This window comes from Phyllobates terribilis, unplaced genomic scaffold, assembly GCF_046119375.1.
Source record: "Phyllobates terribilis strain yellow unplaced genomic scaffold, ASM4611937v1 Scaffold_9__5_contigs__length_417890890, whole genome shotgun sequence".
NCBI lineage: Eukaryota > Metazoa > Chordata > Amphibia > Anura > Dendrobatidae > Phyllobates > Phyllobates terribilis.
Genome location: NW_027362769.1, coordinates 88753699 through 88825787, shown reverse-complemented (window position 1 = coordinate 88825787; position 72089 = coordinate 88753699). Strand labels below are relative to the sequence as shown.

Below are 72089 nucleotides of genomic sequence, written 5' to 3'. Positions count from 1 at the left end.
TCATGTAATGCTTGGCCCACTGGAGCCGTTTCTGCTTGTGTGAAGTGGATAGAGGAGGTCGACAGGATGGCGTATGCACAGCTGCAAACCTCTGAAGGACCCTGCATCTTGTTGTTCGGGGGACGTTGGAGGCACCAGCAGCTTCAAAAACTTGTCTGCTGCTATGACAAGGCTTTTTTGCCGCTCCTCTTTTAACCTGATGTAATTGCCTGTAGGAAAGAGTCCTCAATTTGCCCTTATCAGCACGCACACGTGTGTACTGTGAATCAGCTACATACTTCTTGATTGCCAAGACACTTCATCCTGATCATCGCACAATGTTGATTGTAGTCATGCCTTGACCTAAACACTCCACAATTTGTTGCTTCTCAGCAGCCGACACATCCTTTTTCTTTCCCATTTTGGCAGAAAATGTAGGCTGCTTAACAATGTGAGACAGCCTTCTTAAGTAGTCTTGCCTTTCATTGGACACACCTGCCAAACTAATTAGCACAGGTGTCTGCAATTGCTTACAGTGATATAAAGAGCCCTGACACACATCACCATCAATGAGTTTAACTGACAAACAAACAAATTCTTCCCTTATCACTCCTAAACACTTTTTGCATAATAATTTGGAACACAGTGTACATGTGCTTTTCCACAAAACACCAGTGGTTCACGTAGTGAATCTTACAGTTCTAACTTGCCAACCGTGGTCTGTATGGAGTTGTTCAATAAAGGGCCCAAAATTAAGATAACATAGATGGGAGAGGTCTCTACGAATAGGAATTCCTAAGTATTTGATACCCTGTGAGGGCCAGGCAAAGGGAAAGTTGGACTGGATGGAATCCTATATGGATTTGGGGAGGGAGACATCGAGGGCCTCAGACTTCGCTGCATTGATTTTAAAATTTGACCATGTAACAAAGTGATCTATTTCAGCCATAACAGCAGGGATGGATATATGTGATTGAGTGATATATACTAGGACATCATCAGCAAATAGAGAGCACTTGTACTCGGTGCCTCCCACCTCAATCCACCTAGTATTGGGGTTATGGCGAATTGATGAGAGCAGGTGCTCCGTCACTAGGATGTATAAGAGAGGGGACAGAGGACATCCCTGCCTTGTCCCATTGGTGATTGTGAAAGGTGATGAAAATGTTCTGATGCACCCCCTGGGCCTTGGGACACCCGGAGCCGGACCCTTTTTGGTGGATGCTGGTGGTTGTAGTCTTCGTGGCGGCGACCCGGTTCCGTGGCTCAGGGTGGTCAAACCAGTGGCGGAACTATTTATGTGGTTTTGATGTTTAAATGTCCGACTATGCCACCCGTGGATTGCGGTCAGAGTGAACCGCCGCTGCAGGGCAGACCGCTGAGGCTGGTGTTGTGGGTGCAGCAGAGCGTAGCATAACTCCCCACGGGAGGAGTATAGCCTCAGGGCAGTGTATGCGGAGGATGGGGGTGATGGTGCAGGGCAGCAGCAGTAACGACACGGAGTCAGTGATGCAGTCCAGGGCCTTTACTCACAGTTCTTATTATCCAGACCACGTCTGCAGGTAACAGCTGCCCACGTCGTACTGTGCTCTCCAGGTGAGGGGCTCAGACAACTCCCAGATAACTTTGGAGCGCTTCACAGGACCCCCTTTGTGTGTCCTTTGTCTGGCCTTTCTTACCAACCCTTCTGTCCGGCTGCCTCGGGCCTCCTCTTGGTAAACTTGGCGCCAGTTTCCCTGACCCTATGTGGTGCCTTCCTAGCGGGTGTAGCGAGGGGCTGCGCCACATAAAATGTCAGAGCCTCCGGTTTCTAGCTGAGGGTCGTTTCCTGCCTCCACTAGTTTCGGGGACCGGTCTCCCCCTTTGGCCTGACCCCTCCACGCAGGTGGATTCGGGCGTGCGGTGGCGACTCGGCCGTCCACACCCCTGGGATCCCTTCATTCCTCGTTCCTGGAGCCTTCTCCGCTCCTCTTCCTTCCTTCTCATTCTTCCAGGCCTGGGCCTCTGTTACTAGGCCCGCCTCCGGAGCAGAGCTCATGCAGAGCCCCTGCTCCCTGCCACTTCTGCTCAGACTTCTCTGCACTGAACTAAGATGGTGCCCACCTTTTATACTCCCTTCTCAATGCACCCAGGAACTGCTTCCTCCCTGCTCCTGCACTACAGGGTTCCCCTTCCTCAGTGTTCCCTCCCCCCACTCCAGCCAGGGACAGGGACTGTCGTGCCCATCTCAGAGGCATATTGGTCGCCCTGCCCCACGGCAATGTGGTGTAATGCATGCAGGTGTCGGGTCCTGATCCACACTCCATCCTTACCTGAGAGTGAGATATCACACCTCTGGGTGAGGTGCAATACCTCTGTAGCAACCGAGCCCTCAGGGTGCTACAGTTCCATTTATCTTCAGCCTAGGTGACGTATTGTGATACAGGGCCGTGATTTTGGCTATAAAAGGGTCCCCTAGACCCCTACCCCAAGCTTTTTAAGAGAATTATATATGGCGTGCCAGGAGACTCTATGGAATGCTTTCTCAGCATCCAACGAGAGTATCTAATTACAAATTTTTAGCTGCATCTAGCCCAGGAAATACTTTGTGCCTAGTAGCAGTGTCTGCTAGTCAGCGGATTATCCCGGCTGTTAAGCAAGCTACACCACCTGTAGTTTGGACACTTAATTTTTTTCAAAGGAAATGCTTCGGGACCACGGGATACTCAGTGAAGAGCATCAGGAGGCACCCCAAGGCATAGGGGCTGGGACTGGCAGTAGGATGCCTTGCGGTGGACAGCCGAGCTCGATCCTTATAAAAGCTTTTTAACTGCAGCAGCTTTAGTGGACACTACTGGAGCTGGAATTACGCGGCTGCTGGCATGAGACTTGCCCTCCAATAGATCCTTGTAAATGGATTTAAAGTGTATTCATTCAAATTAGAGAGACAATTTAAATGAAAAAGCTTAGAGCTGCCTCCACCACAGGGGGGCTCGCTCGACCCACCAGCGGACAGGCACCAGTATTGGGAGAGGGGGGCTGGCCGTCAGGGTTCACCGCGGCTCTGGCACAAACCCGGCGACACGGAGGTGGCACGGGCAGGAGCGGACTGAACGTGTCGGCTTCTCACTTTTTGGATTTTAGAAGGGCATGACATGCCTATATCTGTGTCTCCCCCTCCTTTTACTCCTCCACCTCTTTTCTTTTCGCATGACTATATGTACTTGTCACTTTTCCATGTGTTAGTTGTTTCTTCTGAGCAGTTTGTCAGCTTTTGGACACCTTTGAAGGTGTTTTCTATGTGTTGCTATGTGTTTTTGTTTGCCTGCCATTGGTTTTAATGGTGTTCGAAGGTGTTCAACGAACAGTTCGACGAACAGTTCGGCGAACACACAGGTGTTCGACGAACCGAACCGAACTCGAACACTACGGGGGTGGCTCAACACTAGTCGCCATATCGTCATCTTGTTTTCTTACTTTTGAAAAAAATCCCAACCCCATCACAACCTAACCCCAACCCCAGCCCTAACCCTAGCACAACCCTAACCCTAGCAAAACCCTAACCCGAGAGTTTATTTTTTACGCCGTTCCTCGTGCGGTATAAGTGATTAGACGACTTTATTCTTCGGATCGGTGCGATTACAGTGATACCAGAATCATATGGGGTTTTCATGATTGACAGCTGTCACACACTAAAAGACGCATTTTTTGTAAAATCTAGTTTTTGCATCGCCATATTTAGAGAGCTATAATTTTTCCATATTTTGGAAGTCATGTAACGGCTTGTTTTTTGCGGGATGAGTTGACGTTTTTATTGGTGCCATTTTCAGGCACGTGACACTTTTTGATCGCTTTCTATTCCGATTTTTGGGAGGCAGAATAAACAAAAACCACCAATTTAGGAATTGTTTTTTTTTTTTTTTTTTATTCTGTTCCGCGTGTGGTAACATTGATAAGGCAGCTTTATTCTTTGGGTCAGTACGTTTATAGCGGTACCACATTTATATCGTTTTTCTATGTTTTGGCGCTTTTACACAATAAAAGATATTTTATAGAAAAAATTATTTTTTTGCATCTCTTTATTCTGAGAGCTATAACTTTTTGATTTTTCGGATGATGGAGCTGTATGGTGGCTTGTTTTTTGGGGGACAAGATGGTGTTTTCAGCGGTACCATTTTTATTTATATCCGTCTTTTTGATTGCATGTTATTCCATTTTTTGTTTGGCAGTATGATGATAAAGCATTGTTTTTTGCTTCGTTTTTTATTTTATTTTTTTACCGTGTTCACTGTAGGGGTTGACTAGTGGGACAGTTTTATAGGTCAGGTCGTTCCGGACGCGGCGATACCAAATATGTGTACTTTTATTGTTTGTTTGCTTTTTTTTCATAATAATATTTATTGATGGGTACATTATATTTTTATTTTTGGTGGATTATTTTTTTTATTTTTTTTTAAATATTTTTACAATTTTTTTTATTATTTTTTTTTCACTTTCTGACAGTTTTTACACTTTTTTACTTTGTCCCACTCTGGGACTTTCACTTTTTTTATTCTGATGGAGCACCATCCCTGTGCCATGCAGGCAGTCAGCGCTGCACAGTGAGAACATTGTTTGGTCGTGCACTGTGCATGATCAAACAATGTTCCTGCTGCCTGTTGACCCGGATGTTGTCATGACGACATCGGGTCGTCATGGCAACACCCGGGAAGCCGCGGCAGACAGCGCTGGAGGCCGGAAGAGGAGGTGAGTATACCGATCACCTCCCCTTGCCACCGCAATGCTGCGATCGACTTCGATCGCAGCATTGCGCGGGTTAATGTGCCGGGAGCGGTGCGGGCCAACTCCCTGCACATAGTACCGGGTGTCAGCTGTGACAATCAGCTGACACCCGGCGGCGATCGCGCCCGCACAGCCTGTGTGCGCGCGCGATTGCGATGACGTACTAATACGGGTCAGGCTCTTAAAGCCCAGGGCACAGACGCATATTAGTACGTCATGGGCTTTAAAGGGGTTAAGGTCACACTATATAAGTCCATGCCTGTTACATTGATTTATATATTGTGACCAAGTTGTCTAGCACTTTCCAAGTGATGCTAAAATTGCTTGGAAAGTGCTTGACAACCCGCATGCGGAAATGCATGTGAAGAACACTTCACATCCGCATGTCCCTGGCAGGAAAACGCATGTACAATCCGCATGCGTTTTTTCTGCCAGGGAGATGCAGAAACGCTCAGGAAAAAATCCGGAGCATTTCTGCATCGTGGGCACATAGCCTTAAACTTAAATCTGGCATTCCCAATCAATTTTCGCAATGATCTAATGTACATTTTTTGATACTTTTTTCTAATGGTGTACTTAATTTGCACACAAACCATGCACATAAGTTTAATTTATGCATATTACTGAGCAATTATCCTCAAGAGGATTTTCATTCACTAATGAACTTCCTGTTCTTTGTTGTCTCCACCCTATTTTCTCTTTTGTTTTCAGTCCATATGTATATATATGTCTTTTAACTATAGCAATGTAACCTATGATTAAGAACCCCTGTTTGGTTCGAAACGCGTAAGATATGCCTTACATATGGCGCTTATTTAATGGAACTAATAAAATGGACGTTTTAACTTTACATCTCTTGTGATGGATACGGAGAAGGTGCTGGAGTTTTTCTAATCTACTTCTTACTGCTTTTCATCCCTGGATTTGCTACCAAGGATTTCCGTGCACCAGTGGACCCTTATGGCATATGCATGGTAGGCTGAAATTTTCCCCTTTTTTTTTTCCTTATACACCTATATTCAGAGAAATGTTAGATCTGCAACAGAAAAAACTGTGATTTTGTAAAAACTTCAGCAAGCATCAAAGTAAGTGACACATCGCTGGTATCAGGGTCTTTACCCCTACATTATACTGCCCTCAGATACGGTAGCAAAAACCTGGTGACAGATTGCCTTTAAATGCCAATGTCATGCTTGACAGCAACATTTAAGAGGATAAACTGATGTGATTGGATTAGTTACTGTTGGGTGCCAAAAAAACACAGCAATTACAAGGAATTTCCCATTTTGTACACTGCTAAGAGCACGGCATGATTGTTTTCATTCATAAACTTAGGCCTGATTCAGAGATTCGTAATTTTTCTTGTACGTAAAAACATGAATTGGTGTTCATCAGTGTTTAGTCCGTGTGATAAAAAAAATTGATTGATTACGAAGCTCCTCCTATTGATTGCAATGTTAATCATCAACAGCATGCAGACTGCACTGATGGTTTCCATTTGTTGTCTGTGATTTTCATTGATCCATAGAATTGAATGGAAAATTTTGATTTGCGACCCGGATGAAAAACTGGCATATCGCCGTGATTTTTTGTGGGCCACTCTGCAATAAAATATTGACATGTGAACAATCACACAAACCATAATGGGTATATGTTCTACCCAGGGTTGCTTCTTCCACGAGGTGAGCTTATCATCTCACCTTAGGTGGCACTTTGAGGAGCCTGATAAGCAGTGGCATAACTAGAGACCTATGGGATCCCCAAAATTTGGACCTGGTCCCCCTGCTGCATGTTGGTCCAATGTATGGACACTTGTAGCGTTTTAAATCCTATAAGGAAGTATGCCCCCACATTATGTAGTAATGTCCCCAATCCTGTACTAATGTCCATCATCCTGGGCCTCTTCCAGGAATATATGTCCCCCATCCTGGGCCCCTTCCAGGAATATATTTCCGCCATCCTGTGCCCTTTCCTAGTATATATGCCCCCATCATGGGCCCCTTCCTGGTATTTATGTTCTCCATCCTGGCATATATGCCCCGGTCTTGGGTCCTTTCCTGGTATATACAGTCATGGCCAAAAGTATTAAGAATGAGACAAATAGTAATTTTTCCAAAGTTTACTGCTTCATTTTTTGTAATGGCAATTTGCATATACTCCTGAATGTCAAAGAGTGATCAGCTTAACAGCAATTACTGTACTTGCAAAGTCAATATTTGCCCAGAAAATGAACTTTAACCCCCAAAACACATTTCAACATCATTGCAGTCCTGCCTTAAAAGGAGCAGCTAACATCGTTTTAGTGATTGATCCATTAACACAGGTGTGGGTGTTGATGAGGACAGGGCTGGCGATCAGTCATGATTAAGTAAGAATGACATTACTGGACACTTTAAAAGGAGGCTGGTTCTTGGTATCATTGTTTCTCTTCAGTTAGCCATGGTTATCTCTAAAGAAACACGTGCAGCCATCATTGCACTGCACAAAAATGGCCTAACAGGGAAGCGTATCGCAGCTACAAAGATTGCACCTCAGTCAACAATCTATCGCATCATCAAGAACTTCAAGGAGAGAGCTTCCATTGTTGTCAAAAAGGCTCCAGGGCGCCCAAGAAAGACCAGCAAGCGCCAGGACCGTATCTTAAAACTGTTTCAGCTGCGGGATCGGACTACCAGCAGTGCCGAGCTTGCTCAGGAATGGCAGCAGGCTGGTGTGAGTGCTTCTGCACGCACTGTGAGGCGGAGACTCTTTGAGCAAGGGCTGGTTTCAAGGAGGGCAGCAAAGAAGCCACTTCTCTCCAGAAAAAACATCAGGGACCGACTGATATTCTACAAACGGTACAGGGAGCGGACTGCTGAGGACTGGGGCAAAGTCATTTTCTCTGATGAATCCCCTTTTCGATTGTTTGGGACATCTGGAAAACAGCTTATTCGGAGAAGAAGAGGTGAGCGCTACCACCAGTCTTGTCTCATGCCAACTGTAAAGCATCCTGAAACCATTCATGTGTGGGGTTGCTTCTCAGCCAAGGGAATTGGCTCACTCACAGTCTTGCCTAAAAACACAGCCATGAATAAAGAATGGTACCAGAATGTCCTCCAAGAGCAACTTCTCCCAACCGTCCAAGAGCAGTTTGGCGCCCAACAATGCCTTTTCCAGCATGATGGAGCACCTTGCCATAAAGCAAAGGTGATAACTAAATGGCTCATGGAACAAAACAAAGAGATTTTGGGTCCATGGCCTGGAAACTCCCCAGATCTTAATCCCATTGAGAACTTGTGGTCAATCATCAAGAGACGGGTGGACAAACAAAAACCAACAAATTCTGGCAAAATGCAAGCATTGATTATGCAGGATTTGGTCCAAAAGTTGATTGAGGGCATGCCAGGGAGAATTACAGAGGTCTTGAAGAAGAAGGGGCAACACTGCAAATATTGACTTGCTGCATTAACTCATTCTAACTGTCAATATAACCTATTGGTACTCATAATATGATTGCAATTATATTTCTGTATGTGATATAAACATCAGACAAACACTAATAAAAACCAGAGGCCAGCAGATCATGTGAAAATATAATTTTGGTGTCATTCTCAAAACTTTTGGCCATGACTGTATGTTCCCCCTCCTAATATATATGCTCCCCATCCTGTGCTCCTTCCTGGTATATATGTCCTCCATCCTGGTATATATGTCCCACATCCTGGGTTCCTTCTGGGTGTATATGTCCCCCATCCTGAGTTCCTTCCTGGTATACAGTCTTGCTCATTGTTATTGCCACCCATGAAGTTTAAGTACATAATGTGGAATATGTCCAGAAGAAAATGAAAGTTTTTTTGTATAGAGCCCTTGTGTTAAATACAAAAGAGCAAATGATAAACAATAATTTAAAACAAAAATAATGAGAGGGAAAAATAGAAAAACCTAAAGCTTACTGTGAATCTGGTATTGGCACCCTTTACATTAATTTAGTATGGAAATACATTTTGACTCGACTGTGGTAATTCATAAAAGAGTTTCACCTGTCAATTATCAGAATCATAAAAGAGATTCAATTGTCGGTGCCCATGTGACATGAATTAGCCAATGAATGATGACTTCATTGTTTTAAAAAGCCACATGGTAGGCCCTGTTCCTTTGTCACAATGGTGAAGTCAAAGAAGCTGTCTGAGGACATCAGAACTGCTATTATTAGCAAACACAAGACTTCCAAAGGGTATAAGGCCATCTCCAAAGACCTTGGTATCCCAGTTTCAACAGTGCACAATGTTATTAAGAAGTTTGCCAAGCATTGAACCATCAAGAACCTGCCTGAACGTGGGAGAAAGAGGAAAAGTGACAAAAGATGTCTTCGAAGGTTGGTGAAAATGGTGGAAAAACACCACGTCAAACATCCAAAGACTTGAAGGCCAACCTGGAACAGTCTGGGGTCATGGTTTCAACAAGTACCATAAGCCGCACACTAAACCAAGCAGAGCTTTATTGGCGAAGGCCAAGGAAGAAACCATTGCTGAAGAAAAGACATAAATAGGAACAACTGATCTTTGTCAAAGAGTACCTTGACAAACCACAATCCTTCTGGAAAAATGTTCTATGGACAGATGAAACAAAAATAGAACTTTTTGGCAATGCAAAGCAAGTTTGTTTACAGACGACTCAATGAAGCTTATAAGGAAAAGAACACCTTAACAACAGTTAAGCATGGTGGAGAAGCAATAATGCTGTGGGTTTGCTTTGCTGCATCCGTTACTGGAGGTATTGACTGTATCACAGGAATCATGAAATCAGAGAATTATCAAGAGATTTTAGAGTGAAATGTCCTACCCAGTGTAAGAAAACTTGGTTTGAGTCGAAGATCATGGATCTTCCAACAAGACAATTACCCAAAGCACACATCCAAAAATGGTTGAAAAAGAAAAAATGGACTGTTTTAAGATGGCCAGCAATGAGCCCTGACCTCAATCCCATTGAAAATCTTTGGGGTGAGTAGAAATCTGATATTGGGAAAAAGAACCCTGCAAACATTCAAGAGATTGAACAAACTGCAAAGGAAGAGTAGGAGAAAATTCCAGCTGAGAAGTGCAAGAAGCTTACAGATGGATAAAAGAAACGTTTGGAGGCTGTCAGCAATGCCAAAGGCTGTGCAACCAAGTATTAATTAGGGGTGCCTTTATTGCTGCACATGCTGTTTATTCTGTTTTTTTCTTTGAAATTGCAACATAGGAGTTGAAAAACAATATTTTATTATTGCATTTCTTTGGACCACTAATTAAAAAACCCTGAGGATATAACTCTGGTACATTTCCATTTATTTCTGAAGATATTGTACAGTCTATGAAAAAAATGAAGGGGTGCCAATAATGGTGAGCAGCACTGTATATGACCCCATTCTGCCTCTATTCTATAATTCATAAAATTCAGTAAAATGGCGTCGGACAGCACACTTTGTGCATGCGCCGATTCTGACGCTGCACTCCGGCCAGAACAGAAGCGCCACGGCAATATTCCTCCTGGTCAGGTAAGTATGTCCTTATGGCGCCGGAGATCACGGTATGCGTTCAGCGTCTATGTATACCACGATCTCCAGCGTCATACACTCCTCTTACCTGTAATGGCTGGATGTGGTCTTCTGTCTAGAGCCAGACTGCGCAGGCGTGTTGTGTATGCACAGTCTATAGAGGCTTCGGACAGAACCACGCAACTAGCGTTATATTATAGATGTAAACTTCTGGTTTCAACTCTCTCTCTCTCTCTCTATATATCATCAATATTTTTCAACAATCTGACCAGAAAAAAAGCAACCCAACAAAGGCCAGGAAGAAACGTATATGATGTTCTTGTCAAACAAAGAATAACCCTTCAGATCATAAATGGCCGGTCAAGTGGCAGCGCAATAAACACCACAAAACATCCATATGCCTCACAGTCACGTTTCTATGAACATGGAAATATACAGGTGCATCTGTTAATTATTCTAATTTACTGAGATAATGACTTTTGTGTTTTCATTGGCTGTAAGCCATAATCATCAACATTAACAGAAATAAACACTTGAAATAGATCACTCTGTTTGCAATGACTCTATATAATATATGAGTTTCACTTTTTGTATTGAAGAACTGAAATAAATTAACGTTTTGATGATATTCTAATTTAGTGAGATGCACCTGTAGTTACACAATAGTGCCAGATACAGATGACACTCCTGAGAGTGGAAAACCCACTTAATGCTTGGAAGCATTTATCCAGGGTCGCCGTTATGAGGAGGGGGGACAAACTGGGCAAATGCCCAGGTCCCCACCCACAAAGGGGGACAATTGCTTTTGTAGCCCCTTTATGAAGTGCACAGAATGTGTACAGCATTACTTACAGTGAATAATGTTATACACCCTCTGTAGCCCCAGCGCGCATCACTCTCCCGTTCCCTCCGCAGTTTCGGGTCAGAGGTTGAGAGGGAGGGGTATGGGCCACCTCACAGCACAGCAGTGTGTAGATGCTGAGGACAGGAAGCTGCCTGCAGTCTTGTCTGTGTTCCCCTCCTCCTCATCATGGCTGACACTAAACAACTGTCCTGGGATCTGCACAAGTGAAGCAGCAGGACTTGGTAAGTATATATATATATACAGTACAGATCAAAAATTTGGACACACCTTCTCATTTAAAGATTTTTCTGTATTTTCATGACTATGAAAATTGTACATTCACACTGAAGGCATCAAAACTATGAATTAACACATGTGGAATTATATACTTAACAAAAAAGTGTGAAACAACTGAAAATATGTCTTATATTCTAGGTTCTTCAAAGTAGCCACCTTTTGCTTTGATGACTGCTTTGCACACTCTTGGCATTCTCTTGATGAGCTTCAAGAGGTAGTCACCGGAAATGGTTTTCACTTCACAGGTGTGCCCTGTCAGGTTTAATAAGTGGGATTTCTTGCCTTATAAATGGGGTTGGGACCATAAGTTCTGTTGTACAGAAGTCAGGTGGATACACAGCTGATAGTCCTACTGAATAGACTGTTAGCTGCTTTTTTCTTGCCATAATACAAATTCTAAGTAAAGAAAAACGAGTGGCCATCATTACTTTAAGAAATGAAGGTCAGTCAGTCCGAAAAATTTGGCAAACTTTGAAAGTGTCCCCAAGTGCAGTTGCAAAAACCATCAAGCGCTACAAAGAAACTGGCTCACATGAGGACCGCCCCAGGAAAGGAAGACCAAGAGTCACCTCTGCTTCTGAGGATAAGATTATCCGAGTCACCAGCCTCAGAAATCGCAGGTTAACAGCAGCTCAGATTAGAGACCAGGTCAATGCCACACAGAGTTCTAGCAGCAGACACATCTCTTCAACAACTGTTAAGAGGAGACTTTGTGCAGCAGGCCTTCATGGTAAAATAGCTGCTAGGAAACCACTGCTAAGGACAGGCAACAAGCAGAAGAGACTTGTTTGGGCTAAAGAACACAAGAAATGGACATTAGACCAGTGGAAATCTGTGCTTTGGTCTGATGAGTCCAAATTTGAGATCTTTGGTTCCAACCACCGTGTCTTTGTGCGACGCAGAAAAGGTGAACGGATGGACTCTACATGCCTGGTTACCACCGTGAAGCATGGAGGAGGAGGTGAGATGGTGTGGGGGTGCTTTGCTGGTGACACTGTTGGGGATTTATTCAAAATTGAAGGCATACTGAACCAGCATGGTTACTACAGCATCTTTCAGCGGCATGCTATTCCATCCGGTCTGCGTTTAGTTGGACCATCATTTATTTTTCAACAGGACAATGACCCCAACACACCTCCAGGCTGTGTAAGGGCTATTTGACCAAGAAGGAGAGTGATGGAGTGCTACGCCAGGTGACCTGGCCTCCACAGTCACCAGACCTGAACCCAATCGAGATGGTTTGGGGTGAGCTGGACCGCAGAGTGAAGGCAAAAGGGCCAACAAGTGCTAAGCATCTATGGGAACTCCTTAAAGATTGTTGTAAGAACATTTCCGGTGACTACCTCTTGAAGCTGATCAAGAGAATGACAAGAGTGTGCAAAGCAGTCATCAAAGCAAAAGGTGGCTACTTTGAAGAACCTAGAGTATAAGACATATTTTCAGTTGTTTCACACTTTTTTGTTAAGTATATAATTCCACATGTGTTAATTCATAGTTTTGATGCCTTCAGTGTGAATGTACAATTTTCATAGTCAAGAAAATACAGAAAAATCTTTAAATGAGAAGGTGTGTCCAAACCTTTGGTCTGTACTGTATATATATATATATATATATATATATATATATATATATATGTGTGTGTGTCACCCAGGGGGATATAGGGGACTCTGTACCCGGGCCTTTTACCTTGCTTGGGATGTCACGGCAGTCGGCTCCCGGGCCCGTACTCTGGGGTCTCTCTTGAAAAAGGGGTTTTTAGTGTACAGTTTGTTTCGTGACGCCACCTGTGGTTTCCGGTAATGGTTATTGGCGCTGCTGCAGACTTCCGGAGCGATGGCATGGCAGCTGGAATGTTTCCGCTCCCCACAGGCGGAGCGAGCCCCCGGGGCAGTGTAGGTGAAGATGGTGGTGATGCTGGGGCTTGTGGTGCAGGAGAGGTGGCGCAGCGGGAATAACTGACGGAGGCAGTGGAGTGCAGTCATCCGAGTTTTACTCACAGTTCTGTTCAAGTTCCTCAGGTACACTGTACGGGTGTCAGCCTCCCGCGTCGCACTGCGTCTACCAGACAAGGGGTTCAGCACTTTCTCAAATATATCAGGAGCGCTTGACGGAACCCCGCTTTTGTATGTTCCTTTCTAGACCGACTTACCGCGCTGGGTCTCCTCCCTCCTGCCCTGCGCTTCCCACACACAGTCCCGATCGGGTGCTCTGAAGTTCCTCTGGGCAACCTGGAGTTCCCAGACCTACTTGATACCCTTCACAGTGACTAGGGTGAGACTGTGGCAACTGCACCATGGAAGTGCAGAAGCCTCCGGTTTTCCAGCCGAGACCTGGAGTAACACGTCTGGTCCAGGGATTGGTTCCCTTCTTGTGGCCTGATCCCTCTGACACTTGGCAGATTCGGGCGTACGGGTTCCGTCCTGCACTCACCGTACCGCCTGGGATCACTTATGTTACCGGAGCCTTTCTCCTCTGCTCCCCTCCTGGGCCTCTATTACTAGGCCCCACTCCTGGAGCAGAACTCCTAAAGAGACTCTGCTCCCCTCCTTTCCTTACTACTCACTGTCCTTCTCTGTCCTGCCACCCTAAGATGGCTTCCCTTTATATATACCTCCTATCAAAGTGCTCCCCTACTCTACATCCTCCACCCACACCCACTACTGTTTCCCCCTCTCTTTGGTTCCCCCCACTCCAGTCAGGGACAGGGCTCAGCAGGAACACAGTGCATCTTGCCCTTCCAGCTGGCCTGGAGTAGTGTAGTGTTGAATGCGGGTGTTGGGGTTCTGGGCATCACTCCCTCCTTACCTGAGAGAAGGAGACACCACACCTCTGGGTGAGGTGCAGTACCTCTGTGGCGACTGAACCCTCAGGGGCGCCACATATATATATATATATGTGGTGCCCCTGTGGGTTCAGTCACCACAGAGGTACTGCATCTTACCCAGAGGTGTGGTACCCCACTCTCAGGTAAGGATGGAGTACTGCCTGGGACCGAAACACGTGCATCCAACACTACACTACTCCAGACCAGCAGGATGGGCAAGATGCATTGCTGCACTGCTAAGCCCTGTCCCTGGCTGGAGTGGGGGAACCAAGAGAGGGGGAACCATGTAGTGGGTGTGGGTGGAGGAAGAAGTTCAGGGGAGCACTTGAGAAGGAGGATATAAAAAGGGAAGCCATCTTGGGAGTGAGTCAGTCCAGTCAGAGTGTACAGTTAGAGGAGGAGCAGGAGCTCTGCTCAAGGAGGAGGGCCTAGTGAGAGAGGCTGTAGCGCCGGCGTCCCTGCCCTCTGCTAGGCAGGGACACTGTTCCCCTCACCTCCCTGCTCCGTGCCCGGCGTCCTCCTCCCGCTCTGCTGGCAGCGCGCGCTCCTTCCCGGCCACTGTGCTTAGGGCGCGCGCGCTCTCCCTCCCTCTTAAAGGGGCCGCGCGCGCCGTCCTAAGGAGTCCCCGGCCAATGGCCGGAGGACTTCACCATATATAAGGCACCTCCTCCAAAATGGAGGTGCCCGAGCAATGTTGTTGCACTGTTTACTACTCTGCTTCAGCCCTCAGGTCCCGTTGCCAGTTACCTGCCAGATTCCTGCCTGATTATCTGCTACCTGCCTGCTAGTCTGAGGTCCGACGGTCTGCCTTACTACTCCTGTCAGTCTGTCTAAGGACCAGCCTGCCCGCTCACCTGGGAGCGCACTTCAGCCACCTGCCTGCTTGCCTGAGGTCCGACGGTCTGCCTTCCAACTCCTGTCAGTCTGTCTATGGACCAGCTTGCCCGCTCACCTGGGAGCACACACCTGCTACCTGCCTGCTAGTCTACCTGGAGGCCCCGCCGTCACGTGCTGTGACCACCTGCCTGTCCAGTGACTCCTGCTCGCTCACCTGGGAGCGCTCATCTGCTGCCTGTCTGCTAGCCTACCTGGAGGCTCTGCCGTCACGTGCTGTGACCACCCGCCTGTCCAGAGACTTCTGCCCGCTCACCTGGGAGCGCTCATCTGCCGCCTGTCTGTTGGTCTTCCTGGAGGCTCCGCCGTCACATGCTGTGACCACCCGTTCATCCAGAGACTCTCGCCTGCTCACCTGGGAGCTCACGTCTATCATCAGCCGCCACAGGTCGTACCAACCCTTTACCTAGAGACTGCCCCGGTCACTTGCCGTGACCATCTGCCCGTTCATCCAGAGACTGCCCCGGTCACTTGCCGTGACCATCTGCCCGTTCATTCAGAGACTGCCCCGGTCACTTGCCGTGACCATCTGCCTATTCATTCAGAGACTGCCCCGGTCACTTGCCGTGACCATCAGCCCGTTCATCCAGAGACTGCCCCGGTCACTTGCCGTGACCTCCAGCCCGTTCACTCAGAGACTGTCCCGGTCACCTGCTGTGACCTCCTGCCCGTCTTCCCTGGTCTCCACCCGCTCCCTTACAAGGACTGCCCCCTTGTATAGTAGCTCAGAGGTTCCGCCTCCCAGACCCGTTACAGAGGCTCAGGACAGACTGTAGAGAGGAGCAGGAAGAAAGGCTCCAGAACAGAAAGGATCCCAGGACACGGGCAGTGCGGATGCCACCAGTGCGCCCGAACCCACCAGGAGTGGAAGGATCAGGCCGCAGAGAGGAGACCGGCCCCTAAACTAGCAGAGTTCTTCAAGTCTCAACTAGATAACCGGAGGGTGCAGCATTTCAGGGGGCCGCACAGCCCTTCATGTGCTCGCCAGAGGTAACCTGACTGCCATTAGGAACCGAGATGAGATCCTCAGACCCCTTGTGAGACCATATGCTGGTGCGGTTGGCCCTGGGTTCCTCCTAATGCAGGACAATGCCAGACCTCATGTGGCTGGAGTGTGTCAACAGTTCCTGCAAGATGAAGGCATTGAAGCTATGGACTGGCCCGCCCTTTCCCCAGACCTGAATCCGATTGAGCACATCTAGGACATCATGTCTTGCTCCATCCACCAATGTCACGTTGCACCACAGACTGTCCAGGAATTGGCGGATGCTTTAGTCTAGGTCTGGGAGGAGATCCCACAGGAGACCATCCGCAACCTCATCAGGAGCATGCCCAGGCAAGTGAATGCATATTCGTTCCTCTGCACGCACATAATTCCAGCGTAGAGAGGAGTGAATGTGCTGGCAGCAGCAGCTCAATTCAGTGTCTGAGAGTGCGCGCTGCACCTCAAATGCTGACATGAGCTGTTGCAGACAGGACGCAGCGCTGGAGCAGAGGTGAGGAAGGAAGGTGAATATAAATGTTTATTTTTTTAAGTGTGCTGTGATGGGGTTATACATACCAGGATTAGGAGATGAAGAGGCTGTGCATACTAGGATTGGGGGATGAGGGGGCCATGCATACCAGGATTGGGGGATGAGGAGGCCATGCATACCAGGATTGGGGGATGAGGAGGCCATGCATACCAGGATTGGGGGATGAGGGGGCCATGCATACCAGGATTTGGGGGATGAGGAGGCCATGCATACCAGGATTGGGGGATGACAGGTGACATGCATACCAGGATTGGGGGATGAGGGGGCCATACATACCAGGATTGGAGGGATGAGGAGGCCACTCATACCAGGATTGGGGGATGAGGAGGCCATGCACACCAGGATTGAGGGATGAAGGTGCCATACATACCAGGATTGGGGGATGAGGGGGCCATACATACCAGGATTAGGGGGATGAGGAGGCCATGCATGCCAGGATTAGGGGATGTGGGGACAATGCATACCAGCATTGGGGGATGAGGGGTGCCATGCATACCAGGATTGTGGAATGAGGGGGCCATGCATACCAAGATTGTGGGATGAAGGGGTCATGCATACCAGGACTGGGGATTTTGTGGCCATCCATACCAGGATTGGGGATGAGGGGGACAAACATACCAGGATTGGGGATGAGGGAGCAATACTTACCAGGATGGGGAAATTTACCAGTAGCTGCTGCATTTCCCACCCTAGGCTTATGCTCGAGTCAATAAGTTTTCTCAGTTTTTTGTGGTAAAATTAGGTACCTCGGCTTATACTCGGGTCGGCTTATACTCGAGTATATACAATATATGTATACTGTATGTGTGCATATATGCAGTATATTGTGTAAATAAATGCATATACTGTATATACTGTATATGTACAGTACAGACCAAAAGTTTGGACACACCTTCTCATTTAAAGATTTTTCTGTATTTTCATGACTATGAAAATGGTACATTCACACTGAATGCATCAAAACTATGAATTAACACATGTGGAATTATATACTTAACAAAAAAGTGTGAAACAACCGAAAATATGTCTTATATTTTAGGTTCTTCAACGTAGCCTCCTTTTGCTTTGATGACTGCTTTGCACACTCTTGGCATTCTCTTGATGAGCTTCAAGAGGTAGTCACCGGAAATGGCCTTCCAACAATCTTGAAGGAGTTCCCAGAGATGCTTAGCACTTGTTGGCTCTTTTGCCTTCACTCTGCGGTCCAGCTCACCCCAAACGATCTCGATTGGGTTCAGGTCTGGTGACTGTGGAGGCCATGTCATCTGGCGTAGCACCCCATAACTCTCCTTCTTGGTCAAATAGCCCTTACACAGCCTGGAGGTGTGTTTGGGGTCATTGTCCTGTTGAAAAATAAATGATGGTCCAACTAAACGCAAACCGGATGGAATAGCATGCTGCTGCAAGATGCTGTGGTAGCCATGCTGGTTCAGTATGCCTTCAATTTTGAATAAATCCCTAACAGTGTCACCAGATAAGCACCCCCACACCATCACACCTCCTCCTCCATGCTTCACGGTGGGAACCAGGCATGTAGAGTCCATCCGTTCACCTTTTGTGCGTCGCACAAAGACACGGTGGTTGGAACCAAAGAACTCAAATTTGGACTCATCAGACCAAAGCACAGATTTCCACTGGTCTAATGTCCATTCCTTGTGTTCTTTAGCCCAAACAAGTCTCTTCTGCTTGTTGTCTGTCCTTAGCAGTGGTTTCCTAGCAGCTATTTTACCATGAAGGCCTGCTGCACAAAGTCTCCTCTTAACAGTTGTTGTAGAGATGTGTCTGCTGTTAGAACTCTGTGTGGCATTGACCTGGTCTCCAATCTAAGCTGCTGTTAACCTGCGATTTCTGAGGCTGGTGACTCGGATAATCTTATCCTCAGAAGCAGAGGTGACTCTTGGTCTTCCTTTCCTGGGGCGGTCCTCATGTGAGCCAGTTTCTTTGTAGCGCTTGATGGTTTTTGCAACTGCACTTGGGGACACTTTCAAAGTTTGCCCAATTTTTCGGACTGACTGACCTTCATTTCTTAAAGTAATGATGACCACTCGTTTTTCTTTACTTAGCTGCTTTTTTCTTGCCATAATACAAATTCCAACAGTCTATTCAGTAGGACTATCAGCTGTGCATCCACCAGACTTCTGCACAACACATCTAATGGTCCCAACCCCATTTATAAGGCAAGAAATCCCACTTCTTAAACCTGACAGGGCACACCTGTGAAGTGAAAACCATTTCCGGTGACTACCTCTTGAAGCTCATCAAGAGAATGCCAAGAGTGTGCAAAGCAGTCATCAAAGCAAAAGGCTACTTTGAAGAACCTAGAATATAAGACATATTTTCAGTGGTTTCACACTTTTTTGTACAGTATATAATTCCACATGTGTTAATTCATAGTTTTGATGCCTTCAGTGTGAATGTACAATTTTCATAGTCATGAAAATACAGAAAAATCTTTAAATGAGAATGTGTGTCCAAACTTTTGGTCTGTACTGTATGTATGTATGTAATCATATATAAACTGAATATATATGTTGCTGTGTGTATATACTTTATATATGTGTTTGTACATACTGTATGTGTCTGTATATATATATATATGCAGTATATAGTGTATGTTTATATGTGTATAATGTATATACAGTATATAAAATATGTGTGTACATGTATAGTGTATATCTGTTATGTGCTGCATACGTAGTTCTGTAATTGCAGTGTCACCATAACAGGGATCATCTCTAAGCACAGTTTATGTCTTATGTAAGCGTTTTACATTAGGGCCTGTTCACACTGTTTTTCTTTACTGAGCCTGGTGGTTTCTGCCTGAATTTCCTATGGAGCCATAGACTACAATGACAGGAATGAAGTTCAAATAAATTCCATGTGTGATTTTTTTTCTGTATATGTCTGTCTGTTCCAACAGCCACAGAAAAATGGACACTTTAGAAAAAAAAAGAGACTTTAAGAAAATAAATCAGACGGTCAATATCAGGAAGAAAAAAAAAAGCAAATGGAATTCATTTGAAGTCCGCTTGTGTCATTGTAGTCTGTGGCCCCATCGGGAATTTGTGTGAATCCTATTTTGGGGGGATTCAAGCAGAGCCCCAGGACGCACCGCAGAAAAAGTGTGAAAAGGGTTGAATATACTATAGTATGGAATAGTGCAGTCTACTATACAACTCCAAACTCTCCCAGTACAGCAGACAGACAGACACAGACCACAAGACACTTTTTTTTATAAATCCGTTGCATGTCAATTCTTCCAGCATTTCTGCAGCGTTTTTTTTCCCTATTCAAATGAATGGGAGACAAAAAGGCTGAAAAAACACAGAATTTTTCCTGCCAACACTCTGGTTTTTGATGCAGAACAATCCGCAGAAAAACTGTGCAAGTGAACAGACCTTACAGGGGTTTCTGAGAATGTAAAAATAATTCTCATGAAATGATGACTCCCCCGCGGCTCCAGCACTGATGCTCTAGAAGTCTATGGCAGTCGTGGTACTTGGCTGCAGTGATCTTGTGGCTCTACCTCTAGCTGCAAATTGAATAATGACTATCAGGGTCACGGGAGCATCGGCACTAAAGCCAGAGGGGATTTAGAAGGGTAGCTTGGGGGACATATAGGACTTTTTTATCACTTTTTTTTCTGCCATTTGTGAGGTAGGATGTACAAAAATTCTGCTAATATTTTCTATTTGACTGTTAGATTTCATTCACACGGCTGTATTTTCAGTCCGAGTGTTAACCATGAAGAAACCAGACAGCACTCGGACCAATGTGATCCAATGGGGCAGTGCAGATGAGTGATTTTTTTTTCACTGACTGAATTGCAGCATGCACTAGTTCCTACCATAAACCAGATGAGACACCCATTCAAGCCTATGGGTGCGTCATAAAAAATCAGATGCCACAATATAGCATCCGATTTTACATTGTAGTTCTGTAACATAAGAAACTGTAAATGGTCCTGTAAAGGGTTAATAACTGCTGCTGTAAAACACGGATTGTACACGGAAGACAAGTGAGAAAAAAATTGTTTTCTAAATGAAACTCTGAAAGATGTTTTATACGGTCGTGTGACCCTACGCTGAGGCCCCCTTCCCACGTCACTGTGTCCAGCACATGTGGCATCCATACAGTATGTGTGACATTTTTTACGGATACCAAATGTACTCATTTCAACCTATGGTGCTGCTCACATGTCCGTTTTTTACCCGGCAGCTGATGACAGGGGCCAATACAAGTCTATGGGTGTAAACACATCCAGCACACGGATGGCACCTGGGTACAGTCCATGTGCCGTGTGTATGTGTTTACAATGCTTCTCCTATGCTTTCAATGTTAATTTCATTTCCAGTATCCATACCGGAAAAACACGGATGACACAGATGGCACACGGATGACACATTGATTACATCAGTACTGGTGTAATGCCATGTTCACACGTTCAGTATTTGGTCAGTATTTTACATCAGTATTTGTAAGCCAAAAGCAAGAGTGAGTGATAAATACAGAAGTGGTGACGTGTTTCTATTATACTTTTCCTCTGATTGTTCCTCTCCTGATTTTGGCTTACAAATACTGATATAAAATACTGACCAAATACTCAACATGGGCACGTGGCCAAACAGTGTTGTTGGTGGAATATTTCAGGATTGGGATCCTCAATTTGTCTAAAACCGGTCCTGCATGTGTCCCTGCATATATAGCGAGGTCTTAGCATTATGGAAACCTGTTTACTATAAATGTGAGTTACTGCAAATTATTACTTCTTGTATAAAAATACTCCTCAAAATTGCAAAAAAGAGTATTCATAACCTGCGGTAAAATAAGCAGTGCGACCTGTGCTCCTATGAATGCTCACCAATGTACCAGTATGTATTTTGTTTTTAAACATTTTGCTACTTTTCTTTTTTCCCAGTGATGTTCATAGGCTTCCATTATTTATGTTATAGTATCATCCATATTTATTCCCCTCAGCACAGGCAATATGTCCGCTCTTTCCCCATAGAGTAGGACCCACTGACATATTTTTATTTTATTTTCAATTAATTTTTATTTGTTTTTCTCAGATTAAAACAATTGTAGCTATTTATGACAAAGACGCAATCAATTATACAATCAATAGTTGCTTTACAATCAGGATCATTAGGTATGACTCATTTTTGTAAGTAATTTTTATTTGATTTTACAATGCAATGAATACAATACAAAGTATAAAGCTCGCTCGCACATAGGGGGTTCATCTACAGAGTGTTGGGCACGCAGGCCTCAGAATATCACAATACATATTACATTATCAAATGCAGAGAAAGCGATCCCTATGTAACAAAACCTAAAATCAAAATCTATTATCATTACCAGAAATACATAAAGACACATAACAATATTCATCTACATTCAACTGGGACATTGAAATCTCAATAAATTGTCAATTTTGCTTTCAGACTTTCTAGAAAGTCACTTCTACAATATTTCTTTCTTTGAGCAATATCTAGAAATATATACTGTACAGTAGCTTCATATTCTGTTAGGAATTTACTTGCTTGTTCCTCCTTTTTTCGGAATCTACCCTATCGGTGTGTAATATTTTTGTTTTATTTGTGTGATTAGTTCGGACAAGGTGGTAACTGATCTTACAACCAATGTTTCAAGTAGGAGCACATGTAATAAACAAGATGGATACATGTAATGTTTGGAGCTTTCATTGCCTTCAAACGATGAATTAAACAGTATGAGCTGAGTGATATTTCTATCACCCCCTCCCCGACAATCCTCCACTGATTACCTGAATGAGTACATAACCAAAACCCATGAGATACAGTCTTAGGTGTCTGGCATTTAGGGCAGGTAGTTATTCTGTCCAGTTTCAATTCTGCCCTAAGTGGGTCAAAATAATAAATTACATTGTACATAGGTTTAACCCTCTGAATTTACTGTCTTGCCAGTAATTTTCCATATATATTCTGTTACCTGGAAGTAACTTGCAGATCATTGGACGGTGACTTGTGCGGAAGACGCTGAGTCTTTGTGCTGAGATCTCTGCTGGAACGTGGACTTTTATGACTTTGATATATCAGCTTGTACATGACACTGTCCCTACAGAAGACATGATATATTGTCATTTACATCCCAGAAGAGGCGACACGTGACGTCCCATATCTGCACAGTACCAGGGCTGGGGTCAGATATAACCAGAAGCTCCTCACCGGAACCAACCGACACATTCCAACTGTCATCTCACAAGGGCAGAAAAAGAAAGCATCTGATTGGTTGGTTCTACTGTCACTCTGAAATGATAGAAAACAGAGCAAGCAGCTGATTGGTTCATTCCACCTGTCACTTATATAAATGACAGAATCAAGGAGGAAGCATCTGATCATTCAGAGGTTCACGTGTAAAACTGTGTATGGAGAAATATGTCACATGATATGATATTTAAATCATTCATAATCCATATCTGTTACAGATTACAGATTCCAGCTTGATAATTAAAATATAATTTTATTATTATTAATACATAAAACAAGAAAACAATTAAAAAGAAAGGGCAATAGGCCTCCAAAAAGGGGAACGCAGACAGTATATTACAGATCTAAATAGTAAGATAGGATTTCTATATGCAGATATATCCAAAGCATAAGTGCAAAAAATCATCTAAAGGAAAGAGCATATAAGCATATAGGCTATTCATGCCACAATGACAAGGCTTAATGCTGTAACAGATAAGGGTTTTGAATTTATTGCCAGTGTCTAGCCTTACTAATTTTGCTTGGGACATATATGATTAATGATATTTAAATCATACCTTGAATTTATGAACCCTTTTTACAAAAATAACAAAAAAGGAACGGACCCCATATTGGAATCCCTCACTAATAAGTCATAAAATGTAACTTTAATTTTAAATTGTAGAAAAATTGCTATAGGGTATTACTAAAATATTGTCCCTAATCTGTTCAATCTCATATTATAAGGTATACACCTATATTTGATATGGATGACACACGGGAAGTCACCAACTTTATAACACAATAGGACAAACAGACATGGTAACACAAAACCCATTCATTCATAAAGAAAGACACTAAAACACAGATATTGGATAAAGAAAAGGCCGTGATGTTTATTTTAAGAGTCACATATTCCGTTTTCTTGTAATAAATAATTATATAACCACAAGTTATTAAATATTAAAAAAAAAAAAAAACAAGAAAAGACCAAATCCACCCAGCAAGGCAGGTTTTACTGAACAGCTGATTAGGAAATCCAGCCTTTTTATATACGGTGGGGAAAAAAAGTATTTAGTCAGCCACCAATTGTGCAAGTTCTCCCACTTAAAAAGATGAGAGAGGCCTGTAATTGACATCATAGGTAGACCTCAACTATGAGAGACAAAATGAGAAAACAAATCCTGAAAATCACATTGTCTGATTTGGAAAGAATTTTTTTTTACATTTTGGTGGAAAATAAGTATTTGGTCAATTACAAACAAGCAAGATTTCTGGCTTTCACAGACCTGTAACTTCTTCTTTAAGAGGCTCCTCTGTCCTCCACTCATTACCTGTAGTACTGGCACCTGTTTGTACTTGTTATCAGTATAAAAGACACCTGTCAGCAACCTCAAACAGTCACACTCCAAACTCCACTATGGTAAAGACCAAAGAGCTTTCAAAGGACACCAGAAACAAAACTGTAGCCCTGCACCAGGCTGGGAAGACTGAATCTGCAATAGGCAAGCAGCTTGGTGTGAAGAAATCAACTGTGGGAGCAATAATTAGAAAATGGAAGACATACAAGACCACTGATAATCTCCCTCGATCTGGGGCTCCACACAAGATCTCACCCCATGTGGTCAATTCATGCGAATATTCATGAGCTTTAATAGCGGTCACACTGACCGCAGAGCGGCAGCAGGAGTCGCGCTGCGGTACAGTGTGCCGGCTATTAAGAGAAATGAATATTCATTGCTCTCCACGCCCATGGGCATGGGGAGCAGGGAATATTTATTTTCTTTAGTAGCGGGCACAACGTAGGCTCCAGCAGGCGGCTGCTGCCTTCTGTGCCCCGCTGATCCCCCGTGGCCGCTCCACCACACCCACCACCATGCGGCCATACAATAATATAGTATTCGGACTAAAAGACACACCCTCCACTTTCCTCCAAAATTTTGGAGGACAAAAATGAGTCTTATAGTCTGAAAAATACAGTACTTATTTTCCACCAAAATTTGAAAAAAATTTCTTTCCAAATCAGACAATGTGATTTTCAGGATTTGTTTTCTTATTTTATCTCTCATAGTTGAGGTCTACCTATGATGTCAACTGGCATAAACTGATTATAACCTGCTCGTGTAAAACACTGAAAAAAATTAAATTGACCTTTGACCTTAACAATCCCATAAAAACCTATATGTGGAAATAAACCAACACCTGGAATGCATTTTATAAAGGGTTTGTGTTACCATGAGACTCCCATTTTATTTTATTTTATTTATGGGGGGGCTTCCATAATAGCACAAGTCCCGCCAACACGTTTCACCACAGGTGCGGCATCATCAGGGACTGGGACACTGGCAAGAATCAGTGTCCCATTCATCGAAGTGGGTGTTTTCATTGGGGCCTGCATTTCTTCTCCCTGTATGAGTTCCTATCTGATAACACCCACTTGGACTTGACAAAACTCATTAGGTGCCAAATACTTTGATTGCTAATATCTCCGCACCTGAGAGGCGAAATGAAAAATAAATAGATAAAATGTTTTACTCCACTCAGCAGCAACTATTACATTGTGTGTTCAGTTCAACATTGAAAGTGGTGTGGTTTTTATTTGCTTTGTATTTTACATATATTTATGATTTCTCATAATATGAACTTTAGAAATTGTACATATTATGTTATCAGGTTTCTTTTTCCACTCATGGACCACAAAGATCCCAAAACCTGGACAGGGAACATCTAACTTTTTAAATTGGTGTGACTTTCATTAATCCAGGATCACCCTGATATTCTAAAATATAATGGCTAGATGCACTGTGGTGAATAAACCCATGTCTAATGCTAAAGCACCACTCCAGCGATTTTTTTTTATATTTCAGTGCCATAGTGGTGCCACTAACATAAGTTCCCTGATTCTAGCATTATACTAACCAGATACTGTCTTCAGCTCTTCCCAGTGCCGCTCCGGTCCCTTCATTTTGTGACTGTATTTTCTGACTGACCAGAAGTTTGAGGTAACGATCACAAGCTCTCAATGCAAGTCTATGAGAGCCTTGTTCTGGCCTCATTCTGGCTCTCAAATCTATGAGATTGACTTTTGGCTCACCCAGCACAACCCGCAGAGGATGACCGGAGCAGCAAAACACATGATAACAGCGGATGATAAGTATAATACTAGGGGCAGGGAATTTCCATTACTGACACTATCCAAGTGCTGAAATAAAAAAGAACATTGGAGTGGGGCTTTATTGCTCATCTGTCAGTAGGATCACCCCTCCTAAGCCGTCTATATGGGCACGCAGGTCATAGGAAGCTGAATAAAATGATACCTTGATATCTGCAATCCAATTCCTTACTCCAGAGAAATCCACATTCTTTAAATACTGTATGTAAATGAACTGTTAAGATCTATGGGCGGGACATAGATCTCTCTGAGCTTATTTTAAATGCAATGGAGGTATTATCAGTGTGAGACATTTAGATCAGGAGAGCAGACTGTCAGTCATTACATGTCTCACAATGGTAACTCACCCTTTTCATTTAAAATAAATTCAGAGAGATCTATGTCCCACCCTTAGATCTTAACAGCTCATTTACATATTTAAAGAATGTGCATTTCTCTGGAGTATGGAATCGGGTTGCAGATATCAAGGTATCATTTTATCCAGCTTCCTATGACCTACATGCCCATATAGATGGCTTAGCAGGGTTGATCCTACTGACAGATTCCCTTTAAATCTATACTTATTTATGCATTCTCTTAATGTGATAGTGGGCATTTCCTATATACATAAGTCCACACGGACATTTTAATAGGTATACTACGAAGTTACTACTGCAATTCAAAAACAGTTTGCGCTCAAAAAATTCCCCTGATATAAATGTAACAAATGTTTTTGTTGCTTGTGGTAGTATTACAACACTCACACCTATTGCTGTCACATCTACATACCACTTTTACTTCTATCCTCTTATTTCCCTCTTTGTTTTCACTTTTTGACCCTAAATTAAGATATAATGATACAATAATATCATTGTCTTTGCCTTCTATAAACAAACTAGCTTTTGAACCCGTTCTACACCCAGGTGGCGATCATTTTTATTGGTATATGGTCTCCCATGCTGGTATGTGCTGCCCCCCTCTTGTTATTTGTGCTGTCCCCATCCTGTCCCCACCATCCTATCCTGGTATGCATGGCACCCCTCACCCCCAATCCTGGTATACGTGGCACCCCTCACCCCCAATCCTGGTATGTGTGGTACTCCTCATCCCTATCCTGATATGCATGGTACCCCATCCCTCATCCCTATCCAGGTATGTATGGTATCCCTCATCCTCGTATGCATGGGCCACTCACCCACATCCTGGTATGCATGGCACCTCTCATCCCCATCCTGGTATGCATGGCACCTCTCATCCCCATCCTGGTATACATGGCACCTCTCATCCCCAATCCCGGTATGCATGGCAATCCTCATGCCCAATCCCAGTATGCATGGCACCCCTTATGCCCAATCTCGGTATGCATGGCACCCCTCATCGCCCCAATCCCGGTATGCATGGCACCCCTCATCGCCCCAATTCCGGTATGCATGGCACCCCTCATCGCCCCAATCCCAGTATGCATGGCACCCCTCATCGCCCCAATCCCGGTATGCATGGCACCCCTCATCGCCCCAATCCCGGTATGCATGGCACCTTCATCGCCCCAATCCTGGTATTTTACAGGCTGCCCTCTTCCCCCAATAATGGTATGCATGGCACCCCTCATCCCCCAATCCTGGTATGCATGGGCCCCTCATCCTGGTATGCATGGTTACTCCAATCCTTGTATGTGTGGTCCCCTCACCCCGCAATCCTTGTATGCGTGGTCCCCTCACCCCCCAATCCTTGTATGCGTGGTCCCCTCACCCCCCAATCCTTGTGTGCGTGATCCCCTCACCCCCAATCCTTGTATGCATGGTACCCCACAATCCTGGTATGCATGGTCCCCTCACCCCACAATCCAGGTATGCGTGGTCCCCTCACCCCTCAATCCTGGTATGTGTGGCCCCCTCACCCCTTTCACACTGTACACACATATAAAAAAATAAACAGTTATACTCACCCTTCATCTCTGTGCTCCAGCGCTGCTGCGTCCTGTTCTGCCGGAGGCCGGGGGAGGAGTGCGGCACCGGAGCACCACACTGTCTGGCGCCATTTTGCTGAAGAGACACTGCAAATGTGTCTTCAGTAAAATGGCGCCGGATAGCGCTATGCGCATGCGCCGATCCTACGCCTCACTCCTGCCCCGGTCTCCGGCGAAGTGAGGCGCCGCAGCAACGCTTCTCCCGGTCAGGTAAGTATGTAAGTATGGCGCCGGAGATCATGGTATGCGTTCAGTGTCTACACATACCGTGATCTCCAGCGCCATACACTCCTCTTACCTGTAACGGCTGGATGCAGTCTTCTGTCTGGAGCCAGACTGCGTGTCGCGCATGTGCAGTCTATAAAGGCTTCAGACAGAGACACGCATCCCCCGTTATATTATAGATGCTGGCTTCTAGGACAATACCTTACTTAATGAGGACCGTTCACCAAACTTTTTATGTTGAACTTGATAAATGATGTAATAATGGCGGCAGAGCAGAATAAAACATTTTTTTTTATTATTTTGCCTCTCCATTGCTGAGATATTAGCAAAGTATTGGTAAATAATGAGTTAACTTTTTTTAAGTCCATATGAGTGTTATTAGTTTGTTTAGCTAGTTTTCACTAGGGGCGTGTATATCTTCTGGCCGTATAAGTTGCCCAATCATAAACAGACAGTAATATCCTAGAGATAGAACATGCCCCCACCATAGCTTTGAATTCTCAGTATGTGAAATGTAAGGATAAATCCCTGATCTCCTGGTCTCACCTCCTGCTTGATTAGACAGTGCTGGATATAGAGTACAGATGGCTCACACTTTTGAGATAAGTTCAATGTGGGGGAGGGACAGCATAACTGAGTTTAGCTTTGTCACATTGCAAACCCTTCCATCAACTCTCCTCCTTCCATAACACTGTCAGCTCAGCTATACTGCTCCTCTCCATCACTGCCTATCCAGGGTTGAAAGCTCAACTTGTAAACTCAGGATACACAATGCCATAGATGGCAACCAGATAAGCTGATGATGCACTACACAATCAAATTCATAATTGTGCCCATAAAACAATCAAAAAAAATATAAACTTATTATTACATAGGAATACACGTGTGTTAGTCTATATCTGGCATTCGGTACATGAATCAGGAATCTCAGGATGCACAATGCTACTCTATACATCCCACTCAATGAAATATTAAAAAAGTATATGGAATGAATTATAAATTTGCACTGATACATAGTAAAACATGCTTGTCAGTCGTTTTATACTTATGTCATACAGTTCATGAACCAGCATGTCCAGCCTGAGCAATGCTATAGATCCCGAACAGATAAGATGATGGTACGCTTTACAATGAAATTCATTGCTATTCCTATAAACCCTAAATAGAGTATACATTTGCTCTGATACATAACAATACACATGTGTCAGTTTTATTACTTCTGACATTCTGTTCATGAATCAGAAAGCTCAGGATGAACAATACTATACATATAACCTAATGACATATTAATGAAATATACTGACAGAAAAATACATTTACACTTATGCATGTAAATAAACCAAAAAATATCCTAGATACAAGACCATAAAGCCAGGACAGCATGAACATCTCCAAAAAGAAAACTTTACAAAGGCACAAACATATTAATTTAAAACTCAATTTTATTTTAGAAATATTTAAAAACAGTTAAAATCACACATGTAGACAGATGTGAGACACATTACACATAAGGCTCAAGGTGAGTGTACCCGGGTAATAATACCTGGGTATGTGCTTCATAAATGGCTTTAGTAATATTCATTGCTAGCAATATATACCACATATAAATCTGTTATCATCAGAAATAGATATAATAGGAATCAAATGATGACATACATAAAAAACAAATACAGGATATGTAAAAGCAGAGGATGAAGTCTAAGTAGACACAAGAGCTTATGTAGCACACTTTACCTCAGGAATGACTCCGGGGACCCACCACACCCGACGCGCATTTGGCACTGAAATGCTTCGTCGAGGGTTCACTTATGCATGTATACAGAAGCATTGTGCATCCTGCGCTTCCTGGTTCTTGTGCAGAATGCCAGACATAAAATAGGCTAAAACATGTGTATTGCTATATATCAGGGTAAATCTATATTCTATTCACGGTCTATGGGTGCAATTATGAATTTCATTGTGTAGTGTTTCATTAGCTTATCTGGTTGGGATCTATGACATTGTTCATCCTGAGTTTTCTAGATGAGCTCTCATCTTTAGACAGACGGTACGGCAGAGATACAGATGCACATCAGATACACGGTACACACATCAGATATACTGTACACACATCAGATATACTGTACACACATCAGATGTACTGTACACACATCAGATATACTGTACACACATCAGATATACTGTACACACATCAGATACACGGTGTACACCCATCAAATATACTGTACACACATCAGATATACTGTACACACATCAGATACACGGTACACACATCAGGTACACGGTACACACATCAGATATACTGTACACACATCAGATACACGGTGTACACACATCAGATATACTGTACACACATCAGATACACGGTGTACACCCATCAGATATACTGTACACACATCAGATATACTGTACACACATCAGATACACGGTACACACATCAGATACACGGTACACACATCCGATATACTGTACACACATCAGATACACGGTACACACATCAGATATACGGTACACACATCAGATACACGGTACACACATCAGATATACTGTACACACATCAGATACACGGTACACACATCAGATACACGGTACACACATCAGATATACGGTACACACATCAGATACACGGTACACACATCAGATATACTGTACACACATCAGATACACGGTACACACATCAGATACACGGTACACACATCAGATATACGGTACACACATCAGATACACTGTACACACATCAGATACACGGTACACACATCAGATACACGGTGTACACCCATCAGATATACTGTACACACATCAGATATACTGTACACACATCAGATATACGGTACACACATCAGATACACTGTACACACATCAGATACACGGTACACACATCAGATACACGGTGTACACCCATCAGATATACTGTACACACATCAGATATACTGTACACACATCAGATACACGGTGTACACACATCAGATACACGGTGTACACCCATCAGATATACTGTACACACATCAGATATACTGGGTAAATCTATATTCTATTCACGGTCTATGGGTGCAATTATGAATTTCATTGTGTAGTGTTTCATTAGCTTATCTGGTTGGGATCTATGACATTGTTCATCCTGAGTTTTCTAGATGAGCTCTCATCTTTAGACAGACGGTACGGCAGAGATATCAGATACACATCAGATACACGGTACACATATCAGATACACGGTGTACACCCATCAGATATACTGTACACACATCAGATACACGGTGTACACCCATCAGATATACTGTACACACATCAGATATACTGTACACACATCAGATACACGGTACACACATCAGATACACGGTGTACACCCATCAGATATACTGTACACACATCAGATATACTGTACACACATCAGATACACGGTACACACATCAGATACACGGTGTACACCCATCAGATATACTGTACACACATCAGATATACTGTACACACATCAGATACACGGTACACACATCAGATACACGGTACACACATCAGATATACTGTACACACATCAGATACACGGTACACACATCAGATACACGGTGTACACCCATCAGATATACTGTACACACATCAGATACACGGTACACACATCAGATATACGGTACACACATCAGATACACGGTACACACCCATCAGATATACGGTACACACATCAGATACACGGTACACACATCAGATACACGGTACACACATCAGATATACGGTACACACATCAGATACACGGTACACACCCATCAGATATACGGTACACACATCAGATACACGGTACACACATCAGATACACGGTGTACACCCATCAGATACACGGTACACACATCAGATATACTGTACACACATCAGATACACGGCACACACATCAGATACACGGTACACACATCAGATGTACTGTACACACATCAGATATACTGTTCACACATCAGATATACTGTACACACATCAGATACACGGTACACACATCAGATATACTGTACACACATCAGATACACGGCACACACATCAGATATACGGTGCACACATCAGATACACGGTACACACATCAGATATACTGTACACACATCAGATACACGGTACACACATCAGATATACTGTACACACATCAGATAGACGATACACACATCAGATATACTGTACACACATCAGATACACGGTACACACATCAGATACACGATACACACATCAGATACAAGGTACACACATCAGATATACTTTACACACATCAGATACACGGTACACACATCAGATGTACTGTACACACATCAGATACAAGGTACACACATCAGATATACTTTACACACATCAGATACACGGTACACACATCAGATACACGGCACACACAGCAGATACACGGTACACACATCAGATGTACTGTACACACATCAGATATACTGTTCACACATCAGATATACTGTACACACATCAGATACACGGTACACACATCAGATATACTGTACACACATCAGATACATGGCACACACATCAGATATACGGTGCACACATCAGATACACGGTACACACATCAGATATACTGTACACACATCAGATACACGGTACACACATCAGATATACTGTACACACATCAGATAGACGATACACACATCAGATATACTGTACACACATCAGATACACGGTACACACATCAGATACAAGGTACACACATCAGATATACTTTACACACATCAGATACACGGTACACACATCAGAAGTACTGTACACACATCAGATACAAGGTACACACATCAGATATACTTTACACACATCAGATACACGGTACACACATCAGATACACGGTACACACATCAGATATACTGTACACACATCAGATACACGGTACACACATCAGATATACTGTACACACATCAGATACACGGTACACACATCAGATATACTGTACACACATCAGATACACGGTACACACATCAGATATACTGTACACACATCAGATATACTGTACACACATCAGATACACGGTACACACATCAGATACACAGTACACACATCAGATATGCGGTGCACACACATTGTATACACAGTGCACACACATCGGATGCAAGGTGCACACACATCATATACATGGTTCACATACATTGTATACATGGTGCACACACATTGTATACACGATGCACACACATCGTATACATGGTGCACACACATTGTATTCACAGTGCACACACATCGGATAAACGGTGCACACACATAATTTACCCAGTGCACACACATCGTATATCGTATACACGCATCGTATACAAGGTGCGCACACATCACTTTCATGAGATGTATGTGGCACCCCAGGGGTCTGGTTTCCACAGTAATAGCAGTATTACGTCTGTGAGCAGGTGGGAGGTCTCCTGGGCAGGAATCCTAAGCATGCCACACCTCCTGCCCAGTCCTGGGAGGGGAAGAACTTCCCCTACATAAACTGGGGCTGAGGCAGGGTTAGAGAGAGGAGTTCCAGACAGAGACGGAGTCTGGTCTGGACACGCAGAAACAGGGACAGATAGACATCAGGAGCTCTGTAGGAGCCAAGGAGAAGCGCCAGGGGCTGGAGCCGTGCAGAGCTCGCCCTGGGAGAAGGTACTAAAACCGGACACAGGAGTCCGAGGCTGTGGGGACTAAGATATACCCAGCAGCAGAATCCATCCGGCAGGGGATTCCAGGTCCTCTGGCCATAAAAACTGAAAGCAGGGTAGCCAGGAAGGGTACAGACTAACGGGAAGGCCTACAACTCCACCTGGCCAGGGGAACTCCGGCTTACTCACAGACTAACCAGGCCCCAACTACTAGCCAGTACTCCCGGGGGAATTTGCCTTGTACCATCAGTAAAGGCCCTGAACTGTACCCTCGCATCTCCGTGCTTCCTTGTCGCACCGTTAGTGCTGGGACATCCACACCATCACTCCCAACATCACCCACATCCACTGCCCTGAGGCCATACCTCTCCCGTTGGGGGTTATATCAACATTGCTGCACACCTATACCACCGGCCTCAGCGGTCTGCCCTGCAGCGGCGGTTTCATAACCGCATTCAACGGGTGGCGTAGTCGGACACTAATACCATCATACCAATAACTGCCACTTAGTTTGACCACCCTGGGCGCGGACCGGGTCACCGCCACACGAAGACTACTACCCCCATCGGATCCGGCTCCGGGTATCCCCCGCGCGCACTCGCGCCGCACTACAGCACTGGCCCAGGGGGTGAGTCATGTACATTGCACATACAATAGACACACAATGCATATACATCATACATACACTACACACAGATGCATGTGCTTGACTTGAGTGCTACATCAGATAAACACAACACACACTGCACACACATATCATGCACAGCATATACACGGTGCACACCAATCACATGTTAAACACATTAGATACACACTTTACTGGACAAAGCAAACAAATCACACTGCACAAAAATATCACCTCACAATATATATGCCAGTAAGGCTCGGCACACACTGTGTTTATAGCCACTGTCAGGCGCACACGTTTAGGAGGTACTGTATATGGCTGACAGTTGTCACAATCAGGATGAATCCCATGGCTTCGGTCTACTTTAGGGGCCCATTGTAAAAAAATTACGTATACCACATGGTCTTCTGAGTATTTCTATAGAGTTTAACAAATAGGCCCCTATTCAATAAGGCTAGCGTTGTACTTCCAGTCGTAATGAATGGGTCCACCAGAGTAAAATGCACCTTCCCTTTAAGAGGTTCACAACACTTATAGAATTAGTCGCAACTTACAAGTGTCGTGCAACTCTAGCAGAAGTTACTACTATGTTACTAAGGCCATGTTCACACGTTCAGTATTATGTAAGTATTTTACCTCAGTATTTGTAAGCCAAAACCAGGAGTGGGTGATAAATACAGAAGTGGTGACGTGTTTCTATTATACTTTTCCTCTGATTGTTCCACTTCTGGGTTTGTATTACAAATACTGTAAAATACTGATATAAAATACTGACCAAATACTATAACGTGTGAATGTGGTTTAATCGAGTATACATCTGAATTTAGTTACTCTACTAAAAGTACTGGCATGCAAATACCAAAAGTCGCAATCTTTTTGCTCAACTTCTGAGTTGAGCAAAAATTTTGCGGCTTGTTAAAGGGGTACTCTGGCTATTAAAGGGGTGGTTCAAAACTAACATAGATTTAATACAAAATGTCTATTTAATGTAATAATCTAATTGCTTTTAATATACGGTACTTTAATTTAAAAGTCCTTATCGTTGCCTCTCTACTCTCTCTAACTGCTTTATTTGTTTTTTTTATCTATTTTTGTTTTTTACTTATTTTTGGTTTGGTGACATTTTCTTTGAGAATCACCAGTTCATGCTGGGATCCTCAAATATCAAATGAGATGTCATCAGGGGACTGAGGCTGCAGTCACTGCGGCAGCCTCTGTCCCCAGCCTGAAATGAAGCGTCATCGGTGACGTCCGTTTCAGGGGCTGGGCTAGTCCCTGCTCTACCTAACATACATCGGTTGTCAATTCCAACGTATGCTCAGTACAAGCTCCCTTGTCACTTTTGCGATATCAGTTAGAATGCACAGCAACAGTGCACTCCCCTGCTGGCTCTTATGACAGGTAGCAAGCCGGCAAGAGAGCGCACTGTCAGTGCACATTGTAAGGAGAGAACCCGGCGAGCAAGGAGAAAAGAACCCAGCCCCTCCCCTGAAAGTTACATCACTTTTGGGGGCAGGACAGGTCTTTGCTTTTTCTGCTCACCGTGTTCTCTCCTTACAATGTGTGCTCTCTTGCTGTCTTGTCACTTCTCATCAGAGCTGGCAAGGGATTGCCCTGTCACTGTGCATTCAAAAGGATATTGCACAAGCAACAAGGGAGCTTGTACTGAGCATATGTTGGAATTGACCATCGATGCATGTGTAGCACCCTGAGGACTCGGCTGCTACAGGGGTATTACACCTCAAGCCAGAGGTGTGGTATTCCACTCCCGGGTAAGGATGGAGTGTGGGACTGAGCTCAGAAGGCTGCATGCACTACATACATCCCATTTCCGGGGGACAGAACTACGGTACTCCCACTAAGTAAATGTGCAGGTACGACAGCGTCTGTCCCTGGCTGGAGTGGGAGGGGGGTGGAACATCCCAGTAGTGTAGGGGCAGATAGGGGGAGTACTCTGGGTAAAGCTAGGAGCTCATTGGGTGCTGGTCACCTGGGCTCACACATAGAGGGAGTATATAAGGTGGGCACCATCTTAGATCAGGGTTCAGTTCAGGCAGGAGGAGAAGAGGAGGGGAGCTCAGCCAGGAGGGCTGACAGGGAGCTGTGGCTCCGGCTGGGCCCAGCTCCAGAGCAAGGCCTGCAGAGAGAGAGGAGTAAGAAGGACCCAGAGAGAAAGACAGAGGGAACCCCAAGAACCCAGAAACAGACCAGAAAGGGTGAAGGGTTGGCGGACACGGGTACCGGAACCCGAACTGGTGGAGGCCACTAATCCTCAGCCAGGAACCGAAGGTCGTGGTCAAGATTTGCCACGACCCTCACCAAATCCACCAGAAAGGCACACCAAGCATAGGGTCAGGGAACCCAGAGGAGGTTTGACCACCAAGAGACCCGAGGGAGCCGGCCAAAGGTGGATCCCTGGTGGGAATGGCCAGGAGGAAGAGAGAGAGACAGGGAAGCTCAGGACCATGCTCCGGACTGCCTGGGGGTTAGCCGAGTCCAGGACCTGGTGGACGCAGCACGGCTCGGGTGGTCACTCAAGGCCAGAGTGACTAAAGCAACATCAGTGAGTAAAAACCCTGAAACTGCATCTCCTGACTCTGCCTCTCCTTCCTGCATCATCACAACCCCCATCATCCACACCTGCTGCCCTGAGGCCATACCCCTCCCGTTGGGGGTTATACCATCACTGCTGCACATATACCACCGGCCTCAGCGGACTGCTCTGCAGCGGCGGCTTCAAAGCCGCACTCAACGGGTGGCGTAGTCGACATCCAAGTTAACATCTATTGTCATAGACTGCCACTTAGTTTGACACCCTGGGCACGGACCGGGTCACCGCCACGAGACTACTACCCCCATCTGATCCGGATCCGGGTAAGCTTCCCCGTGCGCGCGATGCCGCGCGACGCAGCAGGCCCAGGGGCGCGTCAACTTTGGCGTAGTCGGCAGGATAACGTGCCCGCAACCACCGGGTACTGCGTGCCTGAAGAAAAGTTCGCATTTACCTCAAAAAGAAGTCTCCCGCCGATTCCGGAGGGTCCCCGCCATCGGACGCCATCTCGGATCGGTTCCCGCCGTTTGCCTGCCATCTGCAGCTTTTTCCCGCCATCCACGGAGTTTCCCGCCACTGGGAGACGATTCCCGCCATCTGAGAAGATTTCCCGCCCTGGCAGAGCGGACGCCATTATGGGCGTGCCAGAGGGTGGCAAGAGGCCACCTCCCATCGTGGGCCAGGACCAAGAATGGCGCCAAAAACGAAGACCGCCCCCACCAGCAGAGACTGTGATGCTTGAGATGTCCATCAGCGTGAGGGAACTGCCCCTGGGACTGACAATCACCAAGTTGCCCCGGAACCACCCTGAATGGGGGCGGAGAGAGAACAAAAGAGAGAAGATGGGTGCAGCCTGGAGGAGTCTGGAGAAGCCATACCCGGAGATGGAGGGAGAGGCAGGCAGCACCGACCCAGTGGTCAGGAGCCTGTTGCAAGCGACTACCCCAGAAGGCCTGGTGGAGATCCTGGCGCAGCTCCCCAGAGATCGGGAGCATGCACGGACCGCACTGGAGGGCTTGGCTCAGAGGATGGCCCGAGTGCAGCGAGACGTACTGGCCGCGTGGAGCAAGGAGATGGCCCAGCAGGCTGAAAACCGCCAGCAAAAGACACCGCCAGCAGCGAGGAGCACGCCTGCCCCTGAAGGAAGAGCAGGAGGGACGAAGGCCGGAGACGGCGCCGTAGAGGGAGCTGAAGTAACGGAGGCAGGTAATGGGGACGTCTACACCCCATACCCGGAGGCCGAGAACTTGCCCCAGCTCCCCGTCGCAGAGCCCGAAATCCCGTTCACTGCGCCCGTCGCTGCACCGCCACCGCTCCAAACTAGGCCTCAAGCGGCAGGAGCCGCGGCCGCGCTCCCCGTGACGTCACGCGCCTCAAATCAGAGTGCGACCAAACAGGAAGCGCCATCGGCCTGGTCACAGGGCAGAGTACCCCCGGGCGCAGCAGTCTCCACAGTGCCCTTCGCATTCAGAGTGCCCCCGGGCGCCGCGGCAATCATCGCGCCCTCAACCTCCATCGTGCTACCCCTGGGAGAAGACTTGTTTACCCAGCATACATGCCCGGATGGGCAGCCCCCTGTGTGGCCACCGGAGTTCGTCAATCCCCGACTCCGGAGAGAACGGCCTCTGGATGAGCCCCTGATCCCGGCTCCGGCGCCCGCCAAGATCACCCCACTCTCGTTGGAGGAGGCGCAGTTCGCGTGGGACCCCACTGGAGAAGACCTCATCGGGTTCACCCAAGAGACCCGGGCGGCCGCAGCCCAGCGTGCAGAGTGCTGCCGGCAGCAGTTAGAGGTCTTCGACAGAGAAAGGAGAGAGAGGCGGGTCCGCGAGAGCGGCTGCAAATCCGGAGTGCAGAGCAGAAAAGCCGGACTCGAAGGAACCCCCGTGCAGCCCACGGTCCCCGTGCCACCGGGACTGTAATCAAGTTCCAACTGCAGCACGGTTGGGGCTTCATCAGAGATCATCACACCCCCGGCGACGTCTTCGTGACCAGAAGAGATGTCGAGTCTCACCTACCGGAGGGACACTGTGGTCGTGACCTGTACCTGGGTGACGAGGTCACCTTCACCCGGCACCAATGTGCCAAAGGACCCTATGCCCTTCATGTACATCGCCTGACAGAGGAAGAGCTGAGGTGTCAGGAGGAACAAGAGGACCCGGACGGGTCTGAAGCCTACCCTCAGGAAGGAGCAGGAGGGCATCGTCACCATTAAGAGGTGAACTGAAACTGTATATAGTTACCCGTAAGGGTATATGCCATGCTGCTTGATTAAAATGAGGTCCCCGTTGGGACAAGTGTGAACTGTTCCAGTGTGTCCCATCTCCCCACAGGCTGAGGACTGTGAACAGCCATTCCTTTTCCCCACTGGCCGAGGACTGAGAGCGGCCACCTCCCCTTGTATATAGTTGCGCTTTCTAAGGCGCCCCCTACTGGTTTTATAGGAAACTGTTGTTCTTGAACTGACTGTTGCATTTCTACCTGGTCACAAGCGCACAGTGGCCAGTAACTCAAAGAACATTATTATGAAAGAGTTTTATATGAAAGAAAAAGTTTATCTTGTTTAAATCTGATAATGTTTAATGTTTGATATGTTCTTGTATGTTTTGGAAAAAAAAAATTGTATGTTTTTGGATATTTTATTCTGTTACAGCCAGAGGACGTGCTGTGATTTACCAGGGGGGAATGTAGCACCCTGAGGACTCGGCTGCTACAGGGGTATTACACCTCAAGCCAGAGGTGTGGTATTCCACTCCCGGGTAAGGATGGAGTGTGGGACTGAGCTCAGAAGGCTGCATGCACTACATACATCCCATTTCCGGGGGACAGAACTACGGTACTCCCACTAAGTAAATGTGCAGGTACGACAGCGTCTGTCCCTGGCTGGAGTGGGAGGGGGGTGGAACATCCCAGTAGTGTAGGGGCAGATAGGGGGAGTACTCTGGGTAAAGCTAGGAGCTCATTGGGTGCTGGTCACCTGGGCTCACACATAGAGGGAGTATATAAGGTGGACACCATCTTAGATCAGGGTTCAGTTCAGGCAGGAGGAGAAGAGGAGGGGAGCTCAGCCAGGAGGGCTGACAGGGAGCTGTGGCTCCGGCTGGGCCCAGCTCCAGAGCAAAGCCTGCAGAGAGAGAGGAGTAAGAAGGACCCAGAGAGAAAGACAGAGGGAACCCCAAGAACCCAGAAACAGACCAGAAAGGGTGAAGGGTTGGCGGACACGGGTACCGGAACCCGAACTGGTGGAGGCCACTAATCCTCAGCCAGGAACCGGAGGTCGTGGTCAAGATTTGCCACGACCCTCACCAAATCCACCAGAAAGGCACACCAAGCATAGGGTCAGGGAACCCAGAGGAGGTTTGACCACCAAGAGACCCGAGGGAGCCGGCCAAAGGTGGATACCTGGTGGGAATGGCCAGGAGGAAGAGAGAGAGACAGGGAAGCTCAGGACCATGCTCCGGACTGCCTGGGGGTTAGCCGAGTCCAGGACCTGGTGGACGCAGCACGGCTCGGGTGGTCACTCAAGGCCAGAGTGACTAAAGCAACATCAGTGAGTAAAAACCCTGAAACTGCATCTCCTGACTCTGCCTCTCCTTCCTGCATCATCACAACCCCCATCATCCACACCTGCTGCCCTGAGGCCATACCCCTCCCGTTGGGGGTTATACCATCACTGCTGCACATATACCACCGGCCTCAGCGGACTGCTCTGCAGCGGCGGCTTCAAAGCCGCACTCAACGGGTGGCGTAGTCGACATCCAAGTTAACATCTATTGTCATAGACTGCCACTTAGTTTGACACCCTGGGCACGGACCGGGTCACCGCCACGAGACTACTACCCCCATCTGATCCGGATCCGGGTAAGCTTCCCCGTGCGCGCGATGCCGCGGGACGCAGCAGGCCCAGGGGCGCGTCACATGCTCAGTAGAGCAAGGACTAGCCCAGCCCCTGAAATGGATGTCACTGATGACGCTTCATTTCGGGATAGGGGCAGAGGCTGCCGCAGTGACAGCAGCCTCTGCCCCCTGATGTTGTCTAGTTGGAATATCCCAGCATGCATTGGGGATTCTCAAACAAAGCGTCATCAATCCGGACGTAGGTAAAAAAAAACAAAAACAAAGCCGTTAAAGAGAGTAAGGGGGGGGGTGATATGGAATATTTAATGAAAGTAAATTAGAAAAGCAATTAGATTATTACTTTAAGTTTCAGACAACTCTGCTGTAAACACCGTGATGAATCAGCTCCAAAGTATGCAGAAGCATAATGGACAGAAAGAGGCAAAAGAACAACTTTTGACCTCTGTCTGGTGAGTGGGGGACTAGGCGAACTATAAGGAATATGTTGGGAAAAGTTCCCGTCGTATACTTTACCCTACGCACAGCACACAGACGCATTGTGGCGTATCCTAATACACTTCCATTACACTCCTATGACTACTTACCACTCTATGCAATTTGTTTTTGAGTATTTTGCTCCTTTTTTTTCTCTCCAGTGATGTTCATAGACTTACATCATCTATGTTACACTCTGCATGTGTATTTATCTTCTACGTAATAAAATTTGCTAATCACTCTAATCAATACTTATTCTCGAAGTGGGTTTTTTTCTGCTTCTGTTTTTATGAGTGATGTTCCATTTTATATAGTTGTATGGCTGCACAAGTTACATGTTCGCCCTTTTCACAAAGTGTGTGAACAACTTAAAATTACTGCACTATTTGTTGGGCACTGCTGCATGTTATCACTATATCTCATATTACACTTCCAGCCATAGGATTGCTGTAATCATTATGTGTCACCTCCCTATCACCCTATGTTGTCCCTATCACTTCATACTTCATATACAGATCACCATTTTCCATATAGATTCTTTTACTTGAATGTAACTTGTTGTTAGTCATTGCACAGAGACCTGTGCAGTAGAGGCTGAGGTGGGGGAGGGGGGGGGGGCGCAATGTGTACAGTATCTCACAAAAGTGAGTACACCCCTCACATTTTTGTACATATTTTATTATATCTTTTCATGGGACAATACTGAAGATATGACACTTTGGTACAATGTAAATTAGTCAGTGTACAGCTTGTATAACTGTAAGGCTATGTGCACACAAAGCAAAAACGCAGCGAAAACGCATTAAAATTGCTTGTAATAGGTCTGCCATTTACTGCAATGCAAATCCGCATTTGTGCTGTGCACATCATGCGGAAATTTCCGCTGCGAATTTGCATTGCGGCAAAACCTACAGCAAGACCAATTCTAGTGCGATTTTGCTGCAAAATCGCCGCCATTGACTTGCCTTGGATCGCATAAGATCCGCATGACTACGTGTAGTCATGCGGGTTTTATGGGATTAATGCGCGGATGGTACCCGGGTCTGCAGAAGAGGAGACTCTCCTCCAGACCCGGGTACCATAGTACCTGTAAGGAAAAAAAGGAATTAAAATAAAAAATAACCTTATACTCACCTTCTGATGGCCCCCACTCTGCTCCCGGCGTCGGTGCTGGCTCCGTGGCGGGTACCAGTAATGTAAAAGGACCTTCCATGATGTCAGCGGTCATGTGACAGGTCACGCGACCGCTGACGTTGGCCAATGTTTTGTGTGGCCACCATTATTTTCAAGCACTGCCTTAATTCACTTGAGCATGGAGGTCACTAGAGCTTCACAGGTTACCACTGAAATCCTCTTCCACTCCTCCATGACGACATCAAGGAGCTGTTGGATGTTAGAGACCTTGCGTTCCTCCACCTTCCATTTAGGTCTGGAGACACGCTTGGCCAGTCCAGCACCTTTACCCTCAGTTTCTTTAGCTAAGCAGTGGTCATCTTGGAGGTGTGTTTGGGGTCGTTATTATGTTGGAATACTGTCCTGCGGCCCAGTTTCCGGAGTGAGGGGACCATGCTCTGCTTCAGTATGTCATAGTACATGTTGGCATTCATGGTTCCAGGGCCGGCTCCAGGTTTTTGTGGGCCCCGGGCGAAAGAGTTTCAGTGGGCCCCTTTAGCACATACCACGATTCATGATGCACAGATACGGCGGAGAAATATAGCTACACAACACAGGGCCCAGCCTGCCACCTCATCCTTCACATATGCAAACATGCACGCACACACACAGTACGCAGACACACACGCACACACAGTGCACACGCACACACACACAGTACGCAGAAATGCACGCACACACACAATACGCAGACACACACACACAATACGCAGACACGCACACACACAATACGCAGACATACACGCACACAATACGCAGACACTGACACAATACGCAGACATGAACACACAGTACACAGACATGCGCATGTACACACACACACATGAACATGGTACACAGATATACACACACAATACGCAGGCACGCACAGATACACAGTCATACACTACACACTGACATACACAGACATTCACATCATACATGTGTAGCGCCCCGAGGGTTCGGCCGCTACAGGGGTATTGCACCTCAGACCAGAGGTGTGATATTCCACTCCCGGGTAAGGATGGAGTGTGGACCAGGGCTCAGTTAGCTGCATACAGCACACACACCCCATTTCCGAGGGACAGCTCAACGGTGCTCCCACTAGACAGAAGTGCAGGCACGACCGACTATGTCCCTGCCTGGAGTGGGGAGGGTGTAGCACCCTGAGGATTCGGCTGCTACAGGGGTATTGCACCTCAACCCAGAGGTGTGATATTCCACTCCCGGGTAAGGAAGGAGTGTGGAACTGAGCTCAGATAGACTGCATGCACTACATACATCCCATTCCAGAGGAGCAGGCCGACGGTACTCCCACTTAGAAATGTGCAGGTACAACCGAGCCTGTTCCTGGCTGGAGTGGGAGGGGGGTGGTACATCCCATGTAGTGTAGGGGCAGATAGGGGGAGCAGTCTGGGTAGTGATAGGAGCTCATTGGGTGCTGGTCACCTGAGCTCACACATAGAGGGATATATAAGGAGGGCACCATCTTAGATCAGGGTCAGACGCTGAGAACAAGTCAGTTGGAGAGGAGAGAGAAGGAAACAGCAGCCCTGGAGAGAGAGAGAGGAGAAAGAAAGAGAAAGACCCAGAGGGGGAAGACTGAAGGGACCCAAGAACCCAAATTAGAGCATCGGGTGAGGAGTCAGCAAGAGGGTACCGGAACCCAAGCTGGTGGGGGCAAAGACATTCCCCAGCCAGAGACCGGAGACCGTGGGCAGTGTCTGTCACGGTCACCCACCACATTCACCCTGAAGGCACACCACATGAAGGGTCAGGGAACCCAGGGCCAAGGGTGTCCCAAAAGAAGGCCCGAGGGAGCTGGACCTAGGTGAATCACTGGTGGGGACGGCTGAAGAAAGGACAGAGGGAGAGCTCAGGGCCACGCTCCGGACTTGTTTGGGGGTTGGCTGGATCCAGGACCTGGTGGACGCAGCACGGCTCGGGTGGTCACTAGCAGCTGGAGTGACCAGTACAACATCAGCAGTAAGTAAACACCCTTAACTGCACAACCCGAGTCTGTCTTCATTGCCGGCTGCATCGCACCACCACAACCCCCATCCTCTGCGCCTGTCCCCTCTGAGGCTATACCCCTCCCGTTGGGGGTGATCCCACCAAGCTGCGCATCCACCATCAGCCTCAGCGGACCCTGCTGCAGCGGCGGCCACAGTGACCGCATCACAACGGGTGGCGTAGTCGACACAAAAGAACTTTAGTAACATCTGTAAAGCTGCCACATAACACTTAGCTTGACGCCCTGGGCACGGGACCGGGTCACAGCCGCTCGGAGACTACAACCCCCCATCTGATCCGGTGCCGGGTATTCCCCTCAAAAAGGAATATGTCCCAGGGGGCGCGTCAACTTTGGCGTAGTCGGCAGGATTACGTGCCCGCAACACCCGGGTATTGCGTGCCTGAAGAAAAGTGCAAGTTTACCTCAGAAAGAAGACTCCTGCCGCTTCCGGAGGGTCCACGCCATCGGACTCCATCACCAGTCGTTTCCCGCCGATTGTCCGCCATTTCCAGCTTGTTCCCGCCATCTGCAGAGTTTCCCGCCACTGGGCGACGCTTCCCGCCAAAACCGCAGATTTCCCGCCTTGGAAGAGCAGCGGACGCCATTATGGGCGTGCCAAAGGAGGGCAAGAGGTCACCTCCCATCGTGGGCCGGGACAGAAAATGGCGCCAAAAGTGGAAACCGCCCCCACCAACGGAGACTGTGATGCTGGAGGTGTCTGTCAGCGTGAAAGAACTCCCCCTGGAGCTGACAGTCACCGAGATGCCCCGGGACCGCCCTCGAAGTGGGAGGAGACGAAAGAGAAGAGAAAAGATGGGTGTCGCTTGGAGCAGTCTGGAGCGAGCGCACCCGGAGGCAGGAAGCCTGGAAAGGAGCAGCAGAAAAGCTCACCCGGATATGGAGAAAGAGCAGAACAGCACCGGCCCGCTGGCCAGGAGTCTGCTAGAAACCGAGGAAGGAGGGCAGAGCAGCACCGGCCCGCTGGCCAGGAGCCTGCCGGAAGCAGAGCAGAGCAGCACCGACCCGATGGTCAGGAGCCTGCTAGAGTCCACAACCCCGCTAGGTCTAGCGGAGATCCTAGCGCAGCTCCCCCGAGACCGGGAGTGTGCACAAACTGCCCTGGAGGGCCTCGCAAGGAGGATGGCCCGGGTACAGCGCGAGATACTGGCGGAGTGGAGTCGGGAGGTGACCCAGCAAGCAAAGACCAGTCAACGGAGCACGCTACCCTGGAAGAGGAAGCAGACCGCCTCTGAGGATGGCGCAGGAGGACCCAAGGCCGGAGACGGCGCCGAGGAGGGAGCCGAACGCATGGAGGCAGGTAAAGGGGACGCCTATACCCCAAGCCGTGACACCGCTTACCTGCCCCAGCTCCCCGTCGCAGAGCCCGAAAGTCCCCCTGCTGTGCCCGTAGCCGCCAGGTCACCGCCATGGACTAGGCCCCGACCGGAAGCCGCCGCCGCGACCCCTGTGACGTCACGCGCCTCGACCCGGAGCGTGACAAAGCAGGAATTACCACCAGCCTGGTCGCAAGGCCTAGTACCCCCGGGCGCCGCATCACCAACAGCGCCCCCTACCTCCGCGGAGCCTCCGGCCTGGCCGCAAGGCCAGGGAGCCCAGGGCGCCGCCGTCCTAACGGTGCCCTTCACCTTCCAGGTGCCCCAGGCCTGGCCGCAAGGCCTGGGCAACCCGGGCGCCACCACCACCGCGCCCGCGCCCGCAATACCTAGGGTGCCACACCTGGGGGAGGACCTCTTCGGCCAGCTCACATGGCCGGACGGGCGGCCCTTCATCTGGCCCGAAGGGTACCCTGAGCTGGAGCGGCAGCAAAGACTAGGGCCCTTGTGTGAGCCCCTAATCCCGGCTCCGAAGCCCGTGGCTCGGGTCTCGCCTCCTCTAGCAGAAGCCCAATTCGTGTGGGACCCCACGGGAGAAGATTTGATGGGGTTCACCGGAGAAACTCGGGCAGCCGCAGCTGAACGTACAGAGTGTTGCCGTCAACAGCTGGCAGAGTTTAAGAGAGAACGGGAGGAGAGGCGGGTCAGAGAACAACAGGCCCAAATCCAGAGCGCGGAGCAGAAGAGCCGGACTAGGAGGAACCCCCGTGCAGCGCATTGTCCCCGCACCATCGGGACAGTGATAAAGTTCAACCCGCAGCATGGGTGGGGCTTTATTCGGGACCGTAACAACCGCGGTGACGTTTTTGTGACCCGCAGAGACGTCGAGTCCCACCTGCCGGAAGGTCACAAAGGCCGTGACCTCTACGTCGGAGACGAGGTCACCTTCACCCGGCACAAGTGTGCCAAAGGACCTTACGCCCTCCACGTACACCGCTTGACGGAGGAGGAGTTGCGGTACGGGGAGGAGGAGTCAGAGGACCCGGACGGGTCTGAAGAAACATCATATCAAGAAAGAGCAGGAGGAAGACGCCGTTGAGTGCGGCCGAGAAGTGATGTAAATAGTTACCCAATCGGGGTATAAAGGAACTGTTGCTGCTGCTAAAATAGTCCCCGTTGGGACCAGTGAACTGTTTTACCCGTTAACCCCTTCATCCTACAGGCTGAGGACTGTGAGCAGCCATTCCCCTCCTTACCTGGCCGAGGACTGAGAGCGGCCATATCCCCTGTATATAGTTGCGCGTCCTAAAGCGCCCCCTACCGGTTTTATAGTAAAACCATTTTTCTAAGAGACTGTCGCACTTTTCCCGGACACACGTTGCACAGTGTCCGGAGGAGGAACCAGAGACCAGAGAAGTCTACGAGAATGTTTTATATGAAAAGTTATATATAATGTTTATATGTTTTATATGTTCATATAAAAATTTTGTATGTTTTGGTGTTTTATGTCTTACAGCCCGAGGACGTGCTGTGATTTACCAGGGGGGAATGTAGCACCCTGAGGATTCGGCTGCTACAGGGGTATTGCACCTCAACCCAGAGGTGTGATATTCCACTCCCGGGTAAGGAAGGAGTGTGGAACTGAGCTCAGATAGACTGCATGCACTACATACATCCCATTCCAGAGGAGCAGGCCGACGGTACTCCCACTTAGAAATGTGCAGGTACAACCGAGCCTGTTCCTGGCTGGAGTGGGAGGGGGGTGGTACATCCCATGTAGTGTAGGGGCAGATAGGGGGAGCAGTCTGGGTAGTGATAGGAGCTCATTGGGTGCTGGTCACCTGAGCTCACACATAGAGGGATATATAAGGAGGGCACCATCTTAGATCAGGGTCAGACGCTGAGAACAAGTCAGTTGGAGAGGAGAGAGAAGGAAACAGCAGCCCTGGAGAGAGAGAGAGGAGAAAGAAAGAGAAAGACCCAGAGGGGGAAGACTGAAGGGACCCAAGAACCCAAATTAGAGCATCGGGTGAGGAGTCAGCAAGAGGGTACCGGAACCCAAGCTGGTGGGGGCAAAGACATTCCCCAGCCAGAGACCGGAGACCGTGGGCAGTGTCTGTCACGGTCACCCACCACATTCACCCTGAAGGCACACCACATGAAGGGTCAGGGAACCCAGGGCCAAGGGTGTCCCAAAAGAAGGCCCGAGGGAGCTGGACCTAGGTGAATCACTGGTGGGGACGGCTGAAGAAAGGACAGAGGGAGAGCTCAGGGCCACGCTCCGGACTTGTTTGGGGGTTGGCTGGATCCAGGACCTGGTGGACGCAGCACGGCTCGGGTGGTCACTAGCAGCTGGAGTGACCAGTACAACATCAGCAGTAAGTAAACACCCTTAACTGCACAACCCGAGTCTGTCTTCATTGCCGGCTGCATCGCACCACCACAACCCCCATCCTCTGCGCCTGTCCCCTCTGAGGCTATACCCCTCCCGTTGGGGGTGATCCCACCAAGCTGCGCATCCACCATCAGCCTCAGCGGACCCTGCTGCAGCGGCGGCCACAGTGACCGCATCACAACGGGTGGCGTAGTCGACACAAAAGAACTTTAGTAACATCTGTAAAGCTGCCACATAACACTTAGCTTGACGCCCTGGGCACGGGACCGGGTCACAGCCGCTCGGAGACTACAACCCCCCATCTGATCCGGTGCCGGGTATTCCCCTCAAAAAGGAATATGTCCCAGGGGGCGCGTCAAGGGGGGTGGAACACCCAGTGCTGTAGGGGCAGATAGGGGTTGGGTCCTGAGCGTAGGAAGGAGCTCATTGGTTGCTGGTCACCTGGGCTCATGGTCAGAGGGAGGTATAAAAGGTGGGCACCATCTTAGATCTAGGTTCTGTCCAGAGAGGAGAAGACAGGGAGTAGAGGCTCTGTAGGAGCTCTACTCCAGAAGGGCCTAGTGAGAGGCCGAGGAGGAGGTGAAGGGGAGCTGAGATTTTGGCTCATCTCAGCTCCAAGAGAACGGAGCAGAAAGGAACAGGAAGGAACGGAAAGGGAGCAGAAGAGACAGAGAAACAGAAGGGCTCAGGAACAAGAAGGTGGAAGGGACCATAAGAACCCACGAGAATCCAGGGTGAAGGGTCAGGCAGATTAAGGGTACCGGATCCCAAGTTGGTGGAGGAGAAACTACCCTCAGCCAAAGACCGGTCGTCGTGATCATTTATTGGTGCGACACCTCATCAAACCTGCTAGGAAGGCACCATATAGGACAGCGGAGGACGGGGCCCGCGTTTAACTGCACAAGTCCGCGGCAGCTGGACAAAAGTGGGTCACTGGTGAGGCAGGCCAGAGAAAGGATTAAAGGGGGTCCTGTGCCATGCTCCTGAACTGCCTGGGAGTTGACCGAGCCCCTCACCTGGTGGACGCAGCACGGCTCAGGCGGTCACTGCTGACAGAAGTGACCCGGAACAAATGAACTGTGAGTAAAGACCCTGGACTGTAACTTGTTATCCGTGTGCTCCTTCGCGCCTCCAGCACTATCGGTGCTGGGACTCTCACTACCATCACTCCCACCATCCACTACACTGCCCTGGGGCCGCACTCTTCCCGTGGGGAGTCACACCATCCCAGCTGCACACATCATCAGCCCCAGTGGACTGCCTTGCAGCGGCGGTTCCTAATAACCGCAATCCACGGGTGGCGTAGTCGGACATTATCTAAGGGACTGCCATCGGTCTGACCACCCTGAGCCGCGGGACCGGGCTGCCACTACTACTCCCAGCGTCTCCCCATCGCCCGGATCCGCGTGCCCCACGGCCCAGGGGGCGAGTCACATGCACACACACATTAGAAATATTTTTTTATATGGAGATTGGGGAAGCTCACTCACCTGCCCCCTGGCCTGTGTCCCGTCCAGCTCCTCAGTCATGTGGCAATGCAGGGCCTCAGGCGTGTCACATGGCCCTGGACCATCAGGTGGGCCCACTCGCCGTCAGGGCCCGGGCCGCTTCCCCGGCATCTGTGCAGGTCCCCCGGTTCTGTTCAAGCCCTGCTCTGCTACATGCAGCAGCAGCAGCAGTGTGCGGTCAGTGTGCTGCTGCTCCACCAATCAGGCCCAGTGCTGTCACTTTTCAGACATGGCCGCGCGCTGTGCGCTGTGCGCCTGTGTCTGGTAGTATTGATGCGGCAGGGGCGACACAAAAGCACAATTAAAGGCGCAGTGTCGCCCCTGCGTGTCATTACTACCAGACACAGCCGCACTACGCACATGCTGAATTTGGATTTTAAGCTTGTGAGCATTTTTAATAAACTTTGCTGGAATTCACATCTTGTAATGGTTTTGTTATTTTCTGCAGATGAATCATTGTGTCACTTTCCTATCACCCAATCATCCCCATCACTTCATACATCACATACAGGATCACCAGTACTTTCTATGTAGATTCTTTTACCTGAAAGGTACTTGGTAGTCTTTGCACAGTGACCTGGAAGATGGACTCTGAATTGTGCTGAGATCTCTGCTAGAACGTGGTATTTTAATATTTCAGCTTGTACATGACACTCTCCCTATGGAAGAAATGATATATTGTCATTTACATCCCAGAAGAGACGACACGTGACGTCCCATATCTGCACAGTACCAGGGCTGGGGTCAGTTATAACAAGTACCAGGAAAAGAGAAATCGTTTGATTGTTGGTTCTGTCAATTTGTGTTCAATTATAGCAAAAACAATAAAATACAAGCTCCCAATTGATTCATTCCACCTGTCACTTACATGAATGTCAGAAACAAGAAACAAATATCTGATCATTCAGAGGTTCAGGTGTAAAACTGTGTATGGAGAAATATGTCACATAATATGATGAATAAATCATACTTTATATGTGAATCCTTTTTATAAAATATAGATCATTTTCAGTAATTTAAAAAACTATATGACACCTTCTTGCTCTAATTTCATTTCTTTACCTGGCAAAATGCTCTTAGAAAGATCTTGTACAGCTTTCTGTTCATTGATTTCCTCTGGTTACATGCGCTTGTGTAATAGAATCTGCATTGCAACTCGCCATTGATTTCAAGACTTTCATGGTCAACCAGTGCTAACTTCAGTCTTTCTAATAGATAAAGCTGTACACAGTGCATAACCGTTACACAATCCAGGATTCTAGAAAGGATTTATTGAATATATTTACAAGATTAAAATCCAAATTCAACATAAGTGACACATGTTGCTCAAGCCTGACTCAAGGTTTCATCTCACGGCTTTGTCTGAGGCACGATGAGGCTAAACTCTGGGTCATACCTCTTGATCATTCCCCGGACAAAGCCTTGATGCAAAACCCTTGGTTAGGCTTGTGAGAGGCATGTTGTCTTTAATGTTTTATGCTGAATTTAGATTTTAATCTTGTGAGCATTTTTAATCAACTTTGCTGGAATTAAGATCTTGTAATGGTTTTGTAATTTTTTGCAGATGAAGAAAAGAAAAATCCTGATTGTGCAGGGAAGCTTCAGGAGAGATTTATGTCACAACGTACAATGGTGGCTTATGTCTTTGGGAAATAATTTTGGACCTCTGCCTGCCCAGTTGATTTCTTCAGGTTTTGGTTGATATATTTTTATACATATAGAATAATGTTACATACTGTATGTGTTAGAGTTGTCTATTGTTATTATCTATTATTATTAGTATGTAGGTCGTCTTTCACTTATTGGTTTATATTCCATCACCTCGATGCAATCTACTATAACATGACCCGATACGGCCAATATGGTTTCTTACCTGATGCCTTAACTTCTCCCACCTTACCCCAAGGATCCCGTGATCCTGTCCCAAAATAAAAACACTACAACCAGTTATACTTTTGGATAATTTTGGCCACAGTGGCCATTTTATTAACAAACAACAATAACAATCAAATTGACAATAAAATAAATATAAATATGGAGGGAGGGTTCTTGGAGCTAAAAGATCTGGCTTTAAAATAAAGTATAAGAAATCAACCGCCATATTACCCTCAGCCGTGCACCACCAGCTCGAGGGCACCAAACTTCCACAGTCCATGAAAGACAAACCAACTAAAGCTCCCAGGGTAAAACCCCGTCCAGAGCCCAGAACCGACTGCCAGATCACCCCCCACTTAATTTAAACGACCTGGATTTTCCCAATTCCTTCAACCGACAATTCGGTACCAACTCCAAGAACCCCACCCATTGCCAACCACGAACAGCCCTGAAACCTTAGGCTCGTGAGTGCCCCAAAGCCACCAATGCTCTTTCAATCCCCTCCTGTATTGCCAGGGCCCAAAGATCGATACCGATTGCATTCAGATGAACACCGTCCTCTAACCAGAAATTACCAACCCCAGATTCCAACTCAAAGTGCCTAACACCTATCCCCCCATTCCTTGACACAAAACTGGACACGGCCCTATTTAACTTAACTCGTGCCCTATTTATCCCTTTTACCGATCTGACCGCCCACCATTTTTTCCTAGGCACTATATCTGACTAAACCGTCAGCACCCCCGGGAACGAAGTCCACAACCTCAAAAAATCAAAACGGATATCCCGAATCAACTCTCTCACGGGCCTAGCCCCCAAATCATTCCCTCCCATATGTACGACCAAAATATCAGGTGTTCTGTCTAATCTAGCCGTCTTGTGAAACTCCGACATAACCCGGCTCCATACCATCCCCCTAAAACCTAGCCAACGGATAATCACCTGTTCCTTCGGAAAAAACCTAATTGCTTACCGTCACGCCTTACGTCAGCATGCAGCGCCCCCCAATGCACAAACGAATGTCCGAAAATCCAGGCTAACAAGGGAACACCACCTAAAAGAATAATAACAAGCATATTCAACGACTCGCAAATAACAAAAACCTGCGGTATTTAACGCCGAACATACGTCAAATAACGGTCCGAACACCACATGCCAATCAGCTTTATCACCCCTGACCCCAAGCCATGCCTATCAGCCTCCGACGCTGCGCCAATCCTAAAAGAATGTGAACCATACACATCTGGGCTAAGGCCCAACTCCTGCAACCCCTTTTTAAGGACGGCTATAAACTGAAATCTGGACAGGAATGTCCCGTCACAGTGACATAAAAGTGGGCCGGCTCTCCCTGACCACACTTGCCAATATGCCTCCAAGCACCTTCTTGGACACATCAACGCCCCGTCCACTCTACCTAACACAACGCGCTTACCTCTGCCCAACTGATCGGTCTTTGCACGTCTAATCCAAAAATCGATACCCCCAGTCCAGCAGCTCATGTCTTCAGCTACTAAACCTCCCGCCCTGTTCCTACTGGGGACGACCAATTCACCTACTCTCATTGCCCTGAAAAAAGCTAAAGAAAAAGCTAACTTAAATAGTGCCACCTCGAGAGTAGAACTACAAATCCTTTCCAAAACAACACCTAACCTTTCCAACATACCAAACGAAACTGGCCTACGCTTATCCAAAATCCTGCTACCTTTCCGAAAACCTCTAAGTGCCTGCTTAACTAAAAAGGATTTTGCAACGTCACACAATCCCTGCAATTTGAAACCGAATGCAAGCCCGGCAATAAATCTACTGATTCTAGATGCCGACCACCCTAACTCAGCAGCCTTACCAACTAAAAACAAAACCGCCCGGGTTCTATCCTCATCACTCTCTACCGCCCCCCCAATGGGACACCCAGCTTTGCCATACTCGCCACGATGCCTCGTAAGAAGACCAGGTTGAACTCGAAACTGAATCCTGGTCAATATTCCAGTTCGTCCGTAACCAGCTGCCACAACTGCGAAGGGCACTCCACTCCTGCGACTTCTGCCTCTGGTGCAAGAGCCCGAAAACGCTCCCACCGGAAACGAAACAAAGCATCCGCTATGGAATTTTTCACACCTGGCACCTGCACCGCCGAAATCCACGCATTTAACTCCAAACACCGGAGTACCAGTTCCCTGCCAGCTTAATAACCGGAGGAGACGAAGCCGACAAACTGTTAATCACCGCCACCACACCCATGTTATCGCAGTGAAACCTGACACTCCGATTCAAGAAAAAACTCACCCCAAATCAAAACCACGGCTACAATTGGGAATAATTCCAGAAGAGCAAGACTCTTTGTAAGACCCCTCTCCTTCCACGAATCAGGCCATTTTCCAACGCTCCACTTTCCCTTACAAAAAGCCCCGTAGCCAAAACCGCCAGCAGCGTCCGTGTAAATTTCGCAATTAAAGCTGTTCAAAAACTCCTGCTGAATCAATGACTTGCCGTTGTAATTGACCAAAAAACGCTTCCACACCAACAAATACTCTCTGTGCTCTCTATTCAAACGAATAAAATGATGGGATGCCCGCATACCTGCTGTTGCCCTTGACAACCTTCGACAAAATATTCTGCCCATAGGCATGATCCTACAAGCAAATTTCAATCTCCCTAACAGCGACTGCAGCTCCTTCAAGGTCACCTTGCGCAATTTACCGATTCGCTCGACCTCCTGCCGGAGCAATGACAATTTATCCTCAGGCAATCGACACTCCATTCTATCCGCATCAATCAGTATTCCCAAAAAACTCAACACAGTACGAGGACCTTACGTTTTTTCTTTTGCCAATGGAACACCAAAACGTTCTGCCACCCACACCATGGCTGCTAACAAATTATGACAAACCAACGAGTCTGGAGGACCTATGAACAAAAAGTCATCCAGGTAATGAATAACGGACTGCACACCTGCAACCTCCCTGACCGCCCATTCTAAAAAAGTACTAAAAGTTTCAAACAATGAACATGAAATCGAACAACCCATAGGCAAACACCTATCCAGATAATAACCTTTGTTCCAAAAACAACCCAACAACGGAATACTAGCCGGGTGAACCGGGAGTAGCCTAAAAGCTGATTCAATGTCGGTTTTAGCTAACAATGACCCAGGCCCATACCTGAGCACCCATGATACCGCCGTATCAAATGAGGTATATTCTACCAAACATAATTCTGGCACGATCCCGTCATTGACTGAAAAACCTGTATGCTGTATCAAGCAAAATTTATTCGGCTCCTTCTTAGGCACTACCCCTAAAGGAGAAATGATCACCCCTTCAACCGGCAGATTCTCAAACGGCCAAGCCATACGACCCAACTCAACTTCCTTTGCCAACTTAGCACTGACCACCTCCGGATGCAACAAATGAGGCCTCAAATTTTTAATGGAGAAAGGAACTATATGATCGGGTGGAGGGATCCTGAAACCTTCCAGAAAACCATTACCAATAAACGCAGCCTTCAATTGATCAGGATATCTACTTAGAAAGGGAGCCATCCCTAGCAGATTCACTGGAGTCACCCCCTGGACCGGTACCCACAGACAGCTTTCCTTTCCCTTTCCTGAAGCATTTGGAGGCCCCGTGGGAGCTCCCATTGCAATGGGAACACACATGTTTAAACTTACAGCTGTTCCCGTATTTGCACTGGCCGTCATTAAATTGCCAGCATGTTCCCAACTTCTCTTTTCCTCCCTGTGCTCCCTGACTACTGCCCCCTTGTCCTGCCAATTGACTCCCACTCCCTCCGCTCCCATGAAAGGACTACCCGTACCTAGCCGGGGCATCACTTTCAACCAAAGGCCGATATCTTTCTGATCCCACTTGATCTCCAGCCACACTGCCTTCCTCTGCCTGAATTGCTCATCATACCTCAGCCATGTCTGACCTCCGTAAGTACGATGCGCTTCCCCAATCGCATTTAAGTAACAAAATAAACCTGAGCAATTCTTAGGAAACTTCTCTCCAATGACACTCGCTAATATAGCAAAAGCTTGAAGCCAATTTACAAATGTCGGAGGGATCAAGCGCCACCTGCGCTTCTCCTCCTCCTTTTTGCTATCATCCTTCTTCCCTTTGTCTAAATTAAACTTCTCCAAGGGAAGGAGGGAGAAACTTTCGACGTATTCATCACGCCAAATTTTCTCTTTCACCTCTTTTTATAAATGCGCCCCCAATGGCCCCTCAAAGCACACATACACCTCACCCATAGCCCTGTCACCCAACTTCACCGTATCCACTTTGTCCTTCTCCGCCTGAACCGACACTGAAACACCCGTAGATGCTACCTCTGTGCCCGCCGCAGACCCAACTACACCGTAACTAGACTGTGGCAACAAATCCTGACCTGGTAACCAGGCTCATATGGGGGATGCCCATGACCCACCCGCTGTTCCACCCTCCATTCTATACAAAATCTGTGACATACTGTGCAGGATGTCCCTAATCCCCGCTACCTCGACCCCCCCCGTGACTGCCTAAAGTTCCCCCACCTTAGCCTACAAACTGACCACTACCTTCCCCACACAATACAGCCCCTGCGGGTGACAAACCGGACATAGAATCATACTCACGCAGCTGCGCAGGTGCTGTGTCCCCGCCAGCCGGAAATCCTGAGTCCTGACGATCCCTTCCTCCGTCACGGTCGCCGCTGGAATCCGATCCCTCAGAATCTGTTCGCTGCTCAAGGCCCACGCCCCTGGCCTCCACGTCACCAGGGGGGACCTGAACAGTCACAGATGAGGCAGCTGGGCCTCTCACCGAGGATCGCCTCCTGCCGGACCTCCTTGCGCTCCTGGACGCAGCTCTGGGCCTCCTCCGACTACCAGACCCAGACACCCGGGCCTGGTCCGCACTGCCGGGACGAACGCTGCTGGGCAACGCGGTGTCGCTGCCCGCCTCTGCTTCCGCCCCGCGTCTTCCAGATGAGCCAGGCAGCAGGGGTTCCCTGACCTGCTGCCTGCCCGCTAATGCCTGCCGTCCTGAACTCCTGGTCCTCCTCCCAGCAGGCACCCCGACAGGAGCATCGCCAGTGGTGCCCTGCCGCCTTGTGTGTGTCTCCTCCATCCCTCCTGGCTCCTCTCCTCGTGTCTTGGCCCCCCCTGTGGTTCAAATCGGGCCTGCTCGGCCCGGCTGCAGAGCGCATGCGCCGGTCTGCCGGGACCCGGACCTCTAGCACTGGCAGCGCTGTTACCGCAGGCCGCACATCCCGTGCGGCCCTCACTTCCGTCGCGGTCCCAACTTCCGGTGCGGGCCGCAATCCCCGCTGTGCTGCACCAGCAGGCCGGGCAGATTCCTGCTGGAGCGAGCGCGGCGGGAAGGGACCGCGCCGTCACTCTCTCTCCCCACTGGGTCCCTGGAAGGTCTCCGGAGTCTGCTCCTGTCGCCTCCGGCGACAGTCTCTCAGGGGTCCGGGTCCTCCTGCTCCTACTCCCCGCTCCTCACGGCGGCTCCTGGTTTCCAGCTGCTCCAAGCAGAGCAGACAGCTGGACCTGGAGCCATCCATCGCTGCGTGACCGGGCGACATCTCTCAGCCGGACCACCAGGGATTACACGGACTCCATCTTCAGGTAATTCCTCGTCTGCTGCTCCTCCAGGAATGGCAGTTTTCCTGCATTTTCCCTTTTATATACGCCTCTCCCACTGCCCGCCTCCCAAACTTCCCACTAGCCAATCCCCATAAATGCCACTTTTAAACATGAGAAACCTCCAGGCCAATCCTGGTCATGGGGGGCTTCCCTCTAGCTGTGCCTGTCTCCAGCCCCCTCCTTTATAACATCTCAAACTTCTCCTCCTGCTGATCCTCATGCACTTATGTCACTGAAATGTGAACACAACCAATCACTGCTGGGTTTAAAGCTTTAGAAAAGGGTATTAAATGGAATTAGTTTATAAAATGAGAATTATTACAGCAGGAGGATTAGAAATTAATTTAGAATAATAGACTTAGGCACTCATTCATCAAGACTTGTATTTTGTATGCCGGACGTGATGAAGTGTGCACAGGAATAAGATGCACCAAATATATAAAGAGGGGTGTGCCTCCTAATAAATTAATGAATTTTCGTGCTCCAGCCTAAGAAATGTTCTCCAGTCAGCATTGCAATTTACGCCACTTTTTTATATAAATTATTAGGAATTCGTCAGGATCATTCAACCACGTTTCCTTCTGGCCGAGTTCCATGAATATTCAGTCTTCTCCACCTCCATGGGAGTGGAGAAGAGTGATTATTAATTTTCTTTAATAGCACGCAGTGTCAGCAGTGGCTGCAGCTCCTGCTGCTGCTCAGCGATCCTCTGTGCCCGCCATTAGAGAGTATGAATATTCACTCTTCTCCACTCCCATGGGTGTGGAGAAGAGTGAATATTCATTCTCTTTAGTAGCAGGCACAGAGGATCGCTGAGCCGCAGCAGGAGGCCGGCTTCTGCAACTACAGTGTGCACTATTAAAGAAAATGACTATTCACTCCTCTCCACACCCATAGTCCCGGCGTGGAGAAGAGTGAATATCCCCTCAGCTCACCTCAGCATCTGAGGGCGCATGGCAGTGACTTCATGCGCTGCTCAGATGCTGAGGTGAGCTGCTGGCAGAACAGGGGAAGGAAGGTGAGTAGAAGTGTTTATTTTTTTATGTGTGCAGTGATGGGGGTCCATACATGCCAGGATTGGGGATGATGGGGCCATGCATACCAGGATTGGGGATAAGGGGGCCATGCTTACCAGGATTGGAGATGAGAGAGCCATGCATACCAGGATTGGGGATGATGGGGGTCATGCATACCAGGATTGGGGATGAGGGGGCCATGCATACCAGGATGGGGATAAAGGGGCCATGCATACCATGATTGAGGATGATGGGGCCATGCATACCAGGATGTGGATGATGGGGCCATGCATAACAGGATTGGGGATGATGGGGCCATGCATACCAGCATTGGGGATGATGGGGCCATGCATACTGGGATTGGGATGAGGGGGCCATGCATACCAGGAGTGGGAATAATGGGGCCAAGCATACCAGCATTGGGGATGATAGGGCAATGCATACCAGGATTGGCATGAGGGGGCCATGCATACCAGGATTGGGGATGATGGGGCCATTCAGACCAGGATTGGGGATGAGGGGGCGATGCATACCAGGATTGGGGATGAGGGGGCCATGCATACCAGGATTGGCGATGAGGGGGCCATGCATACCAGGATTGGGGACAATGGGGCCATGCATACCAGGATTGGGGATGAGAGGGCCATACATACCAGGATTGAGGATGATGGGGCCATGCATACTAGGATTGGTGATGAGTGGGCAATGCTTACCAGGATGGGGACATTTACCAGTAGCTGCTGCATTTCCCACCCTAGGTTTATACTCTAGTCAATAAGTTTTCTCAGTTTTTTGTGGTGAAATTAGGTGCCTAGGCTTATATTCGGGCCGGCTTATACTCGAGTATATACGGTATGTAAAATGTTTGTGACATTTCAAGCAATTTTATTAACCAAAACTGGTGAAACTATTTGATGACTCGCTATCTTAATTGAACCTGTCATGTATAATAATGCTATTAAACTTCAGGTATGGGGTTAATCTGCAGGTTAATAGAGTTCTGACACAGTGCGTTGCCAGCACTGAGCTCCATTGCCAGGAGGAAATGAACTTCATTCTCCCCGGCAGCGTTCGGCTTTCAGTCATAGGGGTGGTGCTGCCACAGTTTCAGTAACTTCTCTGTGCATAGAGAGCGTCAACTGCGTCAACTGACAGCCAGCCCTAATGATGAGCCTGCTGTCAGTCAGTGCCAGGGCTGCAGTTACAGCTGCCACTCTCTATACGTACAATAGACCCCAATGAAGTGTGCAGCTCAGCTAGCAGGAACATACTGCTACAAAGTCTTTCTTTTGAATTCGTACCCCGGTCTGTGTGTATTTTCTTGTCTCCTGAGCTCTGCACTTTTTGGGCTTATATGAGATCGGTGGGCTAGATTCACACCATGCTTCACAGTCTGTCATTTTATTACCATCTGCAGGTATCCTGACCTGAACTCAACCGCCTTATATACAGAATGCCTATGAAGCTGTTGAGTTCTGTTCGGGAGATCTGTGGGTGGTTGGAAATTAAGGTCTGTACACAGACCGTGAAACTCTGACTTTTGAAGCCGGTCTTACATATTAAAGGGAGTGTGAGTGATGGGGGACATGACCAAGTAAAACAAAATCTGCTGTAGCCCATTTTCCTTGATTTGAGATGCAATTGAACAATATTTTATTTGGGCTGCTGAGGTTTGTGTTGGCGCTGAATTTTAGTCCCAGTATTGCTGCACAAGTTATATGCCCTCTTTAGACCACTTTCACACGTTCAGTATTTGGCCAGTATTTTACATCAGTATTTGTAAGGGTATGTGCACACGATCCGGAACCAGGAGTGGGTGAAAAATACAGTATCCATACCGGAAAAACACGGATGACATACGGACGGCACACAGATGACACATTCACTACACCGGTACCGGTGTAATACCACGCTCTCATGTTCAGTATTTGGTCAGTATTTTAAATCAGTATTTGTAAGCCAAAACCAGGAGTGGGTGATAAATACAGAAGTGGTGACATGTTTCTATTATACTTTTCCTGGTTTTGGCTTACAAATACTGATGTAAAATACTGACTACATACTGATCGTGTGAACGTGGCCTTATACAAAGTGTGGGATATAAATATAATTACTGCACTACTGTTATTGGGCACAGCCGCATGTTATCGCTATATCTCATATTACACCTCCAGCTATATGACTGTTATAATCATTGTGTGGCACCTTCCCTATCACCCTATGTCGTCCCTATCACTGCATACGTCATATACAGAATCACCAGTAAATTTCCATATAGACTCTTTTACCTAAAAGGTACGTGGTAGTCACTGGACCTGGGAGATGGACGCTGAATTGTTCTGAGATCTCTGCTGGAACGTGAACTTTTATTATATCAGCTTGTACAAGACACTGTCCTTATGGAAGACATGATATATTGTCATTTACATCCCAGAAGAGGCGACACGTGACGTCCCATATCTGCACAGTACCAGGGCTGGGGTCAGATATAACCAGAAGCTCCTCACCGGAACCAACCGACACATTCCAACTGTCATCTCACAAGGGCAGAAAAAGAAAGCATCTGATTGGTTGGTTCTACTGTCACTCTGAAATGATAGAAAACAGAGCAAGCAGCTGATTGGTTCATTCCACCTGTCACTTACAGTACAGACCAAAAGTTTGGACACACCTTCTCATTTAAAGATTTTTCTGTATTTTCATGACTATGAAAATTGTACATTCACGCTGAAGGCATCAAAACTATGAATTAACACATGTGGAATTATATACTTAACAAAAAAGTGTGAAACAACTGAAAATATGTCTTATATTCTAGGTTCTTCAAAGTAGCCACCTTTTGCTTTGATGACTGCTTTGCACACTTTTGGCATTCTCTTGATGAGCTTCAAGAGGTAGTCACCGAAAATGGTCTTCCAACAATCTTGAAGGAGTTCCCAGAGATGCTTAGCACTTGTTGGCCCTTTTGCCTTCACTCTGCGGTCCAGCTCACCCCAAACCATCTCGATTGGGTTCAGTTCTGGTGACTGTGGAGGCCAGGTCATCTGGCGTAGCACCCCATCACTCTCCTTCTTGGTCAAATAGCCCTTACACAGCCTGGAGGTGTGTTTGGGGTCATTGTCCTGTTGAAAAATAAATGATGGTCCAACTAAACGCAAACCGGATGGAATAGCATGCCGCTGCAAGATGCTGTGGTAGCCATACTGGCTCAGTATGCCTTCAATTTTGAATAAATCCCCAACAGTGTCACCAGGAAAGCACCCCCACACCATCACACCTCCTCCTCCATGCTTCACGGTGGGAACCAGGCATGTAGAGTCCATCCATTCACCTTTTGTGCGTCGCACAAAGACACGGTGGTTGAAACCAAAGATCTCAAATTTGGACTCATCAGACCAAAGCACAGATTTCCACTGGTCTAATGTCCATTCCTTGTGTTCTTTACCCAAACAAGTCTCTTCTCCTTGTTGCCTGTCCTTAGCAGTGGTTTCCTAGCAACTATTTTACCATGAAGGACTGCTGCACAAAGTCTCCTCTTAACAGTTGTTGTAGAGATGTGTCCACTGCTAGAACTCTGTGTGGCATTGACCTGGTCTCTAATCTGAGCAGCTCTTAACCTGCGATTTCTGAGGCTGGTGACTCGGATAAACTTATCCTCAGAAGCAGAGGTGACTCTTGGTCTTCCGTTCCTGGGGCAGTCCTCATGTGAGCTGTAACATCCCTGGCGGCGTGCTTGCATCGTGTACCACCTCTCACCATGCAAGACCGCAATCTTACCCATCAGTCCAGCCTGCAAACCATGCTCCAGTTCATGCTGTGTGCATGTCTTTTGACTGACTGCTTAGGGCGGCGGCCCGGTTACTTCCTGATTCTTATAGCTGCTGTGGGCGCACCTCTTATGCGTCTCCAGCCTATTGCTGTGAGTCACTGGATATTTAAACCCCCTTCACCCAGAAGGAGGTGCCTGAGCAACACTAACTTTCAGTGTGCTCTTTGCCTCTCAGTTGCCAGGTCTGTCCTGTATCTGTCTGTTTCTGCCACCCTGGGGGCTGCATACCCAGGCCTGTTATTTCTGACTTCTAGTCTGTTTCCACCACCCTGGGGGCTGTATACCCAGGCCTGTTGTCTGTGACTTCTTGTCTATTTCCTCCACCCTGGGGGCCGTATACCCAGGCCTGTTGTCTGTGACTTCTTGTCTATTTCCGCCACCCTGGGGACTGTATACCTAGGCTCGTTCCTGTATCTCGCTGCAGTATCAGTTCCTGTCTGAACTGTCTCCTAGCCTGTTACCTGTTTTGTCTCTATGTCTGTATCCTCCCTTTTCATGCAGTGTTTGAACCAGCACCTAGCCCTTACTCGTTGTCTCTGTACATCTGTTTGTGAGTTTTGTGTCCACTTGCTACCTCATTGTAAGTACCTTGTGTGTATCTGGTTCTGCTTGTCCCTTCTTCCTTCCTTCGTATTTACCAATTGTGTTCTAGTCATTTTCTTGTATTTTCTTATCTGTTCCATGTGAACAGAGCCCTGTCCTCTCTGCCTGCTTCATCAGCCCTGTTCTGCTCTGCTTAGCCTACCGCTCCAGTGGTTCCTTTCTGCTCTGCCTTGTCTACCTCACCTGCGGTTTTGCTCTGCTCAGCTTGTCTACCACATCTGCGGGTTTTGCTCTGCTCAGCTTGTCTACCTTATCTGCGGGTTTTGCTCTTCTCACCTTGTCTACCGCATCTGCGGCTCTGTTTCTGTCTCCCAGTCTGTATTGGACTCTATCCAGCTTGCGCTCCAACCTGCTAGTACCTGCCTGTCTGCACTCCAGCCGTGCTTGCCAGAGCCCACCTGTCCACATGCCAGCCGTGCTTGTCAATACCCACCTGTCTGCATATTAGTCGTGCTTGCCAGTACCCGCCTGTCTGCATACCAGCCGTGCTTATCAGTGCCCACCTGTTTGCATACCAGCCGTGCCTGCCAATACCCACCTGTCTGTACGCCAGTCTTACCTACCTGTTCCTGTATTCCCCGGGGTGGGTCAACAGCTGTGACCGGGATCTGACCTGGAGTAGCACCTGGTCCCTCTGCTCTGTTCCTCCCTGGTTCACGGAGATGTTAGCCGCCGTACGACCTTGGTCAGATCAGGTTGATGCTTAGTTACGCCCCTCCAGGCACTACTCGGTTCATGGTACAGTGGGATCACTAATCACGCTCACGCCAGTCAGTCCGGGCGCGAGCGTAACATGAGCCAGTTTCTTTGTAGCGCTTGATGGTTTTTGCAACTGCATTTAGGGACACTTTCAAAGTTTGCCAAATTTTTTGGACTGACTGACCTTCATTTCTTAAAGTAATGATGGCCACTCTTTTTTCTTTACTTAGAATTTGTATTATGGCAAGAAAAAAGCAGCTAACAGTCTATTCAGTAGGACCATCAGCTGTGTATCCACCAGACTTCTGCACAACACAACTGATGGTCCCAACCCCATTTATAAGGCAATAAATCCCACTTATTAAACCTGACAGGGCACACCTGTGAAGTGAAAACCATTTCCGGTGACTACCTCTTGAAGCTCATCAAGAAAATGCCAAGAGTGTGCAAATCAGTCATCAAAGCAAAAGGTGGCTACTTTGAAGAACCAAGAATATAAGACATATTTTCAGTTGTTTCACACTTTGTTGCTAAGTATATAATTCCACATATGTTAATTCATAGTTTTGATGCCTTCAGTGTGAATGTACAATTTTCAAAGTGATGAAAATACAGAAAAATCTTTAAATGAGAAGGTGTGTCCAAACTTTTGGTCTGTACTGTATATAAATGACAGAATCAAGGAGGAAGCATCTGATCATTCAGAGGTTCACATGTAAAACTGTGTCTATTTTTAATAATGTGCAGGGGCAACAGTACCTGATATTACTGTGTTACCACTGTTTATATTGCTCTTATTGCCTCTAATGATCTCATTCCGATGGCGCCATCATCTGACACCGCACTGATCATATTGCGCTGCCTCCGTTCATTAAAGGGAACCTGTCAGGATGGTTTTACTAATATAACCACTGGTATGGCTTTATAGGTCATAGAACAGCAATGAAAATGATACAAGCATTGTAGGAATCTGATGCCTTAACTGAAAAATCGAGCATTGAAGTGTTTGCAAATTAGGCTAGAAGAGCATGAAGGGCGTGAAGATAACCTCTGAGTACACGCCCCTAATAAGCAGAGAGAACGGTTGGTGGAAAGATTTCTCCCTCTTCTGGTTTGGATCCACTCCTGATTTTGTCTTACAAATACTAATGCAAAATACTAACCAAAATACAGTTGTGTCTGAGGGTCCTAAGGGTGTGACCTGCACTGTCTGACAGCACTGATGGGACAATGTTAGGCTAGGTAGCAATACACCCCACTGACAAGGTGTACATTAATATCCCCAGGGGGGTAGTATTCATACATTTCCAGGAACCATAGTGAAGGAATGGCAGAGTGCAGAGACGATTATTCAGAATTTCTATTTTATGGGGAATGCAAGCACTTACTAAACCTGGCTATACAAATAGATGTAATACAAAATGCAGAACCCTAATCCATGCACAGATATATCAAGAAATGTACCACACTAGTGTTACAGCAGTTTGTGCTGGCAATGATAATGAGGTGATGGCACTAACAATGGAGGCACTGCAGCTGTCTTTTGTATGCAAGTAAACACCACAAAGTGTTAGATGAAGTTATACTTACTGCGCTATATATAAAGTAGCGCACTTATACCACTGTCGTTTATGAGTGAAATTTACACATAGGGACAAAAATCGTCAACCTCTCCTGGTGTGAAGGGTGAATCTGACATGTAGACGCGTTTCAAGACCCACTAACTAGATGTATTTCTGTTCTATAGACCAGGGGGGTACATAGGAGTACAGGCCCCCTGGGATGCTGATTGCCGGCACTGTACCTATGTGACAGCTGCCATACTGTAGACTCGCCCACATTGCACTCTGTGAGGCTGTGTCTGCAGGAGAGACGTCACGACGCAGGGCAGCAGCTTCTTCCCGCCAGAGAGGAACAGGACAGGGGACATGATAGTGCTGTAAGTAGGAGCTCAGGCTGCTGCCTGCATCCTGGCCGGAGGTGTTTGTACAGTGAGGAGGTGGCTGGACGCTGTGCACCTCTTGACAAGTCCCAGATGTTTTTTCATCTTTTGTTTGAGGCCTTGCTATCTGAGGCACAGTAGATATATGGCAGCTGCTTGAACTTTTAAACAGATCAATGTCACTGTCAATGCAAATCTCCTGAGCATCACCCGATCAGTAAAATACTTCAAAGCAGCTGCCATAAATCGCATAGTGCCCCCGATTGAGGGACAGACACAACAGTATTGTGCACTGTGCTGATAGACTTGACCCCGGCTGCAGGATAGCACAGTTTAAGATATGTCTTGTCCCCTCTTCATATTTTTATATATACAGTGGGGCAAATAAGTATTTGATCCCTTGCTGTTTTTGTAAGTTTGCCCAATGACAAAGGCATGAACAGTCTATAATTGTAAGGGTAGGTTAATTTTAACATTGAGAGATAGAATATACCAAAAAAAATCAAGAAAATCACATTGAATAAATTAGATACTTTTTTTGCATTTTGCAGTGAGAAATAAGTATTTGATCCCTCTGGCAAACAACACTTAATACTTGGTGGCAAAACCCTTGATGGCAAGCACAGCAGTCAGACGTTATTTTGTAGTTGATGATGAGGGTTGGGCACATGTCAGGAGGAATTTTGGTCCACTCCTCTTTGTAGATCATCTCTAAATCATTCAGATTCTGAGGCTGTTGCTTGGCAACTCAGAGCTTCAACTCCCTCCATAAGTTTTCTATGGGATTAAGGTCTGGAGACTGGCTAGGCCACTCCATGACTTTACTGTGCTTCTTTTTGAGCCACTTCTTTGTTGTCTTGGCTGTATGCTTTGGGTCATTGTCTTGCTGGAAGACCCAGCCTACGACCCATCTTCAATGCTCCTACTGAGGGAAGGAGGTTGTTGGCCAAAATCTCGCAATACATGACCCCATCCATCTTCCCTTCAGTACAATGCAGTCGTCATGTCCCCTTTGCAGAAAAGCACCCCCAAAGTATAATGTTTCCCCTACCATGCTTCCCGGTTGGGACGATGTTCTTAGGGTTGTACTCATCCTTCTTCCTCCAAACACGGCGAGTTGAATTAATGCCCAAGAGCTCAATTTTTGTCTCATCTGACCACAGCACCTTCTCCCAATAACTCACAGAATTACCCAGGTGTTCATTGGAAAACTTCAGATGGGCCTGCACATGTGCCTTCTTGAGCAGGGGAACCTTGCAGGCACTGCAGGATTTTAAAAATAAAAGGCATAATGTGTTACCAATGGTTTTCTTGGTGACTAAGGTCCCAGATGACTGGAGATCATTAACCAGTTCCCCCCGTGTAGTTTTAGACTGATCTCTCACCTTCCTCACGATCAAGGATACCCCACGAGGTGAGATTTTGCATGGTGCCCCAGATTGATGTGGATTGACAGTCATATTGTAGTTCTTCAATTTTCTTACTATTGCACCAACAGTTGTCTCCTTCTCATCCAGCGTCTTACTTATGGTTTAGTAGCCCATTCCAGCTTTGTGCAGGTCTATGATCTTGTCCCTGACATCCTTAGAAGGCTCTTTGGTCTTGCCCATGTTGTAGAGGTTAGAGTCTGACTGATTAATTGAGTCTGTGGACAGGAGTCTTTTATACGGGTGACTATGTAAGACAACTGTCTTTAATGCAGGTAATGAGTTGATTAGGAGCATCTAACTGGTCTGTAGAAGCCAGAACTCATAATGGTTTGTCGGGGATCAAATACTTATTTATACAATGTGATTTTCTTTATTTATTTTTTGATATTCTATCTCTCAATGTTAAAATTAACCTACCCTTAAAATTATAGACTGTTCATGTCTTTGTCAGTGGGCAAACTTACAAAAACAGCAAGGGATCAAATACTTATTTCCCCCACTGTACACATACATATACACAGTGTCGGCCAAAAGTTTTGCATTTTTTTTAAAGGGTGATTACGTCTGTTTGGTTGTTGTGATGCCATTTCTCTGGTGATGAATTGAAAGTGCATGAAGTTGTCATCAAGCAAGACCTTAATTTTAACCAAAATGCTTTTGAATATAGATATGGTCATTTAATTAAAGAAAACTGAGTACCAAAAGTTTTACATTACTATTTATTGATCACAACATAGAGAGTAATTCATTGCTTACAATGCCATAACTTAGTATTTTGTAGCATAACCTCTTACTTTAATTACTGCTCCACACTGACGGGGCATTGAAGCCACTCAGGTATTCAAGACATCTTGAGGGATCTTGCTCCATTCCATTTGCAAACATGCAAACACTTCATCTTCACGGGCTCCAACTCATTCCAAAGGTGCTCTATAGGGTTTAAATCAGGTGATTGGCTTGGCCATTGCAACAGATGAACATTTTTCTTTGCTAACCAATTTTTTTACTAAATTGGATATGGCCTTAGGATCATTATCTTGCTGGAATTTCCATTCCCTCCTTACTTTGGTTTTACCATGTGGCATCATTACATTCTCCAGTATATCCTTGTACATGGTAGCATTCATATTTCCATCAATTCAATGCAGAGGGCCAATGGCAGATGCAGAAAAGCCGCCCCAAACCATGACATGGCCACCACCATGTTTCACTGTAGGTGTTTGGTACCTTACATCATTACTTTTTCCAATTGGGCGGTATATTTATAGTGCTTGCCAACACTACCAAACAGATTGAACTTGGATTCATCCAGCCACAACACCTTAGACCAATCTGTCTCTTTCCATTGGTTGTGTTCTTTGGCAAACTCAAGTCGGACCATTCTGGTTCTTTGGAGAGATGAAAGGCTTCTTGACTGGAACTCGTGCATTCAACTCTACTGCTCTTAACCATCGCACCACAGTTTGGCGACTCACTTTGACCCCATATTCTTCATTCATTTCATGCGAAATCTGTACAGTACTTTTATGGACATCAGATACTGACTTTTTCCTAATAATGTGATCAACTCCGGATAAAGTTTTCCGTGATCGTCCACTTCTAGGTTTGTCAGTTGTTCCATAACCTTTTTCTTTTTTTAATATACCTGACACTTGACTCTGAGAACAGTTGAATTCCATAGCTACCTCTTTTTGGCCTGACTTATCTATCAGAATAATAAGCTTCCTGACATCTGGTGATAAATTTGGCTTTGTATTTGCCATGTTTTAACGTAAAAACACAAAAAAAAAAAAAAAATTTTGTAAAATTCGTCTACCCACGACAAAATATGCAAAACATTTGGCCCAGCAAATGTTGAAAACTAACACATAAAGTGATAAAACAATGTCAAACACAATTTTCTTCCTTATAGCTGACAACCATTTGCTTCTGATTTACTAAAATCACCAGGAAAATGGCATCAAAACAACCAGACAGAAGGAATCACACTTTTGAAACAAATGCAAAACTTTTGGTCGCCGCTATATATGTCATGTGACGTAGTCCTGTATCCGGGGTCAGGGTCTTATCTGCGCAGTGTCTGTATCATCTCATATTGTAAATCTAGGGGGACAAGCATGAAGTTTAAATTATAAAACCTTTTATTAAAAAAATAAATCCCCAACAAAGTTGAGGATGAATATATATGATTGAGAGACAAATAGACAAAGCCAGTAGGTGCATATAAATAATCACATATAGGCGCAGGCCACTGAACGTATACTCAGTCTGGACAACAATACTCCCAAAGTGAGAGAAGGGAAAAAGAGAGTAAATGATGTAACAGGGGGCGCACTTTCTTCTTTACATGTGTAATATTCTACTGTGGGGGCCATCACACAGTGTGGGGGCCTATACACAGCATACCTCACAACTTTTGAAGAACAGAAAGAGGCACAGAGGTTGCGGCGCATGCAGCGCGCAGTGGTTGAATTTGACCGCGCTCCTTGTCACACCCCATTCCACACCCATTTACCATTTCTTTCTTTCCTGGCAGGAGGAGATGTCAGAGGGGAGCTGGCAGTGAGGGACATTCAGTAGACGCCTGAGACTGCAGGGAGCAGACCCAAATCCGGGACTGTCCACAGTATCTGGGACAGTTGGGACTACAGATAAGCGGATGGATTCCCGGGTCTCTGGTCCAGCGTTCAGATCAGTGGTACTGAGTGGCTGGACAGAAAGCCGCAAATCTCTTACCTTCTGGCGTCCCCGACACGGCCTTTGATCAGCCAGGGCAGCATAACGTCATCTGTGCATTCTGCTCATCTGTAGTTAGGACCCGAGGATTATTTTTTGCTCCTTCATTCACAGTCGGAGCCACCAGAACTTTCTCATCTTTATGGATTTCTCAAAAAAAAAACGCATGAAGAAAAAAATGCTGTTGCATTTTTAAGCACAGAATCAAAGCAATAATCAGAGAAGATTGTTATTGCGTTGTGTGGTGCGGACACCTGCAGAAAATGTGCAGAAAAAAATTAGTAGAAAAAAAGCAGCATTTACACTACGTGTGAACACGGCCTCAGCGTTTTCAATACATTTTTAGTATTTTATATGAGTTTAATAGAGAAAATATATCAATCACGCCATTTTTTTACGCCATTTACCGATTCCCGTAAACAATCTGATCGCTGTGTTGTGCGGGTCGTTACGATTACAGGGACACCAACTATGTCCATGTTATATGCTGATTTGTGATGTTTATTATTTTTAAAAAAACACATTAAAAATTACAATATTTTATGTGTTTTTTCATTATTTTTTTATAATTTTATAAGAAGAAAATAAATCTCTTATTCTCCTTCTAGAATCCAATACATAGAAATCCATTGCTGTGTGTAATGTATCTCTATGTAATGTCTGCAGTCAGAGCTGCTATAACAGATCAAGTATAGAAAATTGAAAAAATAGAAGACAGTGGCGATAGTAGGTGTGTGTAATAGGCCTGCTGCAAATAGGACAATAACCACAGGTTGTCCAGAGGTTTAAAATGTATGAGAATAAAAAAGGTAATTTGTGCTGGGCTAATAGACGAGATGAATGCTCAAATAGAGAGGTGGATTAAATAAAAGCAAATTTATTACCAATTATTAATAAAATTAAAGTTCTAAAATTAGATAAAAATAATCCTAGGGAGGAGGTAGGAGTTCCTGTTGGTGGATGGAATCCCCGTGGCCTATGCGGTAGGTAGAATTTATGTGGGGAAACTCGTTTTTAGGATGGGGCATCCTAAAGCCGAGTTTCCCCACATCCTTCTATCTACCGCATAGGCAAATTACAGTGCATTGTGAAAGTATTTGGCCCCCTTGAACTTTTCTACCTTTTGCCACATTTCTGGCTTCAAACATAAAGATATAAAATTCTAATTTTTTGGGGAAGAATCGACAACAAGTGGCACACAATCGTGAAGTGGAACGAAATTTATTGGCTATTTTAAACTTTTTTAACAAATTAAAAACTGAAAAGTGGGGAGTGCAATATTATTCAGCCCCCTTGAGTTAATACTTTGTAGCGCCACCTTTTGCTGCGATTACAGCTGCAAGTCGCTTGGGGTATGTCTCTATCAGTTTTGCACACCGAGAGGCTGAAATTCTTGCCCATTCTTCCTTTCAAAACAGGTCGAGCGCATTGAGGTTGGATGGAGAGCATTTGTGAACAGCAGTTTTAAGCTCTTTCTACAGATTCTCGATTGGATTCAGGTCTGGACTTTGACTTGGCCATTCTAACACCTGAATATGGTTATTTTTGAACCATTCCATTGTAGATTTTGCTTTATGTTTGGGTTCATTGTCTTGTTGGAAGATAAATCTCTGTCCCAGTCTCAAGTCTTTTGCAGACTCCAACAGGTTTTCTTCCAGAATGGTCCTGTATTTGACTCCGTCCATCTGAACCATCAATTTTAACCATCTTCCCTGTCCCTGCTGAAGAAAAGCAGGCCCAAACATGATGCTGCCACCACCATGTTTGACAGTGGGGATGGTGTTTTGAGGGTGATGAGCTGTGCTGCATTTACGCCAAACATATCGTTTTTGCATTGTGGCCAAAAAGTTCGATTTTGGTTTCATTTGACCAGAGCACCTTATTCCACATGTTTGGTGTGTCTCCCAGGTGGCTTGTGGCAAACTTCAAGCGAGACTTTTTATGGATATCTTTGAGAAATGGCTTTCTTCTTGCCACTCTTCCATAAAGGCCAGATTTGTGCAGTGTACGACTGATTGTTGTCCTATGGACAGACTCTCCCGCCTTAGCTGTAGATTTCTACAGTTCATCCAGAGTGATCATGGGCCTTTTGGCTGCATCTCTGATCAGTCTTCTCCTTGTTCGAGATGAAAGTTTAGAGGGACGACCGGGTCTTGGTAGATTTGCAGTGGTCTGATACTCCTTCCATTTCAATATAATCTCTTGCACAATGCTCCTTGAGATGTTTAAAACTTGGGAAATCTTTTTGTAAACAAATCCGGCTTTAAACTTTGGCACAACAGTATCTTGGACCTGCCTGGTGTGTTCCTTGGTCTTCATGATGCTCTCTGCACTTGAAACAGAACCCTGAGACTATCACAGAGCAGGTGCATTTATACCGAGACTTGATTACACACAGGTGGATTCTATTTATCATTACCAGTCATTTAGGGCAACATTGGATCATTCAGAGATCCTCACTGAACTTCGGGAGTTAGTTTGCTGCACTGAAAGTAAAGGGGCCGAATAATATTGCACGCCCCACTTTTTAGTTTTTAATTTGTTAAAAAAAGTTTAAAATATCCAATAAATTTCATTCCACTTCATGATTGTGTCCCACTTGTTGTTGATTCT

General features: G+C 46.7%; 2 long non-coding RNA genes across 5 annotated transcripts; one reads left to right on the top strand and one right to left on the bottom strand.

Moving 5' to 3' along the window:
* Positions 1-21900: 21900 nt before the first annotated feature.
* Positions 21901-57268, bottom strand: LOC141161636 (uncharacterized). Of its 4 annotated transcripts, none has more exons than XR_012250663.1 (6): positions 56208-57268; positions 52569-52649; positions 51594-51638; positions 50265-50379; positions 22620-22936; positions 21901-22526 (listed from the first exon to the last, which is right to left on the bottom strand). It is a non-coding gene; the product is annotated as an uncharacterized lncRNA (long non-coding RNA). The 4 variants fall into 4 exon arrangements; XR_012250662.1 differs by having other exon boundaries at positions 21901-22745; positions 22856-22936; positions 56208-57265; XR_012250660.1 differs by having other exon boundaries at positions 21901-22936; positions 56208-57265.
* LOC141161635 (uncharacterized) lies at positions 56777-70019 on the top strand. Its single transcript, XR_012250659.1, has 2 exons — positions 56777-57203; positions 69277-70019. It is a non-coding gene; the product is annotated as an uncharacterized lncRNA (long non-coding RNA).
* The last annotated feature ends 2070 nt before the right edge of the window (positions 70020-72089 follow it).